This window comes from Dicentrarchus labrax, unplaced genomic scaffold, assembly GCF_905237075.1.
Source record: "Dicentrarchus labrax unplaced genomic scaffold, dlabrax2021, whole genome shotgun sequence".
NCBI classification, from domain to species: Eukaryota; Metazoa; Chordata; class Actinopteri; family Moronidae; genus Dicentrarchus; species Dicentrarchus labrax.
Window position 1 is genome coordinate 195,534 of NW_026137001.1, and position 72,089 is coordinate 267,622.

Consider the following 72,089-nt stretch of genomic DNA (forward strand, 5'->3'; position numbering starts at 1 on the left):
GCATAGAGTAGAGCCAGAGTCCACCAATCAGAGAGAGCCAGCAGGACGAAGGCAGCCAGACAGCACTGAGCTGACAGACAGGTGGCAGACAGACAGGTTACTGACAGTACTAAGCAGCAGACAGGTGGTAGACAGACAGCAATAAGCTGACAGACAGGTGGCAGACAGACAGGTTACTGACAGACAGCACTGAGCTGACAGACAGGTGATAGACAGACAGGTTACTGACAGTACTGTGCAGGCAGACAGACAGCTTACTGACAGACAGCACTGAGCTGACAGACAGGTGGTAGACAGACAGGTTACTGACAGTACTGTGCAGGCAGACAGACAGGTTACTGACAGACAGCACTGAGCTGACAGACAGGTGGCAGACAGACAGGTTACTGACAGACAGACAGACAGCACTGAGCTGACAGACAGGCGGCAGACATACAGGTTACAGACAGTACTGAGCAGGCAGACAGATGGTAGGTAGACAGACAGGTTACAGACCCCCCCGCTCCTGCAGACAGGTAACAGACAGACAGTTAACTGACACACAGAAGCAGACAGACAGGCGGTCAGACAGACAGGTGTCTGTTACCCAGGGCCAGGAAGGAGAAGACCCACTGCAGCGTCGCGGCGGTCTGCAGTCTCCTTCGCAGCGGGATGTTCAGCGGGGCGAACTCGATCTTCATGCCGGCGGTCGCGCTCCTTGGCCCGGCTCGGAGCGCTGCGACCTCCCGGTGTCTTCGCCTGGGTGTCGGAGCTTCTTTGCTGCTTCTGTTTCTGTCTGTCTCTCTCTCAGTTCCGTCTGTCTCCCTGTCCGTCTCTCTGGCTGTTAGTCTGTGTGTTGATGAGTTTTAAATGTTTTTGTGAGTTAAATATAAACTTTAATAAAATCTGTCCTTAGTCTTTCTCAACTTTCCTCAAAGTACACACGCTCCCACTCACGGCTCTACTGCGCATGCGTACTGGATCCGCCCTCCTGGGTGTACTCATCTCGACCAATCAGCGCCGATGATGAAACAGGTCGGGAGCGAGCCCGGAGTCAGGCGCGTTCACGAGCAGGTTTAAATCAATGTCCATTAAAACGCTCCAATTAATTCAGAACGCTGCAGCACGAGTACTGACAGGAACTAGAAAAAGAGATCACATCTCTCCTGTACTAGCTTCTCTGCATTGGCTCCCTATAAAATGTAGAATTGAATTTAAAATCCTCCTCCTCACCTATAAAGCTCTTCATGGTCAGGCCCCTTCATATCTTAAAGAGCTCATAGTACCCTATTACCCCTCTAGAACACTACGTTCTCTGAATGCTGGGCTACTTGTGGTTCCTATAGTCTCTAAAAAAGTAGAACAGGAGCCAGAGCCTTCAGTTACCAAGCTCCTCTCCTGTGGAACCAGCTTCCAGTTGTGGTTCTGGAGGCAGACACCCTCACCACATTCAAGAGTAGGCTTAAGACATTCCTCTTTGATAAAGCTTATAGTTAGGGCTGGATCAGGTGAGTCCTGAACCATCCCTTAGTTATGCTGCTATAGGCCTAGACTATCGGGGGATTTCCCATGGTGCACTGAGCTCCTCTCTTCCTCTCTCTTTCTGCACTCATTCATGTCCCATTAATGCATGTTACTAACTTCACTTCTTCCCCGGAGTTCTTGTGCTTTCTCGTCTCGCAGGTTCTCATGGATCCTGGTGGAGCCTCCTGCCATGGTCCTGCTAGATTGCCATTGCCAATACTGTTGTTGCTGTGGACCTGTCTGTCTGTCTGTCTGTCTCTCTCTCTCTCTGCCTCTCTCTCTCTCTCTCTCTCTCTCTCTCTCTCTCTCAGTTCAGTTTCGCTCAGTTTCTGTTGCTTCCGGTGCGCTGCCATGGTGACACCTGATATGTTGAGTGTTATCACAAGCAGAGTTTAACCCTTTAATAACCTAATTAGATTAACAATATCAACAATATAAAAACAATGTTACTGCCAGTCTGTTTGTTTCTATATATTATATGCTATATATCACACTGTATAATATATAAAATATATCATATTATATGATTTATATTGATATATATGTTATGTATGTTTACATGGATAAAGAGTATATTGCTTTCCTCTGTGCACACAGTCGCTCTTGATGCAGACAGTTTGTCTTTTAGAGAGTCTTTGTAATCTTTGAAATCCTCCTTAAAATGAGGGTTTATAATCAGGCTATTACATGAATTTACATAATATTTCATAATTCATCATAACTAGTATCCTTGTGATTTATTTTATTTAACATTTTGTTTTAATCGTTTATTTTATTTTATTTTAGAACACACTCCTATGTTTTATATATATATATATATATATTTGGCTTTTATTGCCTTTATTTGATAGGACAGTTGAAGACAGACAGGAAAGGGGGGCAGAGAGAGAGGATGATACGCAGCAAAGGGCTGCAGGTCGGATTCGAACCCTGGGCTGCTGCAGCAAGGACTCAGCCTCGGTACATGGGTTGCCAGCTCTACCCACTGAGCTAACCGGGCACCCCATGTTTTATATTTTTTAAGTTTTTTTTAATAGTATGTATGGTTGTGTTTATGGTTGTTTATTCATATATCAATCTTCATGTCTGCTGTTTGTGTGTATTAAAGAACTTTTTTTTAAGTGCCATACAAATGAAGTTATTATTATCATTATTATTAGTAGTAGTATTAGTAGTAGTAGTACTAGTAGTAGTAGGAATGCATAATCTGAGTCTATTTGCTGTCAGTCTCTTATGTAGAGAACAACGTCTGTGTCCTCTGGATCAATAGTCCCTAACGAGCTGTAAAGAAACATGTTGTGTCTGTGAGAGAAGTGCAGTACCGCCCTAAGTCCTCTAGGGGGAGCTACTGTACCCTGAATACACAGTGTAGACAAATGTGTTTATAAGGAGTAGGTGTCCTGAGACAACTTCTGTCATGAATTGAAACTATAACAATAAAACTGAATTGAACAACATTTCGCTGTTTTACACAACAATTAATAAAGTTATCAAACTTTATTATTGATTCAGGATGAAACTGAACCTCAAACTGTGAACTATTATGATTATTATTATAACTGTAAAGGAAAGAATATTTAAAATAAACCATGAACAACAACAAGAGTTGTCTTGTTTACAGTCATTTTATTCCAGCAGAGAAGAATTCATCACAAACATTCAATAATAAAACATTAATAACAATAAAACAATAAGTGATCAATAACAGAACAACATGCAGAGACCCAGAGTGCCAGAAGACGGACTGATGAAGGCTTGTCTGATGTGACTCTAAAGGAGGCAGGTGCATCATGGGAAATGCAGAATTCAGAGGGCTGCTGTCAGACTGTTACTGATTCGTTCATTAGGATTCATTATTGATGAAATATTAATTATCACTTATCACTATTCATTATTTTATAATTAAGTCATTTGAATTAAATGATCTAAACCAGGTCGAGTCCAAATATTTTCAAAATAAAATAGACTTATTTTGTAACAGCGGTGAAGGATCAGGTTTCCCTGCTGGTCTGACCTTGCAGATTCTGGTTCCTCTGGGATCGGGTGCTGGACTCAGAGTCAGCTCTGATCCAGCATCCGGAGTCAGACCGGAGTACCTGGTCTGAATGTCATTGATCAAGAGTCCTGAATCTCTGCCATTTATTGATCATCAACTGATCGATTACAACATCAGAAACCAACCTTCTGCCACTCCACAGGAAGTGATGTCATAGCATGTTGTTCTGTTACGCACAGATGAGCTCAAATCTGATTGGCTGACAGGGGAACGCATCACAATATGGACCAATAATCTAGAGTGTGTTGAAAATCTCATACTAACGTACTGCATGTACTGCCTACTGCATGTACTGAGTACTGCATGTGTGATCACAATCCATGCTGGGTAGCTTTGTGTCCGACCCACCCGGCCTCTGATTGGCTCGTGGGATAATCTAGTTTAACTGTGAGTAAACAGCCGAAAGAGAATTAGTGTGTTCTGGTCCGGGGTTGTGCTGAATTACACTGAATCCAGAACATTGTCTTAAACAGGCTCAATCATCTCCAGTAACCGCAGCGGAGACAGAACCCATCACAAAGCCGTGCCTAGTTGGATTCGGGGTTTGGGGTTTGGGGCAGGGTTGTGCTGAATTAGAGTAGTGTCACCTATTTTGGGCCAGATTAGGCACTGATTTTAATATTTAACTTGCTGTGCAATGAAGGTTCAAGCTGCTAACAAACAGATGCTGTGTGCTTGATAATAACAATAAAGTTTATTTATGCCTCTCTTTCACCCCAATTGGTCGAGGCAAATGACCACCCACCTAGAGCCGGGTCTGTCCGAGGTTTCTGCCTCTTAAAATGAAGTTTTTCCTTGCCGCTATCGCCAAGGTCTTGCTCATGGTGGTAATTATTGGGTCTCTGTAAATAATGTTATAAGGAGTTCTGCTCTATTTGAAAAGTTAGAAAAAATTGAATTGAATGTCCAAACATGGTTTAAAACTACAGACAGACTACAGATGGTCAGACATGAAGGACACACAGGGTGACCTCCTGTTTTAAGGCTGATGGAAACTCCTCCTCCTGGAGGTTCCTCTCGCACTCCTTAAGGGCAGAAGTGAAGTAAAGACTAATGTTTGTGGTCCGATGAACAGAAGAATAAAGAATGAAGGTAAATATTAATATCACAGATGGAGTGGGCAGTATTAGCAGCTACTGGAGGCCACTGACTGGTTTGCTAGTTTGGGTTCGGGTCTGAATTAAGTTCAGTAAACTGCACTCACGTGTGTTTATATAATAATATCAACATATTTACTATAAACAGTACGTTAGTGTGAGATTATGAACAGACTACCTTCAACTACACCTGGACTACACCTGAACTGAACCTGGACTACACCTGGTCTACACATGGACTGAACCTGGTCTACACCTGGTCTACACCTGAACTGAACCTGAACTGAACCTGGACTACACCTGAACTGAACCTGGACTACACCTGAACTACACCTGAACTGAACCTGGACTACACCTGGTCTACACCTGAACTGAACCTGAACTGAACCTGGACTACACCTAGACTACACCTGCTCTACACCTGAACTGAACCTGAACTGAACCTGGTCTACACCTAGACTACACCTGAACTGAACCCTGGGTGAACCTGGTCTACAACTGTACTGAACCTGGTCTACACCTGGACCAAACTTGAACTGAACCTGGTCTACACCTGGTCTACACCTGAACTGAACCTGAACTGAACCTGGACTACACCTAGACTACACCTGCTCTACACCTGAACTGAACCTGAACTGAACCTGGTCTACACCTAGACTACACCTGAACTGAACCTGGGGTGAACCTGGTCTACAACTGTACTGAACCTGGTCTACACCTAGACCAAACCTGTACTGAACCTTGTCTACACCTGGACTGAACCCTGGACTGAACCCTGGACTGAGCCTGTCCTTTGCCTAGGCTGAACCTGTGATATATCTTGAATGAACTTAAACTAGTCTGTTACTGGACTAGACTGATCCTGGACTCAAACTGGACAACATGTAGACTATACACACACCAGGACTGGTCAGCACCAGGACGGCACTAGACAGACAGAGTCCCGCTGCCACACTTGGTGGTTTTCTTTGGAGCTGAATCAGGTCTGATAGCTCCCTTGGGCTGCAGTTTTCCCAACAGCATCAATGTTGGATTAGATCCACTTCAGTTACAGGGGATCCAGACCTGAGGAGGAGACAACAAGGTGTGTCAGGTGGGAGGGGTTTGTTGTCAGATGGGCAGGGTTTGTTGTCAGGTGGAAGGAGTTACCTTTAAGTTTACGTTGGCGGTTTCGGCAGGACAACAGGGTGAGAAGCAAACTGAACATCAGAATCAGGAACAAAGAAAGACTTCTGCAGAAACAAAAACATCAGAATAATAGTTATTATTATTATGGCCCCGGGTTATGAAAATCTGGAACAGAGTAAACATCTGGACTCAAACTCGACTACACTTGGATGGACATGGGGCTGGTTTCAGCTCGACTCGTCTGGCTGACGGTGTTTCTGCCACTAAGCTCGCCTGTGGCGGGTTTTAATTGCACCGGTGTAAACCGGCAGGTTTCAGAATGTTTCCTGCAAGTTTCAACTCGTCTTGTTGTGAATCTTTGATCTGAACTGGGCTTAAGATTTCAGGTTTCATACTGTTTGATTTACAATTCTGTTTGAATCACAGCAGACTGATCTGCCAAAGTTTGTGTGTGACATTTCATCTCCATTTAGCTCTTTAACTTAAACTACCTTCAGTATTTGCATTTTGAGTACAACAACAGGTTCAAACTGCAGAGCATCAGGTTTCATGTTTGACTGACTGGAGCGGAAGATGAAGGTAAACTCCTGTGTAAGAGTTCAGTTGCAGTGATTGTTAATGAAAAAGACGTAGAGATAATTCCTTATTTTAAATCATGGGATCATAATGAATTAATTCCTCTTACATCACAGTGAGAATGATCCACACATCAGGAGTAGAAACTGTGAAGAAGAAGGAAAAAGAAGAAGAGTTATCAGACACAACAAAAAGAGAAGAGCAGTTCAGACTTCTCCTGAGACAACATGAGAGAACATTTCCCTCCTCTTTCAGGTGAGTTTACCTGGAGCTTCAGTGGGCATCGGTGTGGAAGTGAGGGCAGGAGGAGTGGTTTTGTTTCCACACAGTGAGTTTGCGAATGTGGAACATTGAACCAGGGTGTCCCGATCAGTCGCTGCAGGAAATCAATCAATAAATCAATCAAAACAAATCTGAACAGAAAAGCAGCTCAGACTTTGTGGTTCATTTTGATTTCAAACAGTTCTCCCTTCAGACAGCACCAGGATCAGGTCTGGACTCAGGAAGTGTTCTGTGTTATAGGTGTGTTTACCTGTACAGTTGGTGCACAGTTCACACTGGACTCCATAAAACTTCCTTGGAGAACTTGTACTTGTAGAACAGTTCTTCTTCACAAAGAAACCTGCACAGACAGGAAGTCAGGAATCAGGGACAGGAGGTCAGGGACACACAGCACATGGAGGATCATCTGGATTGTGATTGGTCAGTTACCTTGTTGACATATTTGACACATCGGCGGGGGTTGTGCAGTGATGAGGTCAACGGTCATTTTCAGCAGCAGACATGCAATACTCACCTGGAATCCAACAGAGACTCTGTCAATCAACAGTTTACTGTTCCTTCTTTAAATCTCTGAGTTCTGGTCCCTGTTAGTCTCAGTCTGACCTGCAAACAACCTCTGTCTGACTTTCTGTCTCCTAGCAACAGAATTCCACAGAATACCCACAGTGACCTAATACCTGCATACCTGAGGAAGCCCCGCCCCCTGCACACACCTGTCTCCAATACAACACAGCAGAACACATGCTGTGTTCAGACTTCTTTAACCTCTCATAAACTCATAAACCGATAAAGTGAGAGCTCAGGGATCACATTGGACCAGGTCTACACCACCAAACACAGATCTAGATCAGATTAACTGGGAGACTCGCTTTGTTTGTAACAACAGAAAAAGCTAAACTACCACAAACACACATGAAATTACCACAAAGCTACCACAAACAGACATAAAGTCACCACAAAGAGACATAAAAACACGACGAAGACACATAAAGTCACCACAGAGACACAAAAAGTCCCACCAGAGTCACATAAAACCACCACAAAGACACATAAAGTCATCACAAAGAGACATAAAACCACAACAAAGACACATAAAGTCACCACAGAGACACAAAAAGTCCCACCAGAGTCACATAAAACCACCACAAAGACACATAAAGTCACCACAAAGAGACATAAAACCACAACAAAGACACATAAAGTCACCACAGAGACACAAAAAGTCCCACCAGAGTCACATAAAACCACCACAAAGACACATAAAGTCACCGCAGAGACACAAAAAGTCCCATCAGAGTCACATAAAACCACCACAAAGACACATAAAGTCACCACAAAGAGACATAAAACCACAACAAAGACACATAAAGTCACCACAAAGTAACATAAAATCACCATAAAGATATGCAAAACCACAACAAAGAGAAGAATCTATTAACTATAACTTTTAAGTATTAAAAACATCCAAGTAATTGTTGCTACTTTAAAGTGTCTGCCCCCCGTTCACAGACCTGTATATTGAATTACAGCAGACAGTCCTGTAACCTGTCAGCACTCACCTGTAGTCTGTCCATGGTGTCTTCACAGTCACACTGATCAAACTATCAGATCTGGTTCATAATATGTTGCTCTGCCTCCACACACCCACTCTGCTCTCTCTGTTTGTCCTGCCCTCTGACAACATCAAACACACCTTTTTACAACCAGCTGCATTCGCTCTACAGGGCACGGTCACATATGCAGGTCACCCAGGTTAAACTTCACATGGAGCCATTAACCATAACAAAGCCACACAAAACCACCAAATAAGAGACAGAAATCCACCACAAAGAGACAGAAATCCACCATAAAGAGACACAAAACCACAACAAAGAGACAGAAATCCACAACAAAGAGAGAAATCTACCACAAAGAGGCACAAAACCACAACAAATAGATTAGAAGTCTTAAATCGGTTAACCATTAAAAACAAAGTTGTATGTGTCCCCCCATTCACAGACCTGTATATTGTGTTATAGCTGACAGCATATTACACTCACCTGTAGTCTGTCCATGCTGTCCTCACGGTCGCACTGATCAAACTGAAGCTGCTCCGCCTCCACACAGTGAATACAGCTGCTTAAAACCATATCAAAGATTGTCAGAGTATCCTGGTGTTTGTAGAGTGTCGCCATGGTTACAGTGTGAAGTGCTGGCAGCGACACTCGATGACGCACATGTGACAGAATGTAAACAATAAAGCAGGGGTCATGAACTACATTTGTGGGGCCAGAAGTTTTCTGTGCAGACACTGTGAGGGCCAGATGCTCATAAAATAGAATAAAATTAGTATTATATCCTAAGTAATGTGTTATTATTTGATATAGCCTCTGTCAGTGTTAACAGACTCATATTACCTGTACTACAGCAAGCCACTAGGGGGCGATAGCGATGTTTTAGGCTTGACATTTGTGAGGCTGTCAAGCTGTCGATCACTGTCACATGCAGTGTCGTAGTTTGTGGAGAACACTGGCAGGAGAAAGGCCTTCTGAATATGTTTCAAGGATGAAAAATGGCACTCTTGAAAAGCCTTAAGCGGAAAGTTGATTCAGAGAACCGCAGCTTCAATGAAAAATGGACTGATAAGTATGTATTCATAGTGCCAACTTTTAGAAATGCTGTACCTATGTGCCTCATTTGCAGCGAAACTGTCGCTGTCGCTAAAGAATATAATCTGAGCAAGGACAATTTTGACATTTGTGAAAAATGACTACAGATAAAATTAGCATATGAAACAATAAAAGATGTTTATCGTCATTTTTGATTGAAGGCAGGCTATGGCACAAGCTACCTTTCAATTCAATTCAATTTTCAATTCAGTTTTATTTGTATAGCGCCAATTCATAACAGAAGTTATCTCAGGACACTTTTCAAATAGAGCAGGTCTAGACCGAACTCTTTATAACATTAATTTCAGAGACTGCCTGTTAAAAGGCAGAAACCTAGGACAGATCCTCCGGCTCTAGGTGGGTGGTCGTCTGTCTCGACCAGTTTGGGTGAGAGAGAGAGAGAGAGAGAGAGAGAGAGAGAGAGAGCGAGAGACGGACAGACAGACAGGTGCACAGCAACAACAGAGGGCGTTTCTTTCATTTGATTTAAAAATAAATAAATCTAGAAACATTTTTCCTCTTCACTAGGCTATTCCTGAATTCAGAAATATTCTGGCGGGCCAGATGGAAATCTCTGGCGGGCCGGATGTGGCCCGCAGGCTGCCAGTAGATGCTCACTGCAATAAAGTATCCAGGTGCTGTTAGGGTTATGGTTACCTGTCCATCAGGTGTGACGCTGTGAAATTAGGGATTGTCTCTAAAGAGCTTCTACAAGAGGAAGTCAATAACTGATTATTAGGACAAATTAATTCTATAACTCATAAAACATGGCACATACGTCAGGTGGTGAAAACGTGCCATGTGGTTCTTGCACACGTGTGTGGAGAAATGGCTCTACAGCGCCCACTAAAGAGAAGCCCCAGCAGCACATTTCACTGATATATGAAAATATGTCGGCGGGTGCACCTCTACTATGGCGGCAGCATAAAAAGTGTGCTCCCTGACTAAAACTTTTGAATGCCCTGTTCACTTGTCAAAAAGTAACTGGCATACAGGTTAAATATAAATCAGAAAAGACGGGCGCCCGGTTAGCTCAGTGGGTAGCGCTGGCGACCCACGTACTGAGGCTGAGTCCTTGCTGCAGCAGCAGCCCAGGGTTCGAATCCGACCTACGGCCCTTTGCTGCGTGTCATCCCCTCTCTCTGTCCCCCTTTCCTGTCTCTCTTCAGCTGTATCTATCATAAAGGCAATAAAAGCCCCCAAAAAAAAAAAAAAATCAGAAAAGGCAAAGAGGAAAATTAGGAAGAAAGTTGAACGCCAGTGGAAGCGTCAACGAAGACACGTTAGCATCAGAGTGAAGAGCCCACTCAAAGCACGGCAAGCTTGGAGACAATACTTTGTGAACTGCATGATTTACGTCGTGAAAATTCAGACACAAGAAATTAAAGGAGGCCTTAGAGTGGCAAATAACAGGATGATTGATAATGCCGAGGGGCGGATATTGGAAGCTGAGGAGAATTTGCAGTGTGTTGAAGATGCTAGGGTTAGGGTTAGGAGGGAGGGAGCAGAGGATAAGATATTCCTTTATTTGTCGCACAATGGGGAAATTCCAATGTTACAGCGGCAAAGTGGATAGAGAGAAAACAGTATAAAAACCGTAAGAGTAGGAAATAATAAATAAAAACACTGTACAAGAGAAAAAACAGTAAGAAATCCACAACAACAGATAACACAAATAGTAGCAGCAGCAGTTGCACATGGGCAATAGATTGCACAGTGAATGTGGAATGGTATTGCACATTAATTATTAATATTAGGGACTGAGCCAGTATCAACTGGAAGGTCCCTATTGTTTTTGCTATGTTTATTATTATTCAGAACGTTGACTGTGTTTTTGACCCCCTGAACATATACTTGCAAATTTTATTTGGCAAATTTGTCAGGCCTGGTGAAAGCATTAAAATTCTATGGCTGCTTTGGGGTCAGCCACTAGGTGGAGCTACTTCGATAGCAAAGTTCGATAGACTAATAACTTCTGCATTGTTTGTCTCACATTCAAAAACCAAACGGTGAATGGAGCTGCATCTCCCTATATAGGCCACGCCCAGTCCCGCCTAGATTTTTTTCCCGCTAGAGCGCAAAATGTCCAAAAACTAAGTTTTCGTGTTCCATCCATGCGCTTTTGTCCGATTTGCATGAAACTTTTCACGTAGTATGTGGCGACCGTCCTGGCTAAAAAAGCAATTTAAAGTATTTTTATATTTCAAAAAATTAGCACGTAATAAAATTAGCACTTGCTGTTGATTTTTCGTCAAAAAAGGTAGTGGACCAACCTTGGGTCAATAGTTCCTTATGTCTTCATTAGGCATTGTGCACAATTTCAGGCCATCGCCACAAGGTGGCGTTCTTTAACATTGGCACGTGTGATTATAACGAAACTTGGTATGATGATTGCCCATGGCTCCCTGAGGCTCACTTAAAAAGGAGAAAAAAACCACGCCAGTGGGTGGCGCTCTGGTGGCAGGGTAAATCACTCTGCGGAGACCGTAATAGTTATGAACATGAAATTTACTGGACACGTGTAGACTGGTGCCTGTAGCTCACATACCAAAAATCGTGTTTGTAGCGCCCCCTATAGTATTTCAACAATGCAGCCCCGGCGCCACGTCACCAATATGTATGAAACTTGGTAGACTCGTGTAACGTGCTGAGATCTACAGAAAACCCATTTGGACCCATGCCCCAAACACCACAGGAAGTCAGCTATTTTGATTTTCATTTTCCTCTCGGTGGCCATTTTGTTTGTCATTTTCACTTTTTTGCCTTGTATTTGAGCAAAATCCTCTAGGGAATTTATCGGATCTGCTTCAAAATTGGTCAGTACAGTCAAAAAACGTTGCTGACTGAACGCTGTGCTATTTGTGACTGTATGTTGAAGGGCGTGTCCATGGCGTGCCGTCAAAGTTGGCCATTTTGAATCGAATTTCAAACTGTGATGCCATTTCCGGCATTTCAGGGCTTCTATTTTAACTAACTACTCCTACAGGTTTTATTGGCTCGACTTCAAATTTGGTCAGTGCAGTCAAAAAATGTTGCTGACTGAACGCTGTGCTATTTGCAACTGTACGTTGAAGGGCGTGTCCATGGCGTTCCGTCAAAGTTGGCCATTTTGAATTCTTTGGTCATTTTCTGTGAATTTTTGCCTTGTATTTGAATGAACTCATGGGGGACTTATGTTTTTCTCTCAGACATTTTTAGTGAATTTTAATCACAAATACAGAAATATACATTTCTTTTTTTCAAAGTGATGAAACACAAACACCTTCCATGCCCACTAGCCACATCTACAAACCATATTTCCTATGGCGTATTGTTCCTGGAGTAATGTAGGAAACCGCTGGAAGTATTAAATTGCAAGATAAATAGGGGACTTATCAAATCTACTTCAAAATTGGACAGTACAATCAAAACAAACTGTAGATGAAAGGTTGTGCTAATTGTGACTGTACGTCAAACCGCGTGCCAGTACGTCAAACCGCGTGCCAGTGACAACTTGTCAAATTCAGCCGATTCGCCATAAAACAGTACTCATAACTTCAGTGTGCAATGTCCAATCTCCAATAAACTTCATATATTCTGAAACAGTCTCGCCCTGAACACGTCCTCATAACTTCAGCGTACGTGGTTCAATCTCAATGAAACTTCACATGTCTGATAAGAGTCCCGCCCTGAACAGGACTACATGACAATATTCAGACATAGTGATAGCGGCACCTACTGGCAACAGGAAGTAAGCGCTGCGTGGGGAATTTGAGCTGATTTACGTGAAATTATCATGTTGTGGTCTGTACGTGTTACGACGGTACGTGAAGTGCGAGGTCTTTATTTATTTATTAGGTCTTTATTATTATTGCACAGTAATTATTGCACATTGTTATTCTATATAAATATTATATATAAACATTAATTATTATTATTGATGCCCAGATTGGGGGGGTTTACTGGGAGCAGTGCTGGTTGTTATACAGTCTGACAGCAGCAGGAAGGAAGGACCTACGATATCTCTCCTTCACACACTTCGGGTGAAGGAGTCTGTCGCTGAAGGAGCTGCTCAGTGTAGTGATGGTGTCCTGCATGGGGTGGGAGACATTGTCCATCAGTGATGATAGCTTTGCTATTATCCTCCTCTCTCCCACCACCTGCACTGAGTCGAGGGGGCAACCCAACGCCACATCGATGATTGATTTTATTGAAAGTCTCCTGAGAGAAAAGTTGGAGTTGCCTCCATCACTTCATCTCCAGATTGAGAGAGCCCACCGGGCGCTAGTTTCACGGCCCCCTCGGGATTCCCCTCCGGATTCCCCTCCGAGATCCATCTTGGTAAGATTCATGACTTTTAGAAGCAAAAAAGACATAATAAAGATAGCATGGCAGAAAAGAGGCTTCATGTACGAGGAGAAAATGGTGTTTCTGGACCATGACTACGCTCCGGAGGTATTGAGAAAGCGGAAGCAGTATGCAGAGGCAAAGAAAGTTTTGAAGGAGAAGAAAATACGCTTTCAAACACCGTTCCTGGCGAAACTATGGGTATTTGTCGAGGAAGAAATCTGCATTTACAACACAGCTGAAGAGGCGACTAAGGACATGGTGAGGAGAGGGTTTCAGGTGACGGTGGTGAAACCCATGGAGAGTGGACTAGAGAGGATCAGGAGCCTTACCTGGCAGGCCAGCCGAGCTAAAAAGGATTAGGTCAGATGGACTTCGGATTTAAGGACAAGGTTTGAATAGTTTCCGTGTACTTGGACTATATTCTGCACATGATTATGGTAAGAAATGGACATCTATTAATTTAAGTTGTGTTGGGTTACTTAGCTATGCTCATTTTAAAAGGGTGATTTCCTCTATATATTTTATCAAAAGTCAGGGAGGCTTTTGTTTTGCTGTAGCTCTTTAATTTATTTCCTTTTGTTTTTTCTGTTTGTTTTTTCTTTGAGCTGTTGGTCACATGGACAAAGCTGACCACAGCACAGAGGACCAACTTCCCCTAGGAGGAAGGGGACATCCCTCAGAGTAGACTTGTCATCAGGACTCAGATAGGGTCGAAACGCAGACCCCACGCAAGGACGTTTTCTGGTTAATCACTAGTTCATCAGTGATTAGTTTTGTTTGTGTATCTTTAATGTTTAGGGCAGTTTGCCAATTTTGTAGCATAAGGGGTAAGCATAGGACGGAGGAGACGGTAAATCAGCGAATATGGCAACCCAGAAAAGATTATTAAAGATAGCATCATATAATGTAAATGGGATACTCAACCCAATTTAAAGGTCCAAGATACTAGGTAAAATCAAGAAAGAAGCGGTGGGAGTGGCTCTGCTGCAGGAGACCCACCTGTCAGAGAGGGAGCATGAAAAGCTTAAAAGGAATGGATTTAATCAAGTATTTTCTTCATCCTATAGAACAGGTCATAGAAGTGGAGTGGCCATAGTAATATCAGGGAAAATTTTTGAAAAACTTTCAGAAACATCAGACAAACAGGGAAGATTGTTACGGCCCTGGCCGTATTATTAGTATTATGTATTAGTATTGTGTTCGTCTGTGGTGTGTGTTGGTGTTTTTGTCCCTGTTTCTCTGCAGGAGTGTGCAGCCTGTCGATTGTAAGATCTTTGACGGCAACCCGTAGGTCAGCTCTGACTGGTCCAGGCCGTGGGCTCGGCTTGTGGAGTGTCGTCAGCTGATTGGTTCTCCCAGGGAGCCGCAACATCCGCCGGGGATTCAAAACGCTGTGTGTGTTTTTTGCAATAGTGTGAATTGTTAAGATCTTAGTAGATAGTGTTCTCGTATGATTGTGTAGTGAGTATCGTAGGGGTGAGCTGCCATTTAGTTTGTACTGTTTTTCTCCTGTTTTTCATTAGATTAGGGAGTTAGGTTTAGTAACTGTCTTTTGTTTTATAGTAAGTAGGGATTAGTCAGAATTTTTGTTTAAGGAAGTTAGCTCTGTTTTGTTTATTGTCTTGGCCTTGGTTCACCCTGAAGTTTGTTGGTTAGTTTTTGTTGCACTTTGTTTCACCTTGTTTGTAAATAAATCACATCACTTGATTGTTAACACTGTGTTAGTTGTTCGTTTGGGAGTCGGGGTAGGATTAATTTTTCATCACATTTATGTGGCGCTCCTTCCCCCTAGACAGGGGCGTAACATTAATTGGGGCGTAACATTAATTGGGAGCTCGTCTGTTCTTCATTAATTTATTTTTTGTCTTGTGCTCGTTAGTAAGAAAAAACTTTTTTTTTTCTATCTTATGTTTGGTTGGTGATTTTTCTTGTGTGTGGAGGGAAAATGGATTTTCAAATAGATGAGTTTGCACAAAATCCCACTTTAGAAAAATTAGATAGATGCACAAAAGCACAATTAGTAGTATAATAGTATAGTATAATAGTTGCAAAAATTTCCTTTGAACACACGCAAGGCAGAGATTAAACACAGTTTATCAGAACAGCTGGTGGAGAGTGGCATAGTTACGCAGACAAAGCCAGAGAGGGTTCATGCACCGGAGGTTTTAGATGAGGAAGTGGGAGCGGAGGCTGCCACAGCCACACAAGCCCTCGACGGTCAGGTGAGTGCGGGGGCAGAGGCTCCGGTTGTCACCCAGGCCTATAGCATGGATCCGGTAGTTCTGAAGCTGGCCCTCCGCATGAAAGAGGTGGACCTCGAAACCAAGTCCAAAGAGGTAGAGATTATGCACCTCCGCATAAGGGCTCTGGAGCTGGATCGTCCATCTCCGACTACTTCCACTCCTGTAAGTATGCGTCTTCCCACCGCTGCCTCTGAGCAATTTGATGTAAGCAGGCATATTGCCTCAGTACCAAAATTACGGAAAGTGAAGTAGATTCATATTTCAATGCTTTTGAGCGCATCGCTGTGACGGTAAGATGGCCCAAAGATGTGTGGAGTTTGCTGTTGCAATGCAAACTGGTGGGCAAGGCCCAGGAGGTGTGTGCTAGCTTATCTATTAATGAAAGTCTGGATTATTGCAACTCTTTATTATCAGGTTGCCCCAATAAGTCCATTAAAACGCTCCAATTAATTCAGAACGCTGCAGCACGAGTACTGACAGGAACTAGAAAAAGAGATCACATCTCTCCTGTACTAGCTACTCTGCATTGGCTCCCTATAAAATGTAGAATAGAATTTAAAATCCTCCTCCTCACCTATAAAGCTCTTCATGGTCAGGCCCCTTCATATCTTAAAGAGCTCATAGTACCTTATTACCCCACTAGAACACTACGTTCTCTGAATGCTGGGCTACTTGTGGTTCCTATAGTCTCTAAAAGTAGAACAGGAGCCAGAGCCTTCAGTTACCAAGCTCCTCTCCTGTGGAACCAGCTTCCAGTTGTGGTTCGGGAGGCAGACACCCTCACCACATTCAAGAGTAGGCTTAAGACATTCCTCTTTGATAAAGCTTATAGTTAGGGCTGGATCAGGTGAGTCCTGAACCATCCCTTAGTTATGCTGCTATAGGCCTAGACTATCGGGGGGATTTCCCATGATGCACTGAGCTCCTCTCTTCCTCTCTCTTTCTGCACTCATTCATGTCCCATTAATGCATGTTACTAACTTCACTTCTTCCCCGGAGTTCTTGTGCTTTCTCGTCTCGCAGGTTCTCATGGATCCTGGTGGAGCCTCCTGCCATGGTCCTGCTTGACGGCCATTGCCAATAGTGTTGTTGCTGTGCACCTGTATGTCTGTCTGTCTCTCGCTCTCTCTCTCTCTCTGCCTCTCTCTCTCTCTCTCTCTCTCTCTCTCTCTCACCCCAACTGGTCGAGACAGACGACCACCCACCTAGAGCCGGAGGATCTGTCCTAGGTTTCTGCCTTTTAACAGGCAGTTTTTCCTTGCCCTTGTCGCCAAGTGCTTGCTCATGGTGGTACTGTTGGGTCTCTGTAATTCATGTTAAAGAGTTCGGTCTAGACCTGCTCTATTTGAAAAGTGTCCTGAGATAACTTCTGTTATGAATTGGCGCTATACAAATAAAATTGAATTGAATTGAATTGAATTGAATTATGAAATTGTAAAAGCAACTGTGTTGCGTGCTTATGAGTTGGTTCCTGAGGCATATCGCCAAAAATTTCAGACATGTGAAAAATCTCCCAACCAAACATATGTGGAGTTTGCCAGGGAGAAAACTGTTCTCCTTGATAAATGGTGCACTGCTAGTAAAGTGAAAAATTTTCTCAACTCCGCAAACTATTCTTATTAGAAGAGTTTAAAAAATGTCTTCCAGAGAAAATTGTCGTTTACTTAAAATCGAATTCTGTGTCCAAAGCTGCTGTGCTAGCAGATGAGTTTTGTTTTTCCGGCAGGGCACCGTGAGCACACTTTGATTGCAAATACTGGAAATAACCATAAAATCTTACAGAAAAATCCACATAGACCTAATCTTACGTCTTCTGAACCTGAATGTTTTTACTGCCACGAAACAGGACACCTGATCGCCAGCTGCCCTGCGCTCCAGCGTAAAGAGAATAATCAGAGGGTAAACAGACCAAAAAGTGTTGGATTTGTTCAGTCTGTTCCCACTCCGTCTCTTGTCAGTACTGAACCAGAAAACGATGAGGTAGGTAGGCAGGTAGGATTACAGACCTTTCATTTTACAAGGTTCAGTCTCTCTGACAGGAAAGGAGGAAGATCAGGTTCCGATCACAACTTTGCGTGATACGGGAGCTAATCAGTCCCTCATCTTGCAAAAAGTGCTGCCTTTTTCCTCTGCTTCATTTTGTGGTTCTGATGCACTTGTGTTGGGGGTGAAAATAAGTACGGTAACACAGTTTTCTTGCATTCACCGCTCACCTCAGGCCCTATGGGTTTTGGAGTGTGCGCTCATTTGCCAGTGCGGGGTGTTGCCATGATTCTCGGAAATTATCTGGCAGGGAAAAAAGTGTTTCCGACCCCCGAAGTAATTGAAAATCCTGTTGCCGACTCGTGTGTTTCTGTTCCTGCTGCTGTCAACTTGTCCTCTGTTTTTCCGGCCTGCGCTGTTACGCACGCACAAAAGCGTAAACTTGCTGATGTGGTGGATTTGTCTGATTTATTCATGTGTTCTGAAGATGGTACTGAACAACCAGAACCACGTGCCGAAAAATGTGAAAAGAGTGTGCTTGATAACTTGTTACCTACTTATGCTAACCTGTGTTTTGATGTTGACAGGGGAGAGTTCATCCGTGCACAACAGACTTACACAACTCTGGCTATGTGTCTATCTGCTGCCGACTCAAGTGCCGAGACGCTCAGTGTGTACAGCATTAATGACGGTGTATTAATGCGTAATTGGCACCCTCCCTCAACTGGTGATCTAGGTTGGGATTCATTTCAACAAGTGGTAGTCCCACAAAAATTTCACCCTCAGATATTGAATCTAGCCCATGACAACATTGCTGGCCATTTAGGAATAAAAAAGACTTACCATCGCATCCTGCGGTACTTCTTTTGGCCAGGTTTGAAAGCCGATGAGACAAAATACTGCCGTTCATGCCACACTTGTCAGGTTAGTGGTAAACCGAATCAGGTTATTCCCCCTGCTCCGCTGCAACCAATTCCGGTTATAGGAGAACCATTCAAACACATAATTCTGGATTGTGTTGGGCCGCTTCTCAAAACAAAATCAGGACATCAGTACATTTTGACCTTGATGTGCGCCGCCACATGCTACCCAGAAGCAATTCCACTACGCACACTCAAGGCCAAAGCTATAGTTAGAGCTTTCATAAACTTTTTCTCCACTTTCGGCTTGCCAAAATCCATTCAGACCGACCAAGGATCCAACTTCATATCCAAACTGTTCGCTCAGGTCATAGCTTCACTGTCCATTAAACACCAAAAGTCCAGTGTATACCATCCTCAGTCACAAGGCGCACTCAAACGTTTCCACCAGACATTAAAATCCATGATGCGTAAATTCTGTCTCGAAACAGGAAAAGAGTGGGATGAGGGTTTACCACTGCTTCTCCTAGCTGCACGAGAAAGTGTGCAGGAATCCACAGGTTTCAGTCCTGCAGAGCTGGTGTTTGGTCACACCGTTCGCGGTCCTCTGCGGTTGCTGAGAGAGAGATACCTGTCTGCCACTACTAGTCCCGTACTGTATATTATATTATACTGTATATTACACTGTATATTATATTATACTGTATTATATTACACTGTATATTATATTATACTGTCTTATATTACACTGTATATTATATTATACTGTATATTATATTGTACTGTATTATATTACACTGTATATTATATTATACTGTCTTATATTACACTGTATATTATATTGTACTGTATTATATTATACTATATTATATTGTACTGTATTATAATATACTGTATTATATTATACTGTATATTATATTATACTGTATTATATTATACTGTATTATAATATACTGTATTATATTATACTGTATTATATTATACTGTATATTATATTGTACTGTATTATAATATACTATATTATATTATACTGTATATTATATTATACTGTATTATATTATACTGTATATTATATTGTACTGTATTATAATATACTGTATTATATTACACTGTAACTGTATTATATTATACTGTATTATATTATACTGTATTATATTACACTGTATATTATATTATACTGTATTATATTATATTATACTGTGATATATTATACTGTATATTATATGTACAAGTAACACTGAATCTTCCATGTTTTACAGGTGACCTGATGAAGCTCAGGTGTTCCTGGACCCATCAGAGGACAGAGACAGCTGCAGCATCAGGACAGTCTGGGTATCCAAAGGAAGACTGATGAAGATGAACACTGACTGCAGAGCTCCATTACCAGCTCACACTTCAATATACTAGAAACCATAAACCTTGATGGAGGACATGATCTGCACAGTTTACATAAAAGTTATAGCTTTGTTACTTACAACATGTGTAACTGGAATATGAATGAAATATAAATAAAGTGTTTTATTTTTAAGAAGAGTTTTGGTCATTTTTAAATTCAGTAATAAGTGTGGTTTTATATAAATAACATGTTATTTCACAGAGGTTTTATGAAGATTTTGAAAGAGTTGAAACTCTGGTCATCTATCAATATGAACATGTGGAATTTAAACCTGTAATAATGACTGTAAGCAACACAATACATTACTGTCTCACAGTCAAATTTATTATGTTGGAAGATAAATTACATCACAATATATAATATAAATGATAGAATATTCAGTATACAGTATTTTTAATGGGGTTTAAACATAATTGCAGCTTTTACAAATATCTGAAGGTTAACTTTGGTAATAATACTTAGTTAAAATATCAGACTATGAAATATGGATACAGTACCGTTAACAGTTGGTTACTGAGCAGTTTTTAAACCACATAAACAATTGACTTTATTAGATGAGTGATTCCTTCAGTTATGTTGGCATGTTGTACAGGATAAAGTATTCCAGGTTTCTGTTTCCATGGTCTCAGTAAACTAATGTGTATAAAGAATATAACAGATGGGAGGTTACAGTAATCATTATACTATTACTCTGATTACTTTGGTACAGTTACTGGCTGTTTCTTCACTAGAAACAACTGCTTGACTAATGTTGTTAATATTATGTAATATATAATATGTTTAACTTCACTGGGCTGTGTAGACTGTAGGTCACTGCTCACTGCTGTACCTGGAAAGACAAGCATAAAACACAGTGTTGGTTCTCATAGTTAAGGTAGAAACACTAACATTATGTGATAGATAGAGGTTAAAAAAAAAAAAAAAAAAATAAATATATATATATATATATATATATATATAGCAGTATTTACCTGAGGAACTCGTCACAGAAAGCTGTAATCCTGATTGTTGTTGTTGATTTCAGGTCAGACTCCCGCTCTAACATGTCCGCTGGTGCAGTTTTTGGTTTAGAAGCAGTTATTGAATTAATATTGACGGTAGAAATGCCTGACACCGCTGCGCTTCATTCAACCAAATTGTAGTAACGCAAGTAACACGCCACTTTACATTCTCAGTAACGGTAACAGCGTTGCAACGATGGGAAAAGTAATTAATTACATTACTCTGTTACTGAAAAAATAACGCCGGTAGTAACGCCGTTATACTTAAATGCCGTTACTCCCAACACTGCAGACCATAGTCCAGTATATTCGACTTTAGCTATGTCAAGAAAAACAAAAGCAGCACCGTGGAGGCTGAATATAAATGTTCTAAAAGGACAAATGAAGGAGGAATTGGTTAAGGAAGCTCAGTCTTATGTTTGGAAGACTGATAATGGGGAGGTGTCTCCATCTGTGCTGTGGGATATGGGTAAAGCTGTAATTAGAGGGAAATTAATTGCTAAATCAGCGTGTTTGAAAAGGCAAAAACAGGAAAAACTCAATAATTAATTTTGGTTATTCCAAAAGAAGGAAAGGACAAATTAGAATGCTCTATTTATAGATCAGTGAGTGTTCCTAACCAAGACTACATACTATTCACTGGCATCCTAGCCAGACGTTTAGAGACAATTCTGCCAGATATAACTCACCAGGACCAGACTGGATTTATAAAACAAAGACAGACACAGGACAATATTAGGCGCACATTACATGTAATGCAAAACATAATCAAAAAAGATTAGAAGCAATAATAGTGGGACTGGATGCAGAAAAGGCATTTGACTCTGTCAGGTGGGATTTCCTGTATATGGTGCTGGAATGATTTGGTTTCCATTAAACTTTTGTCAAAACTATTCAATCTCTCCATAATAAACCCACAGCTAGGATCAAGATCGATGGAAATCTCTCAACTCCCTTCATACTAGAACGTGGATGTCGTCAAGGTTGCTCAATTAGCCCTCTCCTCAGACTCCTCAAACAAAACGAAGATATTTAAGGGGTAGACATAGAGGGGGATGAACAGAAAACAGCATTATTCGCCGATGATTTATTAATATATCTGACGCAACCCACTGAGTCTCTTCCAGCACTCATGTCAACACTTGAGGACTTTGGTTTATTATCAGGCTATAAATTGAATGTGAAAAAGACACAGGTTCTCACATTCAACTGTGCTCCGGATCGAGCTGTAAGAGAAGGATTCAAATTTAATTGGGATTCAAAATCCATTAAATATTTTGGAGTAAATCTACCTCAAGACTTATCTCAACTGTAATCTATAAATTATGATTCATTAATTTAAAAAATAAAATCTGATATCGTAAAATGGAACCTAATCCCATTCACAAGCTTAGCTTCAAGGGTAGAAGTGATCAAAATTAATGTTCTTCCAAGGTTATTGTAGCCTATTTATTCCAAACTCTGCCAGTAGAAATAAAAGATAATAATAAGATATAGAACTCTACAGCTTCCCAGAGTCAAAGGGGGACTAGCTCTGCCCTGTCTTAAGAGCTATTATCAGGCAGCACAACTAAAAACTATGTGGAACTTGTGTAATCCTGCCTACAGGGCGAGATGGAAAGACATTGAAGGTCACACATCAACCATCATGCCAATACAAGTTATAATGAATGATAAAAAACTGAGAAAACATATTAACGAGGAACTAAATCCATGGCTGGGTTCATCCCTTAACATTTGGTTTGAGATTATAGCACAGAATAACCTTATAGAGCAGAGTAGGTTACTGCAGTGGATTGCACATGATTCAGATTTTATACCCAATACAATGGATGGGAGCTTCAGAAAATGGGACAGGGGACCAACAATATTCTGGGAGCTCTTTAAGAAGAAGAAAATTAAAAGTTTTCAAGATCTAAAGAATCAACTTGGTTTTAAAAAACAGGATTTCTACAGATATTTACAGATGAGGCATTATATGGAGCAAACTATAAAAAAGTCCAGTTTAAATGAGGTAGAGTCGGGAATTATTAAATTATTTATTTTAGCATATGAATCAGATCTGGGCCAGAAATGAATCTCAAAATTATATAAAGAAGTGGAAAATGTAAAAGGTCATAATACAGCATATATAAAAGAAAGATGGGAGAGGGAGGTGGGAAGGATGTTGTCAAAGGAGGAATGGGAAGAGATCAACGAACAACAATGGAAGACAACATGCTCCCTCTCATGGAGAGAACATGGTTGGCAGCACATAATGAGATATTTTATTACACCAGCACAACAGAAATCTCAGGATACGAGATGTTGGAGACTATGCGGAAAAAGTAAAGCCAATCATTTTCATAACTTTTGGGAATGCCCCTCTATTATACCTTATTGGCTCAAATTAAAGAAATACATGGGGAAAAAAATTTAAAATGGAACTTCCATTTACATTTTTTGATTTGTACTTGGGAAAACGGAACCAGAGAATAACAAATTCAGGGGACAAATATTTATTCAGAATAATGTTAGTGGCAAGTAAAAAAGCAGCAGCTGAAAACAGAGGTATCTAAAATTGAGGATTGAAGTAATGCATAACATTTAGAACTAGAATCAGATAAAAGTAAGAATATCTGGAATAACTGGGTTGATTTTGTAACACCATTGAGAACAGACTTTATTTGGTGAAAAACAATGTCTCATATGGATCCCCTTGGTTCTTGCTACATATTTTGAGGGTTCATTGTTCAAGATTGTGTTCGGGGTTATCCTTCACCAGGAGAGAAAAAAAACTGACTCATTTCGAGTCTACTGAGTTTTGTGTTTATTTATGAATTTTTGTCTATTTATGTGTTTGATCCCTGTTGTGAAGTATTTGTATGCTCTATATACATGGAAAATATATGGGTGAGATGTTAAATGCTAATGGAAAAATGCCATATCCCAACAGGAAGTCGGCCATTTTGAATAGCAGAGTCATAGCGCCACCTGCTGGCAACAGGAAGTAAGACTTGTGGCAATCATCGTCCGATTTATGTGCAAGTTTTATGATCTACACATGATACTCTGGCACATAACGCAACAGCAGCACATAAGTGCGGACTGCGAGGGCCATCATCGTAGCTCGCAGCTTTATACTGACCCTGATCGCAGGTACAACCACACACAGGAACAGCTATCTGGATGAAACTGCACATATAAAGTATAAAGTACATGATGTCTGTTTGAGACCGTTTGAGTCATAGTGTGTATATCCCAGGCGTGGGCTGTGGTGCAGGGTATTACCTGTCTCTACCTGTCTCTACCTGTCTACCTGTCTATAAGCTTTCTCTGTTCAGAGCTGATGTAACATACAAACCATTAACCACCTGCTTTTCTCAGATTACAACGACTCTGAAATAAAAAGTTGAAAGTGTTTGTTTGCTCTGACTAATGTGTAAATAGAACAGACTGCACACCAACAACAGACTGTACATTTAGAGATATACAGCTCAAATTTTATTTAATCTAAAAGTAAATTGTAAGAAAAGTGTAAATGATTTGTGTTGACAGTGGCTCAGTGTTTAGCACTGAGTCCTGGGTTTGATTCCTGGTTGGGGCTTTCTGTGTCTTACTGTGGGTTTCCTAACCCTGTTTATGCTTAATTCTGCAGTCAGTGCCCATCAGCAAAGGCACTGGTCTGGAGCTGGTGCCCAGGTGCTGTACTGTGGCTGCCTACTGTTCCTGGTTCCACTCCTGGTTCTGATCCTGGTTCCGCTCCTGGCACTGCTCCTGGCACTGCTCCTCGTTCTGCTCCTGGTTCCGCTCCTGGTTCAGCTCCTGGCATTGCTCCTGGCATTGCTCCTGGTTCTGCTCCTGGCACTGCTCCTGGCACTGCTCCTGGCTGGATCTGCTCCTGGTTCCGCTCCTGGCACTGCTCCTGGCACTGCTCCTGGCTGGATCTGCTCCTGGATCTGCCCCTGGCACTGCTCCTGGTTCCTCTCCTGGCACTGCTTCTGGCACTGCTCCTGGTTTCGCTCCTGGCACTGCACCTGGCACTGCTTCTGGCACTGCTCCTGGTTTGGCTCCTGGTTCTGTTCTGCTCCTTTAGTTTCAGTGTACAGTGTACAGTGTGTGATTATAGAGGACAATGAGACTGATTCTTTTCATTTTCTGATGTAATTAACTCTCTCTGATCCTGACTCACTGATACTGACATGTTGTTTGTAGAAAGTGTTTCTCAACATCTAAAAATAACTCACCGGTAAAGCGTACAGGTAAGAACAGGTGAGAATTAACTGCGTGTGCAGTCAGTTGGGTGTGGCTCCTCTCTGAATGGCTGCAGAACGAAACCTTCAACCTCCAGAAACCCTCTTCACAATTATAACACTCCCTCAGCTCCTACAATCATACATTATGTCTGCTGACGTTTCTGATTATGTTAATTTCCTGAAGGGTTATTAATGTGTGTACTGTGATAATGTCAGTGAGCCTTTTAGAGCTTACAGCAGAGCTTCTCTATCCTCTATACAGGTGTCCTACTGATAACCAAAATCGTCTTTGCTTAACATTAAAGTTGGTTATTATTCTAAACACAACAATAAGGTATATGGGTACACACACACACACACACACACACACACACTATATGTACAAAAACAATCACTGTATTCCTACTAACAGGAATATTATCATTCATTTCCCAGAGAGAAAAATAAACCATGTGAACAGAAATTATGTGATTGTTAGAAAATGCATTGGTTAGTAATTTGAGATTCATATTTGAATTAACCAGCAGCCAATAAACATTATTATTAATTGTTGTTGTTAAAGTAAGCTGAATCAGTCTGGTCTGTAACTCTGGGTATATCTGACCCACATACAGCCCCAGAGGTGAGGACAGTATTCTGGGCCTCGTCAGTGCTTTGGATGCTGACAAGAAGCTCCTGGAAAACGGGCTCGCGTTCAACAACTTCCACCTGAAAGAGCTGCTCCACCCAGACAGGAACATCGAGGTTCGGGAGATCCTTGAAGTGGAATTTCTTGTCAACCCACAGTGTCCCATAGGGTCAACACATTTAACATGCCTCTCTCCTCTCACTATATACTTAGAAATGTTAAATCTACTGTGGGTATAAAGCCCATCGACTCATAGCTACAGTACAGCTCAACACACATACCCACAGATAAATAAAACACTAACTCTTACAGTGAAACACATCATGCTAAATATAATCATTTACTATAGACTAACAGTTAATATCAGTTAATATCAGTATCAGTTAATATCAGTTATTATCTGTTGTGGCTATAAGGTTCTACTGGAGCCCCAGACCACCACGAAACGAAAAAGTATTTCCATTAGTCATCCATTTATTAACCAATTAAGTGTTTCTTTAGGATGATGATTGCCATGATGATTGTCATGGTTCTAAACAAAGAAAGAACAAATTACAATATTTCCAAACAAATGTCAGGCTCATCATTCAATCATCTTCTTTACCTTATATATTTTTAATTAATTGACATTAGTTTGTAAAAATCCGTTTTCACTTTGATATTTAAGAGGTTTTTTTTTGCAAATTCTTGTCAAAAAAGCCAAATTATATTGACCATGATTTCATGTATAAAACAAACAAAAGGGTGGAACATCCAAGGGGTATGAATACTTTTTATAGGCATTGTATCTACTATGTACTCAACTACTGTGCTCTGCTTTGATACAACCTCCCAACCTTTCTCTTTTTAAACAGAATGTGCTTTTTGCCGTGCCATACCTTTTTTGTGTCAACACAGACACAAAAAACACAAACTCATTTTCACTCACATTGTGCCAGACATATAAAACCTATAATCAGAATCAGAATCAGAAATACTTTAATAATCCCAGGGGGAAATTATTTTTGTTACAAACTCCAGAAACAACATATATATATATATATATATATATATATATATATATATAAATATATAAAAGATAAAATGTACAGTAATAATAGGCAAAAAGTGCAAAAAATGATGTTGTTTGAGTCAGGTTACAGAGAGGGGGTGTCTGACTCTCTTAGGGAGGCGTTGTAAAGTTTAATGACCACAGGCAGGAATGATTTCCTGTGGTGCATACAGCCTCTGTGTTTCTAGTCCAGTAAAAATATTTTTATATTATAACAATTTTCGTCTGTGTTTTTTTATTGGACTGTATAATAGAAGTTTAACTTTACCATAAACATCACTCAAAATGTGTTTAAGATTCCAAAATGCATTGTCATGTTTGTAGACAGAGTGCATGTACACTTCTGACCAAAGAAATCCTCACAAATATCAAATATCATACTGAAATATTAACAAAATATTGATCTGACGGAGGTGACATAGACCTGATGGAGTTGACCCATATCTGTAGTTGTTTTAGCTATACTTACCCTAACCCTAAACTCATGAAACCAATCAAATACCTGTATTTTAAAACATTAACACAAACAATGACTATGTTGTTTATAAACATTTTATTCACATTGGCTTAACAAGTCTGTTTCGTCCATCACCTCAGGTGAGAGGTGAAATATATCTCTCGTGCTGCTTACACCACTTGGAGTTGATGGCTCAGTCAGCTGTACCACGATGTTTTGAAATGGAATGAAGCACACATCCTTAGCTCCTTGTTTCGGATGAAACTGTGTACTTGGCCCATGAGGATGGAAGAATTCCACCTTAACATCTTGGTGTTCTGAATCTACACCGATGACTTTTGCCAACCACCCGGTCTTGAAATATTCACATGTATGTCAGTGTGTTCTGGGTTGTGGACATGCTACGGTAAGCATACTGACTCATTTCCGGTTTACTTCCTGCTCTGTGTACACTGTTTGGTGCTGTAGCTCTGTCCAGTGAATGCTAAATCTAAATTTGTTTTACTTGTTACAGCGGTTATTTTCCCCTTAACGTTTAAACGTAGACTCGTTCTATCTAAAACACTCGAAACTACTCCTTTTAGCGACTTTTCGCTATTTTCAAAGTTTTTCATATATGCTAGCTTCAGTAACATAAGCAGTTAGCTATGGCTTCTCCCTCTCCTCTGTCCTGCTCAGTGTGCCAGATGTTCAGTTATTCCTCTGCCTCCTTTAATGATAATGGTACATGTATTAAGTGGCCGCTATTGTTAGCCAGCCCCCAGTAGCCGGTGTGGGCCGACCGAAGGTAGCTTCTGCTAGCCATCCCCCGGTAGTTTCCCGGTAGTTCCCCTGATAGATCCCGAGCAGCCGGGCAGACAGGGAGAGTGGGTGACTGAGCGAAGGAAGAATAAAATGCCGAAGCCCACAGTTCACCACCAACCCATTCACGTTTCTAATACATTTTCCCCACTCAGCGATACACCCGCTGAGGAACCAACTCTGGTTATTGGCAGCTCCATAGTCAGAAACGTGAAGTTAGCGAAGCCAGCGGCCATAGTTAAATGTATCCCTGGGGCCAGAGCGGGCGACATTGAATCAAATTTAAAACTGCTGGCTAAAGATAAACGTAAATACAGTAAGATTGTTATCCACGTCGGCGGTAATGACACCCGTTTACCAATTGGAGGTCACTAAGATTAATGTGGAGTCGGTGTGTAATTATGCTAAGACAATGTCGGACTCCGTAGTTTTCTCTGGACCCCTCCCCAATGTGACCAGTGATGACATGTATAGCCGCATGTCGTCATTCCACCGCTGGCTGTCGAGGTGGTGTCCAGCAAACGATGTGGACTTCATTGATAACTGGAAGCCTTTTTGGGGAAAACCTGGTCTGATTAGGAGAGACGGCATCCATCCCACTTTGGATGGAGCGGCTCTCTTATCTAGGAATATGGCGAAGTTTATTTCTAAAACCTGACAGTCCAGAGTTAGGACCAGGAAGCAGAGCTGCTGTCTTACACATTTCTCTGCTCTTCCATTAGTACAGTCACCCACCCAAAACCCCATAGAGACTGTGACTGTCCCCCGACCACCTAAATTATTTAAAGAAATAAAAACAAGAGGAGTTCAACATAAAAATCTAATAAAAATTAAAACTAACTCCTCAGTAGCACAAAATAAGAGAATGAAATGTGGGCTGTTAAATATCAGGTCTCTGTCCTCTAAAGCTGTTTTAGTGAATGAATTAATATCAGACTATGATATTGATTTACTTTGTCTTACTGAGACCTGGTTGTCCCACGAGGAGTATGTTAGCCTAAATGAATCCACCCCCCCCAGTCATATTAATACTTACATTCCTCGAGGCACAGGCCGAGGAGGTGGAGTGGCAGCCATATATGATTCGAGCGTTTTAATGGACCCTAAACCTAAACTAAATTATAATTCATTTGAAAGCCTTGTTCTTAGTCTTTCTCACCCAAACTGGAAAACACTGCAGCCAGTTCTATTTGTTATAGTGTACCGCGCTCCTGGACCGTACTCTGATTTTATATCTGAATTCTCAGAGTTTTTATCAAGTTTAGTCCTTAAATCAGATAAAGTAATTATTGTAGGTGATTTTAATATTCATGTGGATGTTAACAGTGACAGCCTTAGTGCAAAGTAATGCATTTATCTCAATAATAGACTCAATTGGCTTCTGTCAGAGTGTAAATAGACCAACTCATTGTTTTAATCACACTCTTGACTTGTTCTATCATATGGCATTGATATTGAACATTTAATAGTCTTCCCACATAATCCTTTGCTATCTGACCATTATTTAATAACTTTTGAATTCATATTATTAGATTATAAGCCATTAAGCTTAACTTCCCTACAGTCTATCTGACAGTGCTGTAGCTAAATTTAAGGAGGAGATTCCTTCAGTGTTTAATTTAATGCCATGTCTGAATTTAACAGTCCTATAATAACTTTAGTCCCTCTGAAATTGATAATCTTGTCAATAGTGCTGCAGGCTCACTTCGATCAACATTAGACTCTATCGCTCCTATAAAAAGGAAATTATTAAAAAATAGGAGACTAGCACCTTGGTATAACCACCAAACCCGCCAGTTAAAACAAATAGCTAGGAAATCTGAAAGGAAATGGCGCTCTTCCAAATTATCAGAATATCGCTCAATTTGGCAAGATAATCTTAAAACTTATAGAAAGGCCCTCCGTAATGCCAGAGGAGCCTATTACTCAGCACTAATAGAAGAAAATAAGAATAACCCTAGGTTCATCTTCAGCACTGTAGCCAGGCTGACAGAGAGTCACAGCTCTATTGAGCCACATATCCCCATAAACTTAAGTAGCAATGACTTCATGAGCTTCTTCTATAATAAAATTATTACTATTAGAGAAAAAATTAATCACCAACTGCCATCAACAGTTATCAGTGGCTCTCCAAGTTCAGGGACTTTTGCTAATGTAAACTTAGATATATATTTAGACTGTTTTTCTGCTATCGATCTTCATCAGTTAACTTCAATAATTTCTTCATCGAAGCCATCAACCTGTCTATTAGACCCGATCCCAACTAGGCTGCTTAAAGAAGTTGTTGCCTTAATTGGCACTTCTTTACTGGATATGATTAATCTTTATTTATTATCAGGATATGTACCACAGTCCTTTAAAGTAGCTGTAATTAAACCCCTTCTTAAAAAGTCCACTCTTGACCCAGGGGTTTTAACTAACTATAGAACAATCTCTAACCTCCCCTTCCTCTCTAAGATTCTGGAGAAGGTAGTCGCCAAAGAGTTGTGTGACTTTCTACATAACAATAGTTTATTTGAGGATTTTCAGTCAGGATTTAGAGTTCATCACAGCACAGACACAGCTCTGGTTAATGTTAATAATGACCTTCTGATTGCTTCTGACAGTGGACTTGTCTCTGTACTTGTATTATTAGATCTTAGTGCTGCATTTGACACCACTGACCATGATATTTTTTTACAGAGACTTGAGCATCAAATTGGCATTAAAGGAACCGCACTAAGCTGGTTTAAGTCATATTTATCAGATCGTTCTCAGTTTGTACATGTTAACGATGACTCTTCAATAAATACTACAGTTAGTCATGGAGTTCCACAAGGTTCTGTACTTGGACCAATATTATTTACTTTATATATGCCCCCTTTAGGCAACATTATTAGGAATCACTCTATTAACTTTCACTGTTATGCAGATGATACGCAGTTATATCTATCGATCAAGCCCGATGAAATTAATGAATTATCTAAATTACAAACATGTCTTAAGGACATAAAATCCTGGATGAGCTGCAATTTTCTGATGTTAAACTCAGGAAAAAACGAAATTCTTGTTCTTGGCCCCAAAAACCTTAGAGACTCACTGTCTAAAGATATAGTTACTCTAGATGGCATTAACTTGGCCTCTAGAACCACTGTCAGGAATCTTGGAGTTATCTTTGATCAGGATTTGTCTTTTAACTCCCACATAAAGCAGACCTCTAGGACTGCCTTCTTTCATTTACGTAATATAACAAAAATTAGACACATCCTATCACAGACAGATGCAGAAAAACTAATCCATGCATTTGTTACTTCAAGGCTGGATTACTGCAACTCTTTATTATCAGGTTGCCCCAATAAGTCCATTAAAACGCTCCAATTAATTCAGAACGCTGCAGCACGAGTACTGGCAGGAACTAGAAAAAGAGATCACATCTCTCCTGTACTAGCTTCTCTGCATTGGCTCCCTGTAAAATGTAGAATAGAATTTAAAATCCTCCTCCTCACCTATAAAGCTCTTCATGGTCAGGCCCCTTCATATCTTAAAGAGCTCATAGTACCCTATTACCCCACTAGAACACTACGTTCTCTGAATGCTGGACTACTTGTGGTTCCTATAGTCTCTAAAAGTAGAACAGGAGCCAGAGCCTTCAGTTACCAAGCTCCTCTCCTGTGGAACCAGCTTCCAGTTGTGGTTTGGGAGGCAGACACCCTCTCCACATTCAAGAGCAGGCTTAAGACATTCCTCTTTGATAAAGCTTATAGTTAGGGCTGGATCAGGTGAGTCCTGAACCATCCCTTAGTTATGCTGCTATAGGCCTAGATTATCAGGGGATTTCCCATGGTGCACTGTGCTCCTCTCTTCCTCTCTCTTTCTGCACTCATTCATGTCCCATTAATGCATGTTACTAACTTCACTTCTTCCCCGGAGTTCTTGTGCTTTCTCGTCTCGCAGGTTCTTATCGATCCTGGTGGAGCCTCCTGCCATGGTCCTGCTAGATTGCCATTGCCAATACTGTTGTTACTGTACACCTGTCTGTCTCTCTCTGTCTCTGTCTGTATGTCTCTCTCTCTCTCTCACACCCCAACTGGTCGAGACAGACCACCACCCACCTAGAGCCGGAGGATCTGTCCTAGGTTTCTGCCTTTTAACAGGCAGTTTTTCCTTTCCCTTGTCGCCAAGTGCTTGCTCATGGTGGTACTGTTGGGTCTCTGTAAATAATGTTATATAGAGTTCGGTCTAGATCTGCTCTATTTGAAAAGTGTCCTGAGATAACTTCTGTTATGAGTTGGCGCTATACAAATAAAATTGAATTGAATTGAATCACCAACTGCCATCAACAGTTATCAGTGGCTCTCCAAGTTCAGGGACTTCTGCCAATGTAAACTTAGATATATATTTAGACTGTTTTTCTGCTATCGATCTTCACCAGTTGACTTCAATAACTTCTACATCGAAGCTATCAACCTGTCTGTTGGACCCGATCCCAACTAGGCTGCTTAAAGAAGTCGTACCCTTAATTGGCACTTCTTTACTAGATATAATTAATCTCTCTTTATTATCAGGATATGTACCACAGTCCTTTAAACTAGCTGTAATTAAACCCCTTCTTAAAAAGCCCACTCTTGACCCAGGGGTTTTAGCCAACTATAGACCGATTTCTAACCTCCCCTTCCTCTCTAAGATTCTGGAGAAAGTAGTCGCCAAAGAGTTGTGTGACTTTTTACATAACAATAGTTTATTTGAGGATTTTCAGTCAGGATTTAGAGTTTATCACAGCACAGAGACAGCTCTGGTTAAAGTTAATAATGACCTTCTGACTGCTTCTGACAATGGACTTGTCTCTGTACTTGTATTATTAGATCTTAGTGCTGCATTTGACACCATTGACCATGATATTCCTTTACAGAGACTTGAGCATCAAATTGGCATTAAAGGAACCGCACTAAGCTGGTTTAAGTCATATTTATCAGATCCTATCGGGGGATTTCCCATGGTGCACTGAGCTCCTCTCTTCCTCTCTCTTTCTGCACTCATTCATGTTCCATTAATGCATGTTACTAACTAATTGAATTGAATACAGCCGTATGAGTTCTGCTAGGGTTCCAGTGTGTTTCACAAGTTTAGTGTTATGGTAAGATTCACCTGCCACTTGGTCCTTCACTTGTTCCCACTGTTGCCACTGTAATGTAAAATTTTAATACACTATAATACACTATATGTAACCTCATGCTTATGAACTACTGTGTGTGCAAAATGTATATCTGTTCCAGGGTTGCTCTCAGCACCTGTTAATTTTCCCACACAATAAAGACTAACAGTCAACCTGTGGTTACAATGTCTCTGTTATTGAGGGAGGAGAGGCTGAACCCGGTGGAGACTGGCTCCAGGCATCTCCTATGAATACAAGGTCATGATGCTCGTTAGCATGACTAGCTGTTATCTACTTTGTACCTCCTGTTTTGCTTCTTCAATAAATAAGGGTGCAGCCCTAAGAAGGGAGACCTTTTCATGCTGTCAAGCTGAGAGGCTTGCTCTGCGCAGAGCTACACACGGGTGAAAAGACTGACTGACTGACTTTTTAATTCTTGCATCTCACATGAATGGGCTGAATTGAATTTCCACCTCACCACTCAATATGAATCAGATTTTGCTGCACTGAAACAGATGTGCTTTTGTGAAGGCATCGAGTACAAACACAGAAGACATGCTTCACTGGGAGCAGAGCAACAAACAAGCTCAAAACTATCCTCATACCTGCTACTCTCAGTAACGCCATGTTCTCTCAAGACCTCAAGCATCAGCTTTGCATTTTCATGGAATTGGCACTGACAGGTCTTTCGATCAGATTGCTTGGGTGCTGTGACATCAAAGGGCCGAAGAGAGCAGAAAGATGTGAGAATAACTCACAGTAACGTCTGTGTGTTGCTTGGTAACCTTTGATCATTGTGTCTGAGAGGACCATTCTTTGATGTTTATTCTTCTTCTTGTAATTGTATCTTGCTTGTCAGTGGTCATACGTGCAGAATTACAAAAGCAGTTTTGGACTGTCTGGGGGGTGAGTTGTGAGTTGTCTGGAACGCAGCATCAACTGCTGCTGGCCTCCCGTGGTTTACTATTGTTATGTCTGTCACAACCTTCGGAGTACATCCATGGTCACAACCACAATATCCCGCATCAACAGGTTTTTTTTTTTATGTTTATCACACGCCGGAGATACGGCACGGTGCCGGAATACTTTAAGCCCTGAGAGAGGGAGACTAGACATAGACACACTATGTACACTTACCAGTATGTTCCATGAGCCCTGTGTTTCTTCATTTAAACCCTGATAGCTGAAAAATATAAATTCTCAAAAGCAATAAAAAAGCTGAAAATGCTGATGCCACATTTCTAGTACTTATATATTACTCAATAAACCTATAATCTATTTATGTACTTGACTAAACACAAAAACAAGAGGCCTTCCCATTGAATGTCAACTCTGTCATTCACCTGTCACCTCTCTCAGACAAAAAATCTGACGAAGTTGACATAATAGCCATTTTATTCACAAAACAAATGGAGTTTATGTAGCAGCCATTGTGTTTGTAGCTTGATGCTAGATGCTGACATAATCCACTTCAGGACAGTAAAATAATCTAAAAATTCTAAACAATTTCTTCAGAAACTGGATGACAGTGTTGACATATCATGGTTTTGACACAGGAAATATTAACATTAAGATTTAAAATACTATAATAAACTATAAAACTTACCAGAGCCTGTCTGCCAGTGATGACTCAGCATAGGTGGAATGGGACAAGGACCCCTTTAAGGCCCATACACACCAACCCGATTATCAGCCGTCGGACGTCGTCGGACAGTCAGGCGAGGTCGGTGACTCGAATCAGTTCGGTGTGTCCCGTGCCGTCGTCAGCCGGCGTCAGCGTTCATTTTGGCCGATTCGACATGTAGAATGACAAATCTGGTTGGAGTGCTCGCCAATCGAGAAAAACGGAAGTGACGATGGTAAACATACTACGCCAACACCAGTATCTTGTTATTATTAGCCATCATATTTTCCGTTCAGCGAGTAATGACAATAACGATCCTTCTTGACTACTATCAACACTCTCTGATGAAAACAATGACTGATGACAGAGTGCTCTGTGTTTACTAGGTCTTGAGTGATCCGTCATTTCCGGTTTTAATTTTTTTTGGGGGGCGACAACACAGATTAGCGCCGCCTGCTGTTATGGGGACGTATTATGCCTCTCGCACGCGCAGAACATACGCTCCAGTCGGCGTCGGTTTGGTGTGTTCGGAGGCATTTTTTGGACCGACTCGGGGAGACGGGGGCCGACTGATCAGTCCAACTGCTTTACTGCCGACGGTCGGCCGTCGGGTGGTGTATACGGGCCTTTAGAGTGACTGCTGCCCTCAGTATTGCCTGAATTTATTACATTTTACTAAATGTCTGACGGTGTTGACAAAAAGTGGGGACACAACTTTGAAACCTTGTGAAATGTGAAAAGTGTCATTGAAAAACAACTTTGCTCTGATATAATATATTATTAAGGTTTTCTTTTGGTGAAGCAAGTTCTTTTTAATTAACATTTTTGTCCATTTTATTTAATATGAATGATTGAACCCTTCTCTGTGAACATGCTGTTTCTGATGTAGTGGGAAGACAGCAAGTGTCATAAATCTTATAAAATAATGTATAAATTAAATTGAATTGGATAATTGTGTTCAGTACATTCTATTGTTAATCCCTCGTAACATCTACAATAGAAATACAAGAATCAGTGCAGATCAGAGCTATCATCAGTGTGTCCTGATATTGATAATTGAATATTTAGTTAATCAACTTTTATCAATTGTTTATATCGAATGGTAAATTATATACTGCACAAATAAAACATAATTTCATTTTTTATTTAGAAAGTTTGTGCAAATTTTCAATTTAACATTTTACAAAATATAAAATATTAATGTCTTAGTGAACCACAGAACCGGAGCGGGCCCAAATGAGCCACAGAACCCGAGTGGGGCGGGCCGACGGAGGCCAACTGATATCCAATGGCTCCGACCAGGACTCTGACTCTGGGGATGAAGACCTGGCGGGTTCAGGCAGTGACAGGAGAGGAAGAGGAGGAAGAGGAGCCAGTTGGGAGCCAGTTAATTAGTCAGTAACTGTTACTTGTTGAACGAGGTACGCTGAAACAACTTCAGGTTAATTATTAAATATAAATTGTTGTTTGTCGACAGTCAGTTCTTGCACTGCGTTACCATGGTAACACTGACACTGACACTGGTTTTACTGGAGACCGGTTCCAGTGATGACCCCTTATTCAGTCCTAGTCAGGGTCCCCTTGGACAGGACAGGTCCATTAGAAGTGGACATGTCCAGAATGAGGATTAGCTGGCGGTCCTCCCGGGGCCAGGTCCTGGATCAGGTTCCTGCTGACTACGTAGTGCTGGGTCAGGGTCTCGTCAGTCCACTCAGTCCTGGACAGCAGCTGGTCCATGTGAGGCCCCAGGGTCCTGTGAGGGTACGGACTGATGGAGGGGTCCCGCTCCAGCACAGACTGTCCAGGGCCTCGATGAGGTCCATCGGGTGCATAAAGTGGACCTGTCAGTACAGAACTGTCCCGATCCAGGGGGGTCTGCAGTCCCTGGGTCTCCATCTGGTACAGCTGCTTCTTATGGACCTGGATGTGGTCCTGGTGGTCTAGTCTAGAATGGCACAGCTGCTTTTTGTGGATCAGGTGGTCCTGGTGGTCCAGTTGAGCCTGGTACTGCTGCTTCTTCTGGTTCTGAATTTGGTCCTGGTGGTCTATCTGAACTTGGTACTGCTGCTTCTTCTGGTTCTGAATATGATCCTTGCCCTGCTGGTCCATCTGGGTCTGGTACTGCTGCTTTTTCTGGTTCTGGATTTGGTCTTGCTGTTCCTGGTCCTGCTGGTCCATCTGGGCATGGAACTGCTGCTTCTTCTGGCTCTGGATTTGGTTGTGGACCTGGTTCTTGATGTCCTTCCAGTGCCGGCCTCTGAGGACTGGCTCCAGGTCCAGACAGCGCTGACAGACCTCCTTCCCAGGGACTGACTGGACCAGGACATGGACTCCCAACTGTCTCCAGACTGCCTCCTTCTCTGCAGACGACCAGGGCCGGCGCCGCACCTTCCGAGGCCCTGCTGGGACTGAAAGGCAGACGGGAAGGGGGTCAGACCAGACCTCCTGACCGGACAGCGGACAGCTGAATCAAGGAGAACCCACCTGTGACTGGAGTCTGCAGTCTGGACTCTAGGGTGGTCACTGGTCGGGTACTGGTCTCTGGTGGACCTACAGACAGGCAGAGAGACGGGTCAGGGTTCAGGGTCTGGACTTTAATCCTCGGAGCCAAAGAGAATATACTGATGACTTGAATTGTGATAAAACCACAGTTTCTGTGGTTGATGACCGATTAAATAATGAATAAATGATAATCAATAATTAATAATAAAATATTTGGTTGAAGCTGTCAGTTAGTGGTTTTGAATCAAAAACCATCAGCAGATAACAGCTGTCAAAGCTGAACACACAGATTATTTCTTCAAACAAAAGTATTCAGCCTGATTAATTATCTATTAATTTTTCCTGTCCACCGCAAATCAGTAACACTAATGATCTCTACTTGGTTCAATTCAATTAGATTTTATTTGTATTGCACCAATTCATAACAGACGTTATCTCAGGGACTCTTTTCAAATAGAGCAGGTCTAAACCGAACTCCTTATGATCACCGCAGATAGGATCAATAACACCAATGATCTGTTAGTGATCACCACAGTTGGTCTTACTCATATTCTATCTGTGCAGGATCAGAACTCACCCTCTGGTCTTGGTCCAGACAGCTCCTGATCCTGGTCTTTACAATCAGGTCTGGGAGTTGGACTACATAGTATGGTTTTTTCAGTCGTTGGCTTGCACAGAGACAGCTCTAGTTAAAATAAAAAAAAATTTTATTTTAATGGTTTTTTTTTTTTTTATATTTTTTTTTTAAAAAAAATAATTTTTTAAAAAAAAAAAAAAAAAAAAAAAAAAAAAAAAAAAAATTTAAAAAAAAAAAAAAAAAAAAAAAAAAAAAAAAAATATTATATATTAAAAAAAAAAAAAAAAAAAATATAAAAAAAAAAAAAAAAAAAAAAAAAAAAAAAAAAAAAATATAATATATTAATTAACATAAAATCCACATTTGCCCAACAACTTGTCTCCTATCTCTGGAGGTCTTTCCTGATTTGTTATTAAGGTGTATTTTTGGAAAAGTCCATCAATGCAGACCCGGTCCTTCCATTTTGGCCCCCCCCTCCCCCCCCCCCCCCCCCCCCCCCCCCCCCCCCCCCCCCCTCTCTCTCTCCCCCCCCCCCCCCCCCCCCCCCCCCCCCCCCCCCCCCCCCCCCCCCCCCTTCCTTTTTTACTCTCCCTTTTTATTAAATAAAAAAAAAAAAAAAAAAAAAAAAAAAAAAAAAAAAAAAAAAAAAAAAAAAAAAAAAAAAAAAAAAAAAAAAAAAAAAAAAAAAAAAAAAAAAAAAAAAAAAAAAAAAAAAAAAAAAAAAAAAAAAAAAAAAATTAAAAAAAAAAAAAAAATTTTTAAAAAAAAAAAACCCCCTTAACACACCCTTTAAAAATTTTATTACTATTGATCCAGATCTCCTGTACACCATCATACTGCAGACCTGAACCACTATAGACCTAAACCACTGTAGACCTAAACCACTGTGGACCTAAACCACTGTGGACCTGAACCACTGTGGACCTGAACCACTATAGACCTAAACCACTGTGGACCTGAACCACTATAGACCTAAACCACTGTAGACCTGAACCACTGTAAACCTAAACCACTGTAGACCTGAACCATTGTAGACCTAAACCACTGTAAACCTGAACGACTGTAGACCTGAACCACTGTAGACCTGAACCACTGCAGACCTAAACCACTGTAGACCTGAACCACTGTAGACCTGAACCATTGTAGACCTGAACCACTGTAGACCTGAACCACTGTAGACCTGAACCACTATAGACCTAAACCACTGTGGACCTGAACCACTATAGACCTAAACCACTGTGGATCTGAACCACTGTAAACCTAAACCGCTGTAGACCTGAACCATTGTAGACCTGAACCCCACACAGACCACATTGTTACCTGTGTTGGGGTCAGTAGATATTGTTACCTGTGTCGGGGTCAGTAGATATTGTTACCTGTGTCGGGGTCAGTAGATATTGTTACCTGTGTCAGGGGTCAGTAGATATTGTTACCTGTGTCGGGGGTCAGTAGATATTGTTACCTGTGTCGGGGTCAGTAGATATTGTTACCTGTGTCAGGGGTCAGCAGGTTTTGTTACCTGTGTCGGGGGCTGCAGGTATTGTTACCTGTGTCGGGGTCAGCAGGTATTGTTACCTGTGTCGGGGGTCAGTAGATATTGTTACCTGTGTCGGGGGTCAGTAGATATTGTTACCTGTGTCGCGGGGTCAGTAGATATTGTTACCTGTGTCTGGGGTCAGTAGATATTGTTACCTGTGTCGCGGTGTCAGTAGATACTGTTACCTGTGTCGGGGTCAGCAGGTATTGTTACCTGTGTCAGGGTCCAGCAGACCCAGGCTGTCCCACTCTCTCCCCAGCAGGTGGTAGAAGTCGGTGGTCTTGGCCGCAGCCTCCCAGTCTCCGTCCTGCAGACTCTCTCCGATGGCGATTTCACAAACCGTCTTCAGCGTGGTCTTCACTGCCAGCGGGGGCCGGCTCCAGCGGTACCCAGACGCCTTCCTGGCGGCAGCAAGAGCCAGGCTGAGGCGCCCTGGGGCCAGGAGATCCTGGAGGGTCTGGACACCAGAGTCCAGAGACTTGGCGGCCAGGAGGAACCTGCCGAGCTCCCTTAGCTTCTGACTGACGTAGTCGTACCTCCTCTGGCCACCATCTTGGTTCCCCATCAGCTTGTTTCCATATTTACAGATCAACCAATCAGATTTGACCTGGACACAGCAAGGAGGGGTGGGGTCAAAACAGACCGGTAGGAGGCAGTGTGTGACAGCCATGATCAATACTGTGGTCAATAAACAAATATTGTTATTGTTAGAGTCAACATGCTTTTATCGATTCGGTAAACAAGATAAACAAAACATTGTAGCAAATAGCATCAAATAGCAAATAGACTGTAATTGTAACGGTTGTGTTGTAACAAATCCAATGGGGGGGGGGGGGGGTCAACGGACCTGGTGGGAGACGTGGTCCTGGTTCATGCGGTGCAGGACTTCGCTACAGCTCTCAGACGCACCGCTGGAGATCGGAAGGAGGCGGGACGCTGCAGCCTGGACCCTGCTGCGCTTCCTGGGCCGGTCGGTGCTAGGGTCAGAGGTCACATTCTGGTCCACAGCGGGGTCAGAGGTCACATTCTGGTCCACAGCGGGGTCAGAGGTCACATTCTGGTCCACACCAGGGTCAGAGGTCACATTCTGGTCCACAGCGGGCCGTTTGGTGCCGATCTGCTCTGCTGTGGCGGTCTCTCCTAATGGCGGTCTGTCCTCTGTGGAGGATCTATTGTCTGCTGGATCGCAGTCCAGCTTACCTGTGGACTCCACGACGGGGTCAGAGGTTGTCTCTGCTGAGGGGGCGGAGTCTTTGGAGGGGTCAGAGGTCATCTTCCTACGACAGGACGCCTGATGTTTCCAGAGGTCAGCACGCAGGAAGAAACCGAGGCATAGCGGGCACGGCAGGTAGTTCCTCGCATCCACTTCCTCTGAAGGCTGACGCCAAGGGACGATCTCGCCACTGCCCTGTCTGATCACCTGACCCACAGACAGGACGTCAGAGACAGACAGGAGGTCAGAGATAGACAGAAAGGAAGTCAGAGACAGACAGACAGTAGGTCAGAGACAGACAGAAAGGAAGTCAGAGACAGACAGACAGGAGGTCAGAGACAGACAGAAAGGAAGTCAGAGACAGACAGGAGGTCAGAGACAGACAGGAGGTCAGAGACAGACAGTAGGTCACAGACAGACAGACAGGAGGTCAGAGACAGACAGGAGGTCAGAGACAGACAGACAGACAGGAGGTCAGAGACAAACAGGAGGTCAGAGACAGACAGACAGGAGGTCAGAGACAGACAGACAGGAGGCAAGAGAAAGACAGACAGGAAGTCAGAGACAGACAGGAGGTCAGAGACAGACAGACAGACAGACAGACAGGAGGTCAGAGACAAACAGGAGGTCAGAGACAGACAGACAGGAGGCAAGAGAAAGACAGACAGGAAGTCAGAGACAGACAGGAGGTCAGAGACAGACAGACTACATAGACTGATATATTGATCACTAGTGATGGCAGTGCGACACTGAAGCTTCGATACGTGCTTCGAATCCTGAACTACAATTCCATAGAACCACTGCTTCAAAGCTTGCTTTGATGCGGAAAATAATCACGTGACAAATGACGTCACAAAGTTTTTTTGTTGACGTCCAATCAGGTGATTCACTGCCCAGATTCCAACAGGTGACAGGTTGAGACAGTTTTGAATTTGAGCGCCATTAACACTTTATAACCGCTCTAAACAATGCACAATTTGTGGGTTGTTATCGTAGTTGGAGAGTTATTACTTTTGAGTTATTGCATTTGTATTGATTCATTGCGTTTGTATTGATTCATTACCCAGCATCAAGTGTCCCCTGTGAGCAAGTATTCTCCAAATGTGGAGAAATAGTGAGCAAAAAAAGGAACCGGCTCAATCCAAAAACTGTTGAAAAAAATAATGTACCTTAATAAAAATCTTTGACTGTTCCCCATCCCCTCCTGTCATAGTTACACAAGCACACCCCAACCTATACAATATTTTCCCAGCATTCTCTCCTCAATAACATAATACACACATTCATCAATCTTTATTTGTAAATAGAACATGATATAGATAAGAATTTTCAAAGCAAATACACTTTACATCCAAGGGTGATCAAAGCAAACAAGCTTCAGAACAAAAGGTGTTTTCTACAAAGTTTCTCTAACACTGCTCGCTAGATGTGTGCGTGTGCGTGCATGCAAGTATGTAATTAAAAGCCTCCTGTCCATCAACCAGTCGGCCTAATTTGACTGCAGCCTTGCACTTTGCCAGGAGAGGTCACTGTAACTGAAGCTTCGAGTAATGAAACATTGTGAAACAATTGGCTCAAGTGGTTCAGTGCTTCACAAAAGCTTCGTTTGCCCATCACTATTGATCACTAACAGTTTATAGACTGATATATTGATCACTAACAGTATATAGACTGATATATTGATCACTAACAGTATATAGACTGATATATTGATCACTAACAGTTTATAGACTGATATATTGATCACTAACAGTATATAGACTGATATATTGATCACTAACAGTTTATAGACTGATATATTGATCAATATAGACTGATATATTGATCGCTAACAGTTTATAGACTGATATATTGATCACTGACAGTATATAGACTGATATATTGATCACTAACAGTATATAGACTGATATATTGATCACTAACAGTATATAGACTGATATATTGATCACTAACAGTATATAGACTGATATATTGATCACTAACAGTATATAGACTGATATATTGATCACTAACAGTATATAGACTGATATATTGATCACTAACAGTTTATAGACTGATATATTGATCACTAACAGTATATAGACTGATATATTGATCACTAACAGTATATAGACTGATATATTGATCACTAACAGTATATAGACTGATATATTGATCATTAACAGTATATAGACTGATATATTGATCACTAACAGTATATAGACTTATATATTGATCACTAACAGTATATAGACTGATAAATTGATCACTAACAGTATATAGACTGATATATTGATCACTAACAGTATATAGACTGATATATTGATCACTAACAGTATATAGACTGATATATTGATCACTAACAGTATATAGACTGATATATTGATCACTGATATATTGATCACTAACAGTATATAGACTGATATATTGATCACTAACAGTATATAGACTGATATATTGATCACTAACAGTTTATAGACTGATATATTGATCACTAACAGTTTATAGACTGATATATTGATCACTAACAGTTTATAGACTGATATATTGATCACTAACAGTATATAGACTGATATATTGATCAATATAGACTGATATATTGATCACTAACAGTATATAGACTGATAAATTGATCACTAACAGTATATAGACTGATATATTGATCACTAACAGTTTATAGACTGATATATTGATCACTAACAGTATATAGACTGATATATTGATCACTAACAGTATATAGACTGATATATTGATCACTAACAGTATATAGACTGATATATTGATCACTGATATATTGATCACTAACAGTATATAGACTGATATATTGATCCTAACAGTATATAGACTGATATATTGATCTAACAGTTTATAGACTGATATATTGATCACTAACAGTTTATAGACTGATATATTGATCACTAACAGTATATAGACTGATATATTGATCAATATAGACTGATATATTGATCACTAACAGTATATAGACTGATATATTGATCACTAACAGTATATAGACTGATATATTGATCACTAACAGTTTATAGACTGATATATTGATCACTAAAGTTATAGACTGAATTGCTTAGACTGATATATTGATATTGGTTTGCATAGTGAATACTACGCACTTCATTTAGTCCACATCAGTACATACTGCTGGTAGGAGGGTTAGACAGTGAGACAGACAGACACAGTGAGACAGACAAAGTGAGACAGACACAGTGAGACAGACAAAGTGAGACAGACACAGTGAGACAGACAGACAGGAGTAGAGACAGACAGGTGTACAGACCTCAATGTTGTGCATGTAGTTGCCCCTGCAGCGCAGGTGTTCCAGCAGCAGGTGGCGCTGTCTGGAGCCTGTGGGCAGCGTGCTGGCGGTCGCCACTTCCTGTTGGTCGGCGTGTTTCCTCAGCAGGTGGCGAGCAATCTTCACCTGCGGCCGGCGGCAGAACACGCAGTAATGCTTCTTATCCCAACGCCGCTTCCCGTCGCTCCACGTCCTCTTCACCGTCACGCCCTCCTTCTTCTCCTCCTGACCCCGCCTCTTCTCTTTCTGACCACGCCTCTTCTCACCGGGGCCCCGCCTCTTCTCCGCAGCCCGCCTCTTCCCTCTCTGACCCCGTCTGCCAGGGACGGCGGCTCCCTGGCGACGGGGCCGGCGGCCATCAGTCTTCGTTAGCTCCTCGTCCGGAGAGGAGGTGTGGTCTGAGGCCTGGACCCCGGTACTGTTCGCCATGGCAACCAGAGCACGCCCACAGCGGTTGCCGTGGTAACAGAGGACCTGATGATGAACACACACACACGAACACACAGGTGTGCACATTTGAACTGACAGCAGCTGTAACTTCAGGTAAAACTGTTTTTATACAGAATGAATCCATCAAACTGCTTCAGAGACACCAGATGTGATTTCCCCTTGGGGATGATCCATCTATTGATCGATCCATCTATTGATCTATCCATCTATTGATCCATCCATCTATTGATCTATCCATCTATTGATCCATCCATCTATTGATCTATCCATCTATTGATCGATCCATCTATTGATCTATCCATCTATTGATCCATCCATCTATTGATCTATCCATCTATTGATCCATCCATCTATTAATCCAGAATGCTGCGCGAGTACTGACAGGAACTAGAAAAGAGATACACTCTCCTGTACTAGTTCTCTGCATTGGCTCCCTGTAAAATGTAGAATAGAATTTAAATCCTCCTCCTCACCTATAAAGCTCTTTGGTCAGGCCCCTTCTATCTTAAGGCTCATAGTTCCTATTACCCCACTAGAACACTACCTTTCGAATGCTGGGCTACTTGTGGTTCCTATAGTCTCTAAAGTAGAACAGGAGCCAGAGCCTCGTTCCAGCTCCTCTCCTGTGGAACCAGCTTCCGTTGTGGTTCGGGAGGCAGACACCCTCCACATTCAGGTAGGCTTAAGACTTCCTCTTGATAAAGCTTATAGTTAGGGCTGGATCGTTGAGTCCTGAACCATCCTTAGTTATGTGCTATAGGCCTAGACTAATGGGGGTTTCCTGGTGCACGAGCTCCTCCTCTCCCTTTTGCACTATTCATGTTCCATTAATGCATGTTACTAATTTCTTCTTCCCTGGGTTCTTGTCCTTTTCGTCTGCGGTTCTTGTCGATCCTGGTGGGCCTCCTGCCATGGTCCTGCTAGATTGCCATTGCCAATACTGTTGTTGCTGTGCACCTGTCTGTCGTCCCGCCCCCCTGCCCTCTGTCTCACCCCAACTGGTCGAGACAGACGACCACCACCTAGGCCGAGGATCTGTCTGGTTTCGGCCTTTTAACAGGCAGTTTTTCCTTGCCCTTGTGCCAAGTGCTTGCTCTGGTGGTACTGTTGGGTCTCTGTAAATAATGTTTTAAAGTTCCGTCTATTGATCCTGATCTATTATTGAAAAGTGTCCGGATAATCCTTCTATTATGAATTGGCGCTATACACATAAAATTGAATTCCATCCAGCTATTGAATCTATCCATCTATTGATCCATCCATCTATCCATCTATCACCAGACTCCATTCAAATAACTCCCAGATTAAAGGGGACATTTTATGCAAAACCAACTTTTGAATCATTTGATTATGTACATTTGGGACTCTGGAGGCCTATCAGCAGCAAAATGTGAAAAATAATCACTCAGTCATGTTTTTGTGGGCTGCCTCAGTCAGAATATAGAAGAGAAATCAGTCTGTTCAGATTTTTCCCCGTTAATGACGTCAGTTATGTTGCCACCACCGCAGTTTACTTCCTGTTGACTATCGGAGCTCCGCCATTGTTACTATAAAAGAACAAGCTAGGGGAGAACAAGCAAGTCCATCCAGCAGCCTGCAGCCTGCAGCCTGATGTCTGGGGAAAGGCTTCAGCAGACAAACTGTTCAGTCATTGGCTGCACAGCCCAACACTCATTTACATATGTATGTTGGCTTTATGTTGGTCTGTATTTAGTAGAACCGGGAAGATAAAGATAGATAGCTTTAATTGTCTTTAACCTGGTAACTTATTATCTGCTGGTAGCTCAGTATCTGTTCACCGTGTGGATCAATACAGCTGTGATCAGAAGACACCGTACTGTGTGTAATTCAGTGGAGGTCATTAGTTTGGTAGCATTGTAGCTTTGATAAGCACACAGCAGCTCTGTGATGTCACTGTGTTACTATGGTTACTGAGTCTGTCGGACTTTATGATGTAATATGAGGGGCAGTGTGATCGATAACCGATAATCGTTAGAAACTACCAAAATACAGAGAGTGAGTTATAGTGATTATTGTCTGTTTGTGTAACTTGCTAACGTGCTAACCAGCTGGGGCTAACTGAGTTGTTGTGTGTGTGTGTGTGTGTGTGTGTGTGTGTGTGTGTGTGTGTGTGTGTGTGTGTTATAGTGTGTAAATGAACTTGATCAACGTGCACCAGAGTTAACAATAGAGCTGCAGTGAGAGAGAAACAGTCAAAATGCTATACTATATTATATTATACTGTATTATATTATACTGTATTATATTATACTGTATTATATTACACTGTATATTATATTATACTGTATATTATATTATACTGTATATTATATTATACTGTATTATATTATACTGTATATTATATGTACAAGTAACACTGAATCTTCCATGTTTTACAGGTGACCTGATGAAGCTCAGGTGTTCCTGGACCCATCAGAGGACAGAGACAGCTGCAGCATCAGGACAGTCTGGGTATCCAAAGGAAGACTGATGAAGATGAACACTGACTGCAGAGCTCCATTACCAGCTCACACTTCAATATACTAGAAACCATAAACCTTGATGGAGGACATGATCTGCACAGTTTACATAAAAGTTCTAGCTTTGTTACTTACAACATGTGTAACTGGAATATGAATGAAATATAAATAAAGTGTTTTATTTTTAAGAAGAGTTTTGGTCATTTTTAAATTCAGTAATAAGTGTGGTTTTATATCAATAACATGTTATTTCACAAAGGTTTTATAAAGATTTTGAAAGAGTTGAAACTCTGGTCATCTATCAATATGAAAATGTGGAATTTAAACCTGTAATAATGACTGTAAGCAACACAATACATTACTGTCTCACAGTCAAATTTATTATGTTGGAAGATAAATTACATCACAATATATAATATAAATGATAGAATATTCAGTATACAGTATTTTTAATGGGGTTTAAACATAATTGCAGCTTTTACAAATATCTGAAGGTGAACTTTGGTAATAATACTTAGTTAAAATATCAGACTATGAAATATGGATACAGTACCGTTAACAGTTGGTTACTGAGCAGTTTTTAAACCCCATAAACAATTGACTTTGTTAGATGAGTGATTCCTTCAGTTATGTTGGCATGTTGTACAGGATAAAGTATTCCAGGTTTCTGTTTCCATGGTCTCAGTAAACTAATGGTTATAAAGAATATAACAGATGGGAGGTTACAGTAATCATTATACTATTACTCTGATTACTTTGGTACAGTTACTGGCTGTTTCTTCACTAAAAACAACTGCTTGACTAATGTTGTTAATATTATGTAATATATAATATGTTTAACTTCACTGGGCTGTGTAGACTGTAGGTCACTGCTCACTGCTGTACCTGGAAAGACATAAAACACAGTGTTGGTTCTCATAGTTAAGGTATAAACACTAACATTAGATAGATAGAGGTTAATATATATATATATATGTATATATATTAGTTATATGTATGTATATGTAATTAATATATCAGTATTTACCTGAGGAACTCGTCACAGAAAGCTGTAATCCTGATTGTTGTTGTTGATTTCAGGTCAGACTCCCGCTCTAACATGTCCGCTGGTGCAGTTTTTGGTTTAGAAGCAGTTATTGAATTAATATTGACGGTAGAAATGCAGATAAACGCGTCATAATGCCGACCAATCAGAGCAGACTGGGCTTTTCGGGAGGGGGGTCTTAAAGAGACAGGAGCTGAAACCGATCGATTCAGACAGAGGCTGAAAAGAGGAGCTCAGCTATCGGCAGTATGAGAACAATAATGTGTTTGTTGAACATTAAAACATCTAAACCTATTGTAAATAAACCTATAATAAACAAATACATATATCAACCTGACAGGGAATAATATGACTGCTTTAAAGATTCTGTAGGAACACAAAGTAAACAGTTCCTTAATATCAACATCAGCATCCATAAACAGATTATCAATGAGTGAACATATTGGTAACCTGATCAATGAGTGAACATATCGGTAACCTGATCAATGAGTAAACATATTAGTAACCTGATCAATGAGTGAACATATTGGTAACCTGATCAATGAGTGAACATATTAGTAACCTGATCAATGAGTGAACATATTGGTAACCTGATCAATGAGTAAACATATTGGTAACCTGATCAATGAGTGAACATATTGGTAACCTGATCAATGAGTGAACATATTGATAAGAGCAGGTCGGCGGAAGAGGGCGTGTCCGATAATGGAAGCGTATTTACGTTCAGCCTGAATGCTAACAGCTAGCATTGAGAAGCTAACGGCAGCAGCCTGTTAGCGCTGTTAGCATTTTAGCGGCTAACGTTGAGCTAACTAGCTCACATGCTGTTGATGAGAGAGGAAGCTAAAGCTAACAGCTGCTAACAAACAGACACAGAACATAAAGTCTGAAACAAACGATGCTCACCTGCTAACAGCTGCTAACAGCTGCACACTCTTCCTCTTCCTCCTCTTCCTCCTCTTCTTCAGCCTCTTCTTCAGCCTCTTAATGGCGGTGGGCAGCTTGTTCTACCGCCACCTGCTGGACTGGAGCGGAAACATCCTGTAATTAATATAATAAATATAATTAATATAATAAATATAATTAATATAATTAATACATTCATATTATTTTATTTCTTAAAGCAGTTTTAGTTTCATTCAGACTTTAAAATGAACCAGAAACACAAAATAACTCAATCTCATTATTTATTCTCATGTGTAAAATACTGATATTAACTAATATTAACTAATACTGATATTAACTAATACTGATATTAACTGATATTAACTAATACTGATATTAACTGATATTAACTAATATTAACTAATATTAACTAATAACTGATATTAACTAATATTAACTAATATTAACTAATACTGATATTAACTGATATTAACTAATATTAACTAATATTAACTAATACTGATATTAACTGATATTAATTAATATGAACTAATACTGATATTAACTGATATTAACTAATACTAACTAATATTAACTGATATTAACTGATATTAACTAATATTAACTAATATTAACTAATACTGATATTAACTAATACTGATATTAACTAATATTGATATTAACTAATACTGATATTAACTGATACTGATATTAAATGATATTAACTATACTGATATTAACTATACTGATATTAACTAATACTGATATTAACTGATATTAACTGATACTGATATTAACTGATATTAACTAATACTGATATTAACTGATACTGATATTAACTGATATTAACTAATACTGATATTAACTGATATTGATATTAACTAATACTGATATTAACTTGATATTGATATTAACTAATACTGATATTAACTGATATTGATATTAACTAATACTGATATTAACTGATACTGATATTAACTAATACTGATATTAACTGATATTGATATTAACTAATACTGATATTAACTGATACTGATATTAACTAATACTGATATTAACTTATATTGATATTAACTGATATTAACTGATACTGATATTGACAGATATTAACTTATATTGATATTAACTGATACTGATATTAACTGATATTAACTGATACTGATATTGACAGATATTAACTTATATTGATATCAACTGATACTGATATTAACTGATACTGAAATTGTTAATTTACAAATGGTTCTGTTACTGTGTTAGTGTTATACAGGTAGCTGAGATTATTAGATCTTAGTGCTGCATTTGACACCATTGACCATGATATTCTTTTACAGAGACTTGAGCATCAAATTGGCATTAAAGGAAACGCACTAAGCTGGTTGAGGTCATATTTATCAGATCGTCACAGTTTGTACATGTTAACAATGAATCTTCAATAAATACTACAGTTAGTCATGGAGTTCCACAAGGTTCTGTACTTGGACCAATTCTATATACTTTATAAATGCTTCCTTTAGGCAACATTATTAGGAATCACTCCATTAATGGATGAGTGTAGAAGCTCTGTGTTGGACTCACTGAGTGAGAAACTCCCTGATAGAAACACTTTGTAATATTGACCAGAGGAAACAGCAAGGAACCATATTGAACAGAGTGATCAGGGACTGTAATACATGGTTCTGACCACTGGGGGTCTCTAATGCAGCTCCATTATTAATGCAGTTATATAACAGCCTGCTGCTGCTGCTCTTATGTAACTCACATGGAAACATTCAGCATCTCTGAGCTGAGTGAGCTCACACTGCTGCAACATTTATAAAGTCCACCTCCTCCAGGTCCTGTACTACATCAGCCCCACTGGATCCATCACTAATAATCACTACTGAATCATAACCTGCATCAGCTGATACATCAGGAGCCTTTAATGACTCGTGCAGGAGCAACTAGACAGCAACAACCACAGATGGCAACAGACAGCAACAAACAGACAGAAACAACCACAGACAGCAAGTCTGTTTGTAGTCCGGACGTATTTCAGTTTGTAGTCCTATAGTCTGGAAGTTTTTCAGTTTGTAGTCCTACAGTCTGGAAGTATTTCAGTTTGTAGTCCTGTAGTACGGACGTATTTCAGTTTGTAGTCCTGTAGTCTGGAAGTATTTCAGTTTGTAGTCCTACAGTCTGGAAGTATTTCAGTTTGTAGTCCTGTAGTCTGGAAGTATTTCAGTTTGTAGTCCTACAGTCTGGAAGTATTTCAGTTTGTAGTCCTGTAGTCTGGAAGTATTTCGGGTTGTAGTCCTGTAGTCTGGAAGTATTTCGGGTTGTAGTCCTATAGTCTGGAAGTATTTCAGTTTGTAGTCCTGTAGTACGGACGTATTTCAGTTTGTAGTCCTGTAGTCTGGAAGTATTTCAGTTTGTAGTCCTACAGTCTGGAAGTATTTCAGTTTGTAGTCCTGTAGTCTGGAAGTATTTCAGTTTGTAGTCCTGTAGTCTGGAAGTATTTCAGTTTGTAGTCCTGTAGTCTGGAAGTATTTCGGGTTGTAGTCCTATAGTCTGGAAGTATTTGGTTTTTTTTTTTTCTTTTGGCCTTTTCATGGCTTTATTGGATAGGACAACTGAAGATCAACAGGAAAGGTGGGTAGAGAGAGAGGGGATGACACACAGCAAAGGACCGCAGGTCGGATTCGAACCCGGGCCGCTGCAGTATTTCAGTTTGTAGTCCTACAGTCTGGAAGTATTCAATTCAATTCAATTCAATTCAATTTTATTTGTATAGCGCCAATTCATAACAGAAGTTATCTCTTTTCAAAAAAGGGTTTCAAAACTTTTCAATTAGAGCAGGTCTAGACCGAACTCCTTACAACATTATTTACAGAAACCCAACAGTACCACCATGAGCAAGACCTTGGAGACAAGGGCAAGGAAACACTGCCTGTTAAAAGGCAAAAACCTAGGACAGATCCTCCGGCTCTAGGTGGGTGGTCGTCTGTCTCGGCCAGTTGGGTTGAGTGAGAGAGAGAGAGAGAGAGAGAGAGACAGAGAGAGAGAGAGAGACAGAAAGACAGACAGACAGACAGACAGGTGTACAGCAACAACAGTAGCAACAACTACACTAATAGTAGTGACTGATAATGATGAACATGACAATAACAACGATACTTATAAGAGAATAACACTAATATCAGTGATATTGGCAATGGCAGTCAAGCAGGACCATGGCAGGAGGCTCCACCAGGATCGATAAGAACCTGCGAGACGAGAAAGCACAAGAACTCCGGGGAAGAAGTGAAGTTGGTAACATGCATTAATGGGACATGAATGAGTGCAGAAAGAGAGAGGAAGAGAGGAGCTCAGTGCACCATGGGAAATCCCCCGATAGTCTAGGCCTATAGCAGCATAACTAAGGGATGGTTCAGGGCTCACCTGATCCCGCCCTAACTATAAGCTTTATCAAAGAGGAATGTCTTAAGCCTACTCTTGAATGTGGTGAGGGTGTCTGCCTCCAGAACCACAACTGGAAGCTGGTTCCACAGGAGAGGAGCTTGGTAACTGAAGGCTCTGGCTCCTGTTCTACTTTTAGAGACTATAGGAACCACAAGTAGCCCAGCATTCAGAGAACGTAGTGTTCTAGAGGGGTAATAGGGTACTATGAGCTCTTTAAGATATGAAGGGGCCTGACCATGAAGAGCTTTATAGGTGAGGAGGAGGATTTTAAATTCAATTCTACATTTTACAGGGAGCCAATGCAGAGAAGCTAGTACAGGAGAGATGTGATCTCTTTTTCTAGTTCCTGTCAGTACTCGTGCTGCAGCGTTCTGAATTAATTGGAGCGTTTTAATGGACTTATTGGGGCAACCTGATAATAAAGAGATGCAGTAATCCAGCCTTGAAGTAACAAATGCATGGATAAGTTTTTCTGCATCTGTCTGTGATAGGATGTGTCTAATTTTTCTAATATTACGTAAATGAAAGAAGGGAGTCCTAGAGGTTTGCTTTATGTGGGAGTTAAATGACAAATCCTGATCAAAGATAACTCCAAGATTTCTGACAGTGGTGCTAGAGGCCAAGGTAATGTCATCTAGAGTAACTATATCTTTACACAGTGAGTCTCTGAGGTTTTTGGGGCCAAGTACAATAATTTCATTTTTTTTATGAGTTTAACAGCAGAAAATTGCAGGTCACCCAGGACTTTATGTCCTTAAGACATGTTTGTAATTTAGATAATTGATTAATATCATCGGGCTTGATCGATAGATATAACTGCGTATCATCTGCATAACAGTGAAAGTTAATAGAGTGATTCCTAATAATGTTGCCTAAAGGGAGCATATATAAAGTAAATAGTATTGGTCCAAGTACAGAACCTTGTGGAACTCCATGACTAACTGTAGTATTTATTGAAGATTCATCATTACAAACTGCGAACGATCTGATAAATATGACTTAAACCAGTTTAGTGCGGTTCCTTTAATGCCAATTTGATGCTCAATTCTCTGTAAAAGAATATTATGGTCAATGGTGTCAAATGCAGCACTAAGATCTAATAATACAAGTACAGAGACAAGTCCATTGTCTGAAGCAATTAAAAGGTCATTATTAGCTTTAACCAGAGCTGTTTCTGTGCTGTGATGAATTCTAAATCCTACCTGAAAATCCTCAAATAAACTATTGTTATGTAGAAAGTCACACAACTGTTTGGTGACTACTTTCTCCACAATCTTAGAGAGGAAGGGGAGGTTAGAGATTGGTCTATAATTGGCTATGTGTTTGTACCACAGTGCTATTATTGTTTTAATAATTTCCTTTTTATAGGAGCGTTAGAATCTAATGTTCTTCGTAGTGAGCCAGCAGCACTATCAACAAGATTATCAATTTCGGAGGGTCTAAAGTTATTATAGGATTCTGTTAAATTCAGACATGGCATTGAATTAAACACTGATGGAATCTCCTACTTAAATTTAGCTACAGCACTGTCAGATAAACATCTGCTGTAGGAAGTTTTGCCTAATGGCTTATAATCTAATAATATGAATTCAAAAGTTATTAAATAATGGTCAGATAGGAAAGGATTATGTGGGAAGACTATTAAATGTTCAATATCAATGCCATATGATAGAACAAGGTCAAGAGTGTGATTAAAACAATGAGTTGGTTTATTTACACTCTGACAGAAGCCAATTGAGTCTATTAATGAGATAAAGGCGTTACTAAGGCTGTCATTGTTAACATCCCCATGAATATTAAAATCACCTACAATAATTACTTTATCTGATTTAAGGACTAAACTTGGTAAAAACTCTGAGAATTCAGATATAAAATCAGAGTACGGTCCAGGAGCGCGGTACACTATAACAAACAGAACTGGCTGCAGCTTTTTCCAGGATGGGTGATGTAGGAGTTACACTACTTGATAATAAAGGTAATTAATCACTGAAGATTAATAATACACTCATAAATGGGGCACCACCTTCGTTGTTTATTTACTGAAATAATCCGAGGACATTATTCCACAAATCTGATCAAATCAATTAAAAATCAATATTCAATAGTCAATATTTAATCTCATGTTCTGAAGTAGTGATTTCTTTTACATAATTCATCGATTTCCCCGCATCAAATCAAACCTGCTCATCTAACCCTTAACAACTTGTACGAACAATTCCAGTCTGGTTTCCGCCTCCTCCATAGCACTGAATCTGCACTAATCAAAATCACAAACGACCTCCTCCTGGCAGCCGACTCTGGTTTACTCACTTTTCTTATCCTCCTCGATCTGAGTGTGGCCTTCGACACCATCTCTCACACCATCCTCCTCAACAGATTAATTTCCATTGGCATTTCACACACACCCCTCGACTGGTTTAAATCCTACCTCTCAGGCCGCACTCAGTTCATCCAACTCCAATCCTTCAGTTCCCACCCGTCCCCCGTCACCACTGGTGTGCCCCAGGGCTCTGTCCTGGGGCCCCTTCTCTTCATCATCTACCTCCTTCCCCTTGGCAATATCTTCCGCAAATACAACATCCATTTTCATTGCTACGCGGATGACACCCAGCTCTACCTCTCCAGCAAACCCAATTCCACTCTCCCACCTTCCTCCCTTACAGACTGCTTCACCGAGCTCAAATCCTGGTTCTCCTCCAACTTCCTCAAACTAAACAGTGAAAAAACTGAATTTCTTCTTATTGGCACTAAATCAACCCTCTCAAAAGCTGACAGTTTTTCCCTCACCATCGACCACTCCTCTGTCTCCCCCTCCCTCCAGGTTAAGAGTCTGGGTGTCATCCTTGACAGCACAATCCCATATCAATAACATCACCTGGTCTGCATATTTCCACCTTCGCAATATTAATCACCTCTGCCCCTCCCTTTCTCCCCACTCCACTGCCATTCTTGTACACAGCCTTGTCACCTCCCGCATCGACTACTGCAACTCCCTTCTTTTCGGTCTACCTCACAAATACCTCCATAAACTTCAACTGGTTCAGAACTCTGCAGCTCGAATCATCACCAGAACCCCCTCCATCCACAACATCACCCATGTTCTGCAGCAACTCCACTGGCTCCCGGTCAAACTCCGCATAAACTTCAAAATCCTTCTGTTTACGGTCAAGGCCATCCACAACCTTTCCCCTCCTTATCTGTCCGAACTCCTCCACATCGCCACCCCTTCTCGTTCCCTCAGGTCTGCCTCCTCTGTCCACCTCTCTGTCCCTCCCGCCCGCCTCGTCACCATGGGGAGCAGGGCTTTCAGCCGCTCTGCCCCCCAACTCTGGAACTCACTCCCACCGGACCTCAGGAACCTGGACTCTCTCACACTCTTCAAATCAAAACTAAAAACTCACCTATTCAGAACTGCATACCCCACCTAACTATCTATATTGTCTTTTCTTATCTGTTTCTTTTTTCTTACGGGTTTTTTTTTTTTTTTTGTAACTCAGTCCAATCTGACACCAGAAAAACACCAGAAAAAACATTACATTTGCGACCTTCTCATGCTGGATGGCAATCTGTTAATTAGGATGAGATTACATTTTTCAATAGTATTAAATTAGAACTAAATCTATATCGCTGCAAATGCTGTTTCTGCTATCTAGATGGAATGTCCTACCTAGCACATGGGCAACTCATAAATCCTGTTAAGGGTGGAGGAGTGACGGAGACCAGATGTGGATTTCAGAGGAGTTTCTCTCTGGAGGTGGACCTGTCAGACTAAAAGAGATGTAAACACATTTCAGGGATATCTAATCCTGATTTACAATCAAAAAGGCTCTTAATTATCACCCCATCTTTTGTAGAACAACAAGCGTTTCCCAAAACCTTTTATCTGTGGAAAGAGAGCTGCAGTCATAAATAAAAAGAGGTGAATGACCACTGGTAATCCCATGAGTGAATCGGCAAAGACAGGTTTCTTCCTGTAGAATGACTGCTTGGCACGGCCAAGTCTCATCTCCTTTCCTGGGTCAAAAAGGTCAGAGAAAGAGGCCTTTCTGAACTCTCCTGGTGGAACATAATCAAAATAATATGATGATTGTTGAATTAAGAGACGGATAAAGCGTCTCTTGTAGAGGAAGACAAGGACAAGGTCCTACAGTGAGAAAGACTAAGAATTCACTTTTTCAATTTCAATTCAATTCAGTTTTATTTGTATAGCGCCAATTCATAACAGAAGTTATCTCAGGACACTTTTCAAATAGAGCAGGTCTAGACCGAACCCTTTATAACATTAATTACAGAGACCCAACAGTACCACCATGAGCAAGACCTTGGAGACAAGGGCAAGGAAAAACTGCCTGTTAAAAGGCAGAAACCTAGGACAGATCCTCCGACTCTAGGTGGGTGGTCGTCTGTCTCGACCAGTTGGGGTAAGAGAGAGAGAGAGAGAGAGAGAGAGAGAGAGGCAGAGAGAGTGAGAGACAGACAGACAGACAGGTGCACAGCAACAACAGTATTGGCAATGGCAGTCAAGCGGGACCATGGCAGGAGGCTCCACCAGGATCGATAAGAACCTGTGAGACGAGAAAGCACAAGAACTCCGGGGAAGAAGTGAAGTTAGTAACATGCATTAATGGAACATGAATGAGTGCAGAAAGAGAGAGGAAGAGAGGAGCTCAGTGCACCATGGGAAATCCCCCGATAGTCTAGGCCTATAGCAGCATAACTAAGGGATGGTTCAGGACTCACCTGATCCAGCCCTAACTATAAGCTTTATCAAAGAGGAATGTCTTAAGCCTACTCTTGAATGTGGTGAGGGTGTCTGCCTCCCGAACCACAACTGGAAGCTGGTTCCACAGGAGAGGAGCTTGGTAACTGAAGGCTCTGGCTCCTGTTCTACTTTTAGAGACTATAGGAACCACAAGTAGCCCTGCATTCAGAGAACGTAATGTTCTAGTGGGGTAATAGGGTACTATGAGCTCTTTAAGATATGAAGGGGCCTGACCATGAAGAGCTTTATAGGTGAGGAGGAGGATTTTAAATTCAATTCAACATTTTATAGGGAGCCAATGCAGAGTAGCTAGTACAGGAGAGATGTGATCTCTTTTTCTAGTTCCTGTCAGTACTCGTGCTGCAGCGTTCTGAATTAATTGGAGCGTTTTAATGGACTTATTGGGGCAACCTGATAATAAAGAGTTGCAGTAATCCAGCCTTGGAGTAACAAATGCATGGATTAGTTTTTCTGCATCTGTCTGTGATAGGATGTGTCTAATTTTTCTAATATTACGTAAATGAAAGAAGGCGGTCCTAGAGGTCTGCTTTATGTGGGAGTTAAATGACAAATCCTGATCAAAGATAACTCCAAGATTCCTGACAGTGGTGCTAGAGGCCAAGTTAATGCCATCTAGAGTGACTATACCTTTAGACAATGAGTCTCTAAGGACATGTTTGTAATTTAGATAATTGATTAATTTCATTGGGTTTGATTGATAGATATAACAGCGTATCATCTGCATAATAGTGAAAGCTAATGGAGTGATTCCTAATAATGTTGCCTAAAGGGAGCATATATAAAGTATATAGTATTGGTCCAAGTACAGAACCTTGTGGAACTCCATGACTAACTTTAGTATTTATGGAGGATTCATCGTTAACATGTACAAACTGAGAACGATCTGATAAGTATGACTTAAACCAGCTTAGTGCGGTTCCTTTAATGCCAATTTGATGCTCAAGTCTCTGTAAAAGAATATCATGGTCAATGGTGTCAAATGCAGCACTAAGATCTAATAATACAAGTACAGAGACAAGTCCATTGTCAGAAGCAGTCAGAAGGTCATTATTAACTTTAACCAGAGCTGTCTCTGTGCTATGATGAACTCTAAATCCTGACTGAAAATCCTCAAATAAACTATTGTTATGTAGAAAGTCACACAACTCTTTGGTGACTACTTTCTCCAGAATCTTAGAGAGGAAGGGGAGGTTAGAAATCGGTCTATAGTTGGCTAAAACCCCTGGGTCAAGAGTGGACTTTTTAAGAAGGGGTTTAATTACAGCTACTTTAAAGGACTGTGGTACATATCCTGATAATAAAGAAAGATTAATCATATCCAGTAAAGAAGTGCCAATTAAGGGAACAACTTCTTTAAGCAGCCTAGTTGGGATTGGGTCTAAAACAAGGTTTTCAAATGAATTATAATTTAGTTTTGGTTTAGGGCCCATTAAAACGCTCGAATCATATATGGCTGCCACTCCACCTCCTCGGCCAGTGCCTCGAGGAATGTGAGTATTAATATGACTGGGGGGGTGGATTCATTTAGGCTAACATACGCCTCGTGGGACAACCAGGTCTCAGTAAGACAAAGTAAATCAATATCATAATCTGATATTAATTCATTCACTAAAACAGCTTTAGAGGACAGAGACCTGATATTTAACAGTCCACATTTCATTCTCTTATTTTGTGCTACTGAGGAGTTAGTTTTAATTTTTATTAGATTTTTATGTTGAACTCCTCTTGTTTTCATTTCTTTAAATAATTTAGGTGGTCGGGGGACAGACACAGTCTCTATGGGGTTTTGGGTGGGTGACTGTTCTAAAGAAAGAGCAGAGAAGTGTGTAAGACAGCAGCTCTGCTTCCTGGTCCCAACTCTGGACTGTCAGGTTTTAGAAATAAATTTCGCCATATTTCTAGATAAGAGAGCCGCTCCATCCAAAGTGGGATGGATGCCGTCTCTCCTAATCAGACCAGGTTTTCCCCAAAAAGGCTTCCAGTTATCAATGAAGCCCACATCGTTTGCTGGACACCACCTCGACAGCCAGCGGTGGAATGACGACATGCGGCTATACATGTCATCACTGGTCACATTGGGCAGGGGTCCAGAGTCCGACATAGTTTTAGCATAATTACACACCGACTCCACATTAATCTTAGTGACCTCCGATTGGCGTAAACGGGTGTCATTACTGCCGACGTGAATAACAATCTTATTATATTTACGATTACCTTTAGTCAGCAGTTTTAAATTTGATTCAATGTCGCCCGCTCTGGCCCCAGGGATACATTTAACTATGGCCGCTGGCTTCACTAACTTCTCGTTTCTGACTATGGAGCTGCCAAAAACCAGAGTTGGTTCCTCAGTGGGTGTGTCGCTGAGTGGGGAAAATGTATTAGAAACATGAATGGGTTGGTGGTGAACTGTGGGCTTCAGTGTTTTAGTCTTCCTCCGTTCAGTCACCCACTCTCCCTGTCTTCCCGGCTGCTCGGGATCTACGGGGGAACTACCGTGGGACGGCTAACAGAAGCTACCTTCGGTCGGACCGCACCGGCTACTGGGGGCTGACTAACTATGGCAGCTAAAGATATCTCTGTGGTGCGGTACCGTTCCTCTAACTCACTAAGCCTCGCCTCCAGCACAGTAAATAAACTACACTTAATACATGTACCATTATCACTAAAGGAGGCAGAGGAATAATGGTGCTATCCATTTGTCTCGTAAATCCCCCGCCTGAGTTGCTCTGACGCGAGAACGTAACGTAGTTGCCTGGTTTGTACCACTTATAGCGTTCCATTTGTCTTTGGGCATTACAAGTCGGAAAGAAGTGCAGCAGCTGTGTTGTTATTGCTTGTGGCTCATCTAAACAAGCTCAATGTGAAATAATAATGTTTTTCTACACAAACACTAACATTTCAAGTAATTCCGTTATTACAAGTCTTACATTTCAATATTTCGCCTATTTCAATGTCAACAAGTGCTGTGGCGTTTTTCTCGAGCCACCAGGGGCTTCCAGGGGCCTCCAGGAGCCACCAGGGGCCACCAGGGGCCTCCAGGGGCCACCAGGGGCCACCAGGAGCCTCCAGGGGCCTCCAGTGGCAATGGCAGGCTAGTGTTATTGTTAGCTACATTAGCCTATTTAGCAAACCAGCTAAAAAAACAAGACTTTACATTGTATTGCACGCACAGCAACACCGTGCAATGCATAAATGTAAAAAGAATTTAAACTTAGATATATATTTAGACTGTTTTTCTGCTATCGATCTTCATCAGTTAACTTCAATCATTTCTTCATCGAAGCCATCAACCTGTCTATTAGACCCGATCCCAACTAGGCTGCTTAAAGAAGTTGTTCCCTTAATTGGCACTTCTTTACTGGATATGATTAATCTTTCTTTATTATCAGGATATGTACCACAGTCCTTTAAAGTAGCTGTAATTAAACCCCTTCTTAAAAAGTCCACTCTTGACCCAGGGGTTTTAGCCAACTATAGACCGATTTCTAACCTCCCCTTCCTCTCTAAGATTCTGGAGAAAGTAGTCGCTTTTAGTCTTTCTGCACTCGTTCATGTTCCATTAATGCATGTTACTAACTTCACTTCTTCCCCGGAGTTCTTGTGCTTTCTCGTCTCGCAGGTTCTTATCGATCCTGGTGGAGCCTCCTGCCATGGTCCTGCTAGATTGCCATTACCAATACTGTTGTTGCTGTGCACCTGTCTGTCTGTCTGTCTGTCTCTCTCTCTCTCTCTCACCCCAACTGGTCGAGACAGACGACCACCCACCTAGAGCCGGAGGATCTGTCCTAGGTTTCTTTCTTTTAACAGGCAGTTTTTCCTTGCCCTTGTCTCCAAGGTCTTGCTCATGGTGGTACTGTTGGGTCTCTGTAAATAATGTTATAAAGAGTTCGGTCTAGACCTGCTCTATTTGAAAAGTGTCCTGAGATAACTTCTGTTATGAATTGGTGCTAAACAAATAAAATTGAACTGAATTGAATTGAATTGAATTGAATTGAATTGCATAAATTGGTGACCGGACTAAAGCAGTAATGTAAACAGTGTGTAGGAGCATTTGAAATCGACATTAAAACGACCAACGTAGTACAAAGAAAATACCTCTCAATACGGGCGCAGCCATCTTTGTTTTGCGAGTGGTACGTTCACCCTCATTTAGCTCGGTGCACTCTGAGGAGCCCCGAGTGGGACGGCTGATATGACGACCAAAAGGGGGGGTGTCTCGGTGAAATGTTGCGAGATAGCTGCGAGATTTACACTTTCAAACTCGGGCGGGGGGTTTGCGAGACAAATGGATCGCAGCATTACTGAACATCTGACACACTGAGCAGGACAGAGGGAGAAGCCATAGCTAACTGCTAATGCTAATGAAGCTAGCATGTGTGAAAACTTTTGAAAATAGTGAAAAGTCGCTAAAAGAGGGAGAAACTCCGAGTGCTTAGGTAGAACTAGTCTACGTTTAAATGTTAAGCGGGTAAATAACCGCTGTAACGAGTAAAACTAATGTATATTTAGCGTTCACTGACAGAGCTACAGCACCAAACAGTGTACACAGAGCAGGAAGTAAACCGGGAATGAGTCAGCAGAGTTCTCATTAACTGCTTATTAACTTGTAACCACAGACAGCAGTTTTTGTTTCTTTGTTTTTATTTGTTGTTAAACACAAGGACATTTTCAGGCAGGAGAAATCAACCAATGACAAATATCATATGACATCATACAGCGGGACCTTCTGATTGGCCGGTCACTCTTTAAAGGAAGACGAAGGTGAGGTGTGTGCCTGGTTGTCATGGTAACAGTTGCCATGCTCAGCCCCACAATGACAATAATAAACAAGTAAACAAATCAACAGTAAACAAAATAAACACGGAACGATTAACGACTTCCTACCACGTTAACTAACTCCACTAACTTATTATTATGACTTATTCATCTAATTAACTAACGAGCATCTGATTGGCTGTAGGTTCAGTCAGCTGGTTTAAGAGCTGATATCTGAACTAGTCCTGGTTCCTGAACTGGTTTAAGAGCTGATATCTGAACTAGTCCTGGTTCCTGAATTGGTTTCAGAGCTGATATCTGAACTAGTCCTGGTTCCTGAACTGGTTTAAGAGCTGATATCTGAACTAGTCCTGGTTCCTGAACTGGTTTAAGAGCTGATATCTGAACTAGTCCTGGTTCCTGAACTGGTTTCAGAGCTGATATCTGAACTAGTCCTGGTTCCTGAACTGGTTTCAGAGCTGATATCTGAACTAGTCCTGGTTCCTGAACTGGTTTAAGAGCTGATATCTGAACTAGTCCTGGTTCTTTGTGAACTGGTTTAAGAGCTGATATCTGAACTAGTCCTGGTTCCTGAACTGGTTTAAGAGCTGATATCTGAACTAGTCCTGGTTCCTGAACTGGTTTCAGAGCTGATATCTGAACTAGTCCTGGTTCCTGAACTGGTTTCAGAGCTGATATCTGAACTAGTCCTGGTTCCTGAACTGGTTTAAGAGTTGATATCTGAACTAGTCCTGGTTCCTGAATTGGTTTAAGAGCTGATATCTGAACTAGTCCTGGTTCCTGAACTGGTTTCAGAGCTGATATCTGAACTAGTCCTGGTTCCTGAACTGGTTTCAGAGCTGATATCTGAACTAGTCCTGGTTCCTGAACTGGTTTCAGAGCTGATATCTGAACTAGTCCTGGTTCCTGAACTGGTTTAAGAGCTGATATCTGAACTAGTCCTGGTTCCTTGTGAACTGGTTTAAGAGCTGATATCTGAACTAGTCCTGGTTCCTGAACTGGTTTAAGAGCTGATATCTGAACTAGTCCTGGTTCCTGAACTGGTTTAAGAGCTGATATCTGAACTAGTCCTGGTTCTTTGTGAACTGGTTTAAGAGCTGATATCTGAACTAGTCCTGGTTCCTGAACTGGTTTAAGAGCTGATATCGGAACTAGTCCTGGTTCCTGAACTGGTTTAAGAGCTGATATCTGAACTAGTCCTGGTTCTTTGTGAACTGGTTTAAGAGCTGATATCTGAACTAGTCCTGGTTCTTCTGAACTGGTTTAAGAGCTGATATCTGAACTAGTCCTGGTTCCTGAACTGGTTTCAGAGCTGATATCTGAACTAGTCCTGGTTCCTGAACTGGTTTCAGAGCTGATATCTGAACTAGTCCTGGTTCCTGAACTGGTTTCAGAGCTGATATCTGAACTAGTCCTGGTTCCTGAACTGGTTTCAGAGCTGATATCTGAACTAGTCCTGGTTCCTTGTGAACTGGTTTAAGAGCTGATATCTGAACTAGTCCTGGTTCCTGAACTGGTTTAAGAGCTGATATCTGAACTAGTCCTGGTTCCTTGTGAACTGGTTTAAGAGCTGATATCTGAACTAGTCCTGGTTCCTGAACTGGTTTCTTGTAAGTTGTACTTTAGTTGCTGAGCTGATTAACAACATCAGGTTTTCCAGGTTTCTCCAGGTTCTCCAGGATGTGCAGGGACCTATAAACCAGTTTCTGAAAAGCCAATCAGAGCTCATCGTACCTGTAATCTAAACTCAGCTGACTTTGAGTCATCATCAATAACCAAATCAATAAATAAATAAATAAATAAACAAGTAATAAATAAATGAAAAGAACACATAAACCGTCCATCAGTAAACACAGTGCTATGCGATCAATAACTTGGTCTTAGCTTCATCCATCGATGTGATCGCCTGTCGTTCTTCACTCCTTCCTCAGTGGCAGTGACATCAGAGCGTGTGTGCGTGCTGATTGGTCGGTTTCAGGGTCAGAGTTAAAGCTGCACTGAGGCTCAGAGGAAATACCAAACACAATAAACAGACTGTAACTAAAGCTGGCAATTCAGAGGGTCAGTGAACGCATCATGACATGATTCTACGTTAAAGGACAGATTGAGGACGGAAACACCAGATTACTGCAGCTTCAACGTGTGTGTGTGTGAGTGTGTGTGTGAGTGTGTGCATGTGAGTGCGTGTGAGTGTGTGTGTGAGTGCGTGTGTGAGTGTGTGCGTGTGAGTGCGTGTGAGTGTGTGTGTAAGTAAGTGTGTGTGTGTGAGTGCGTATGAGTGCGTGTGTGTGTGTGTGTGAGTGCGTGTGTATGAGTGCGTGTGAGTGCGTGTGTGTGTGTGTGAGTGAGTGTGTGTGTTACTGTGTGTGTGTGTGTGAGTGAGTGTGAGTCGGTGTGTGTGAGTGTGTGTGTGTGTGTGTGTGTGTGTGAGTGTGTGAGTGTGTGTGTGTCTATTTGTCGTTGATTCGTAGTTTGAAGGACACCCGTCCAGCGAACTTGTCTCTCTCGCTGCCTTCAGCCAGAGTGTTGGAGTTGATTTTACACTCCACGTTGATGTCCGTGTTCAGAGAGGCGTTCAGGAACTTCACGGCCACCAGCGGCTGAGTGTAGTTCACCTGAGATTAAACACATCACAGTCAGTAAAAGTACCATCATCTATGCTCCGCCATGGATCTACTGCGCTCAGTGTGTACAGTGTGTGTACAGTGTGTGTACAGTGTGTATTACAGTGTGTGTACAGTGTGTGTACAGTATGTGTACAGTGTGTGTACAGTGTGTACAGTGTGTGTACAGTATGTGTACAGTGTGTACAGTGTGTATTACAGTGTGTTACCTGAGCTTTCTTGCCGTAGTATGGATAGTACATTAGGTTGAAGGTTCCATTGGGAGGAAAATATGCCAGAGGTCCAATTTTATCACTGTCCTCCCTCTGCACAGACACACACACACACACACACACACAGATCAATACATCAGATCAGTCATAATGACCTGGTGCACTTACTAACCTACTGCAACAACTTACTGCTCTCTACTGCATTTATTTACTGCTCTCTACTGCTTTTATTTACTGCTCTCTACTGCTTTTATTTACTGCTCTCTACTGCTTTTATTTACTGCTCTCTACTGCTTTTATTTACTGCTCTCTACTGCTTTTATTTACTGCTCTCTATTGCGTTTCTTTACCACTCTCTACTGCGTTGCTTTACAGCTCTATACTGCGTTTATTTACTGCTCTCTACGCCGTTTATTTACTACACTCTACTGCGTTTATTTACTGCTCTCTACTGCGTTTCTTTACTGCCCTCTACTGCGTTTATTTACTGCTCTCTACTGAGTTTATTTATTACACTCTACTGCGATTATTTACTACACTCTACTGCGTTTATTTACTGCTCTCTACAGCGTTTATTTACTGCTCTCTACTGCTTTTATTTACTGCTCTATACTGCGTTTATTTACTGCTCTCTACTGCTTTTATTTACTGCTCTATTGCATTTATTTACTGCTCTCTACTAGGTTTCTTTACTGCTCTATACTGCGTTTATTTACTGCTCTCTAAAGCGTTTATTTACTGCTCTATAGCGTTTCTTTACTGCTCTCTAGTGCATTTCTTTACCGCTCTCTACAGCGTTTATTTACTGCTCTCTACTGCATTTCTTTACCGCTCTCTACTGCGTTTCTTTACCGCTCTCTACTGCATTTCTTTACCGCTCTCTACAGCGTTTCTTTACCGCTGTCTACAGCGTTTATTTACTGCTCTCTACTGCGTTTATTTACTGCTGTATACTGCGTTTATTTACTGTTCTTTATGGCATTTATTTACTGCTCTCTACTGAGTTTAATTGCTACACTCTACTGCATTTATTTACTACACTCTACTGCGTTTCTTTACTGCCCTCTACTGCGTTTATTTACTGCTCTCTACTGAGTTTATTTATTACACTCTACTGCGATTATTTACTACACTCTACTGCGTTTATTTACTGTTCTCTACTGCGTTTATTTACTGCTCTCTACTGCGTTTATTTACTGCTCTCTACAGCGCTTATTGACTGCTCTTTTGCGTTTCTTTACCGCTCTCTACTGCATTTCTTTACCGCTCTCTACTGCGTTTATTTACTGCTCTATAGCGTTTCTTTACTGCTCTCTACTGCATTTCTTTACCGCTCTCTACTGCGTTTCTTTACCGCTATCTACTGCGTTGCTTTACCGCTCTCTACTGCGTTTCTTTACTGTTCTCTACTGCTTTTATTTACTGCTCTCTACTGCTTTTATTTACTGATCTATTGCATTTATTTACTGCTCTCTACTAGGTTTCTTTACTGCTCTATACTGCGTTTATTTACTGCTCTCTACAGCGTTTATTTACTGCTCTATAGCGTTTCTTTACTGCTCTCTACTGCATTTCTTTACCGCTCTCTACTGCGTTTCTTTACCGCTCTCTACTGCGTTGCTTTACCGCTCTCTACTGCGTTTCTTTACTGTTTTCTACTGCTTTTATTTACTGCTCTATACTGCGTTTATTTACTGCTCTCTACTGCTTTTATTTACTGCTCTATTGCAATTATTTACTGCTCTCTACTAGGTTTCTTTACTGCTTTATACTGTGTTTATTTACTGCTCTCTACAGCGTTTATTTACTGCTCTATAGCGTTTCTTTACTGCTCTCTACTGCATTTCTTTACCGCTCTCTACTGCGTTTCTTTACCGCTCTCTACTGCGTTGCTTTACCGCTCTCTACTGCGTTTCTTTACTGTTCTCTACTGCTTTTATTTACTGCTCTATACTGCGTTTATTTACTGCTCTCTACTGCTTTTATTTACTGCTCTATTGCAATTATTTACTGCTCTCTACTAGGTTTCTTTACTGCTTTATACTGCGTTTATTTACTGCTCTCTACAGCGTTTATTTACTGCTCTATAGCGTTTCTTTACTGCTCTCTACTGCATTTCTTTACCGCTCTCTACTGCGTTTCTTTACTGTTCTCTACTGCGTTTATTTACTGCTGTATACTGCGTTTATTTACTGCTCTCTACGGCGTTTCTTGACTGCCCTCTACTGCGTTTATTTACTGCTCTCTACTGAGTTTATTTACTACACTCTACTGCATTTATTTACTGCTCTCTACTGCCTTTCTTTACTGCCCTCTACTGCGTTTATTTACTGCTCTCTACTGAGTTTATTTATTACACTCTACTGCGATTATTTACTACTCTACTGCGTTTACTTACTGCTCTCTACTGCGTTTCTTTACTGCCCTCTACTGCGTTTATTTACTGCTCTCTACTGAGTTTATTTATTACACTCTACTGCGATTATTTACTACACTCTACTGCGTTTATTTACTGTTCTCTACTGCGTTTATTTACTGCTCTCTACTGCGTTTATTTACTACATTCTACTGCTTTTATTTACTGCCCTCTACTGCGTTTATTTACTGCTCTCTACTACATTTATTTACTGCTCTTCACTGCGTTTATTTACTGCTCTCTACTGCGTTTATTTACTACATTCTACTGCTTTTATTTACTGCTCTCCACTGCGTTTATTTACTGCCCTCTACTGCGTTTATTTACTGCTCTCTACTACATTTATTTACTGCTCTTCACTGCGTTTATTTACTGCTCTCTACTGCGTTTATTTACTGCACAATACTGAGTTTATTTACCACACTCTACTGCGTTTATTTACTGCCCTCTACTGAGTTTATTTACTACACTCTGCTGTATTTATTTACTGCTCTCTACGGCGTTTATTTACTGCTCTCTACTGCGTTCATTTACTACACTCTATACTGCTTTATTTACTGCTCTCTACAGCGTTTCTTTACTGCTCTCTACTGTATTTATTTACTACACTCTACTGAGTTTATTTACTATACTCTACTGCGTTTATGTACTGGGTTTATTAACTGTGCTCTACTGCGTTTATTTACTGCACTCTACTGCGTATATTTATTGCACTCTACTGAATTTATTTACTACACCCTACTGCGTTTATTTACTGCTCTATACTGCGTTCATTCAATGCTCTCTACTGTGTTTATTTACTGCTCTCTACTGTGTTTATATACTGCGTTTATTTACTGCTCTCTACTGTGTTTATTTACTGCGTTTATTTACTGCATTTATTAACTGCACTCTACTGCGTTTATTTACTGCGTTCATTAACTGCGCTCTGCTGCGTTTATTTACTGCTCTCTACGGCGTTTATTTACTGCTCTCTACTGCGTTCATTTACTACACTCTATACTGCTTTATTTACTGCTCTCTACAGCGTTTCTTTATTTCTCTCTACTGTGTTTATGTACTACACTCTACTGCGTTTATTTACTACACTCTACTGCATTTATTTACGGCTCTCTACTGCTTTTATTTACTGCTCTATTGCATTTCTTAACTGCTATATACTGCGTTTATTTACTGCTCTCTACAGCGTTTATTTACTGCTCTATTGCGTTTCTTTACCGCTCTCTAGTGCGTTTCTTTACAGCTCTCTACTGTGTTTCTTTACTGCTCTATACTGCGTTTAGTTACTGCTCTCTACAGCGTTTATTTACTGCTCTGTACTGCTTTTATTTACTGCTCTATACTGCGTTTATTTACTGCTCTCTACTGCTTTTATTTACTGCTCTCTACAGCGTTTATTTACTGCTCTCTACTGCTTTTATTTACTGCTCTATACTGCGTTTATTTACTGCTCTCTACTGCTTTTATTTACTGCTCTATTGCATTTATTTACTGCTCTGTACTAGGTTTCTTTACTGCTCTATACTGCGTTTATTTACTGCTCTCTACAGCGTTTATTTACTGCTCTATAGCGTTTCTTTACTGCTCTCTACTGCATTTCTTTACCGCTCTCTACTGCGTTTCTTTACCGCTCTCTACTGCGTTTATTTACCGCTGTCTACAGCGTTTATTTACTGTTCTCTACTGCATTTATTTACTGCTGTATACTGCGTTTATTTACTGCTCTCTACGGCGTTTCTTTACTGCCCTCTACTGCCTTTATTTACTGCTCTCTATGGCGTTTATTTACTGCTCTCTACTGAGTTTATTTACTACACTCTACTGCATTTATTTACTACACTCTACTGCGTTTCTTTACTGCCCTCTACTGCGTTTATTTACTGCTCTCTACTGAGTTTATTACACTCTACTGCGATTATTTACTACACTCTACTGCGTTTATTTACTGTACTCTACTGCGTTTATTTACTGCTCTCTACTGCGTTTATTTACTACATTCTACTGCTTTTATTTACTGCCCTCTACTGCGTTTATTTACTGCTCTCTACTACATTTATTTACTGCTCTTCACTGCGTTTATTTACTGCTCTCTACTGCGTTTATTTACTGCACAATACTGAGTTTATTTACTACACTCTACTGCGTTTATTTACCGTTCTCTACTGCGTTTATTTACTGCTGTATACTGCGTTTATTTACTGCTCTCTACGGTGTTTATTAACTGTTCTCTACTGCGTTTATTTACTGCTCTCTACTGCGTTTCTTTACTGCTCTCTACTGCGTATATTTACTGCTCTCTACTGCGTTTATTTACTACATTCTACTGCTTTTATTTACTGCTCTCCACTGCGTTTATTTACTGCTCTCTACTGCGTTTATTTACTGCTCTATACTGCTTTTATTTACTGCTCTCTACGGCGTATATTTACTGCTCTCTACTGAGTTTATTTACTACATTCTACTGCTTTTATTTACTGCTCTCCACTGCGTTTATTTACTGCTCTATACTGCGTTTATTTACTGCTCTCTACTGCTTTTATTTACTGCTCTCTACTGCGTTTATTTACTGCTCTCTACTGCTTTTATTTACTGCTCTATACTGCGTTTATTTACTGCTCTCTACTGCTTTTATTTACTGCTCTATTGCATTTATTTACTGCTCTGTACTAGGTTTCTTTACTGCTCTATACTGCGTTTATTTACTGCTCTCTACAGCGTTTATTTACTGCTCTATAGCGTTTCTTTACCGCTCTCTACTGCATTTCTTTACCGCTCTCTACTGCGTTTCTTTACCTCTCTCTACTGCGTTTATTTACAGCTGTCTACAGCGTTTATTTTCTGTTCTCTACTGCCTTTATTTACTGCTCTCTATGGCGTTTATTTACTGCTCTCTACTGAGTTTATTTACTACACTCTACTGCATTTATTTACTACACTCTACTGCGTTTCTTTACTGCCCTCTACTGCGTTTATTTACTGCTCTCTACTGAGTTTATTACACTCTACTGCGATTATTTACTACACTCTACTGCGTTTATTTACTGTTCTCTACTGCGTTTATTTACTGCTCTCTACTGCGTTTATTTACTACATTCTACTGCTTTTATTTACTGCCCTCTACTGCGTTTATTTACTGCTCTCTACTACATTTATTTACTGCTCTTCACTGCGTTTATTTACTGCTCTCTACTGCGTTTATTTACTGCACAATACTGAGTTTATTTACTACACTCTACTGCGTTTATTTACCGCTCTCGACGGCGTTTATTTACTGCACAATACTGAGTTTATTTACTACACTCTACTGCGTTTATTTACCGTTCTCTACTGCGTTTATTTACTGCTCTATACTGCTTTTATTTACTGCTCTCTACGGCGTATATTTACTGCTCTCTACTGCGTTTATTTACTACATTCTACTGCTTTTATTTACTGCTCTCCACTGCGTTTATTTACTGCTCTCTACTGCGTTTATTTACTGCTCTATACTGCGTTTATTTACTGCTCTATACTGCGTTTATTTACTGCTCTTTACTGCGTTCATTTACTGCTCTCTACTGAGTTTATTTACTACACTCTACTGCATTTATTTACTACACTCTACTGCGTTTCTTTACTGCCCTCTACTGCATTTATTTACTGCTCTCTACTGAGTTCATTTATTACACTCTACTGAGTTTATTTACTACACTCTACTGCGTTTCTTTACTGCTCTCTACTGCGTTTCTTTACAGCTCTCTACTACATTTATTTACTGCTCTCTACTGCGTTTATTTACTGCACAATACTGAGTTTATTTACTACACCCTACTGCGTTTATTTACTGCTTTTATTAACTGCGCTCTACTGCGTTTATTTCCTGCTCTCTACTGTGTTTATTTACTGCCCTCTACTGCGTTTATTTACGGCGTTTCTTTATTTCTCTCTACTGCGTTTATTTACTACACTCTACTGCATTTATTTACTGCTCTCCACTGCGTTTATTTACTGCTCTCTATTGCATTTATTTACTGCTCTCTACTGCGTTTATTTACTGCTCTATACTGCATTTATTTATTGCTCTCTACTGCGTTTATTTACTGCGTTTCTTTGCTGTGTTTCTTAACTGCGCTCTTCTGCATTTATTTACTGCGTTTCTTTACTGCCCTCTTCTGCGTTTATTTACTGCGCTCTATTGCATTTATTTACTGCTCTCTACTGCATTTATTTACTGCACACTACTGCGTTTCTTTACTGCTCTATACTGCATTTCTTTACTGCTCTGTACTGCGTTTATTTACTACACTCTACTGCTTTTATTTACTGCGCTCTACTGCGTTTATTTACTGCACTCTACTGCGTTTATTTACTGCACTCTACTGCGTTTATTTACTGCAGTCTACTGCGTTTATTTACTGCACTCTACTGTGTTTCTTTACTGCCCTCTACTGCCTTTATTTACTGCGCTCTACTGCGCTTATTAACTACTCTCTACTGCGTTTCTTTCCTGCCCTCTACTGCGTTTATTTACTGCTCTCTATTGCATTTCTTAATGCTCTCACTGCGTTTATTTAGTGCCCCCTCCTGCGTTTCTTTACTGCTCACTACTTTGTTTATTTACTGCACTACTGTGGATCAGACTTGGTATCAGCAGATAATCAATATATCAGGATTTGTCTAACTCGATCGGGACCAATTAAACTTATGAGGAATTAAAGGTTTTACGTTCTACAATCTTATTTTCTACTGTTCTTACCCACTCGTCTTTATCCACTTTGTACCTCTGAAGAAGGAGGGACGAGGACATGGAGACAACACATGAGATGGAGACAGATGGTGTAACAGACAGTGAGA

At 40.9% G+C, this 72,089-nt stretch overlaps 4 protein-coding genes and 4 long non-coding RNA genes across 34 annotated transcripts in view; 1 reads left to right on the forward strand and 7 right to left on the reverse strand.

Moving 5' to 3' along the window:
• Positions 1–1,310, reverse strand: part of mogat3a (monoacylglycerol O-acyltransferase 3a) — an 8,326-nt gene extending 7,016 nt beyond the window's left edge. For 21 of the 23 annotated variants that reach the window (XR_007884198.1, XR_007884197.1, XR_007884196.1 and 18 more), the window contains exons 1-2: positions 587–1,310; positions 1–70 (exon numbers count right to left, since the gene is read on the reverse strand). The exon at positions 1–70 is cut by the window's left edge and continues 109 nt beyond it. Coding sequence is in view for 16 of the 23 variants with exons in the window: in XM_051395864.1 (XP_051251824.1) it covers positions 1–70; positions 587–680 (164 nt within the window). In the remaining 7 variants the exon portion in view is untranslated. The remainder of the gene's footprint in view (positions 71–586) is intronic. The other 2 variants (XR_007884202.1, XM_051395871.1) reach the window with 1 other exon arrangement.
• Positions 1,311–20,403: 19,093 nt separating this feature from the next.
• Positions 20,404–21,202, reverse strand: LOC127361333 (uncharacterized). Its single transcript, XR_007884253.1, has 2 exons — positions 21,073–21,202; positions 20,404–20,930 (listed from the first exon to the last, which is right to left on the reverse strand). It is a non-coding gene; the product is annotated as an uncharacterized LOC127361333 (long non-coding RNA).
• Positions 21,203–23,738: 2,536 nt separating this feature from the next.
• Positions 23,739–26,077, reverse strand: LOC127361321 (involucrin-like). Its single transcript, XM_051395850.1, has 2 exons — positions 25,950–26,077; positions 23,739–25,171 (listed from the first exon to the last, which is right to left on the reverse strand). The coding sequence occupies exons 1-2, from the start codon at positions 26,075–26,077 to the stop codon at positions 24,802–24,804; spliced, it is 498 nt and encodes a 165-aa protein (XP_051251810.1). The 3' UTR covers positions 23,739–24,801.
• A 1,475-nt stretch (positions 26,078–27,552) lies between these two features.
• LOC127361337 (uncharacterized) lies at positions 27,553–34,985 on the reverse strand. Its single transcript, XR_007884270.1, has 2 exons — positions 33,067–34,985; positions 27,553–30,860 (listed from the first exon to the last, which is right to left on the reverse strand). It is a non-coding gene; the product is annotated as an uncharacterized LOC127361337 (long non-coding RNA).
• A 1,167-nt stretch (positions 34,986–36,152) lies between these two features.
• Positions 36,153–49,136, reverse strand: LOC127361326 (uncharacterized). Of its 4 annotated transcripts, none has more exons than XM_051395856.1 (7): positions 49,029–49,136; positions 44,130–44,621; positions 40,725–41,065; positions 40,493–40,664; positions 39,859–40,252; positions 37,514–37,579; positions 36,153–37,437 (listed from the first exon to the last, which is right to left on the reverse strand). In XM_051395856.1, exons 2-7 carry the CDS (start codon positions 44,574–44,576, stop codon positions 36,629–36,631), a joined length of 2,229 nt encoding a protein of 742 aa, XP_051251816.1. In that variant the 5' UTR covers positions 44,577–44,621; positions 49,029–49,136; the 3' UTR covers positions 36,153–36,628. The 4 variants fall into 4 exon arrangements, with proteins under 4 accessions (XP_051251816.1, XP_051251814.1, XP_051251815.1 ...); XM_051395854.1 differs by having other exon boundaries at positions 40,493–40,694; XM_051395855.1 differs by having other exon boundaries at positions 40,493–40,634; positions 40,665–41,065.
• LOC127361334 (uncharacterized) lies at positions 41,024–41,438 on the forward strand. Its single transcript, XR_007884254.1, has 3 exons — positions 41,024–41,101; positions 41,146–41,265; positions 41,306–41,438. It is a non-coding gene; the product is annotated as an uncharacterized LOC127361334 (long non-coding RNA).
• A 12,715-nt stretch (positions 49,137–61,851) lies between the features above and the next one.
• Positions 61,852–72,089, reverse strand: part of atp1b2a (ATPase Na+/K+ transporting subunit beta 2a) — a 16,239-nt gene continuing 6,001 nt past the window's right edge. Inside the window, exons 7-9 of one of the 2 annotated variants that reach the window (XM_051395875.1) lie at positions 71,992–72,018; positions 64,838–64,933; positions 61,852–64,619 (exon numbers count right to left, since the gene is read on the reverse strand). In XM_051395875.1, coding sequence (XP_051251835.1) covers positions 64,455–64,619; positions 64,838–64,933; positions 71,992–72,018 — 288 coding nt within the window. In that variant the 3' untranslated portion in view covers positions 61,852–64,454. The remainder of the gene's footprint in view (positions 64,620–64,837; positions 64,934–71,991; positions 72,019–72,089) is intronic. The other variant, XM_051395876.1, reaches the window with a different exon arrangement.
• On the reverse strand, positions 67,894–71,984 carry LOC127361336 (uncharacterized). Its single transcript, XR_007884269.1, has 2 exons — positions 70,598–71,984; positions 67,894–70,049 (listed from the first exon to the last, which is right to left on the reverse strand). It is a non-coding gene; the product is annotated as an uncharacterized LOC127361336 (long non-coding RNA).

Bases quoted from the DNA above. Each gene is read 5' to 3' on its own strand.
- LOC127361321 (XM_051395850.1), bottom strand. From the start codon at position 26,077: ATGTTCCTGTCTGGGTGGAGCAGCTCTTTCAGGTGGAAGTTGTTGAAC. The intron at 25,172-25,949 runs GTATGTGGGTCA...CTGAAACTAAAG, and splicing joins CTGTCCTCACCTCTGGGGCT to GAGCAGAACAGAACCAGGAG.
- LOC127361326 (XM_051395853.1), bottom strand. From the start codon at position 44,576: ATGGCGAACAGTACCGGGGTCCAGGCCTCAGACCACACCTCCTCTCCG. The intron at 40,253-40,492 runs GTCCGTTGACCC...TGCTGTGTCCAG, and splicing joins AGGACCACGTCTCCCACCAG to GTCAAATCTGATTGGTTGAT. The intron at 37,438-37,513 runs GTGGGTTCTCCT...TCTGCCTTTCAG, and splicing joins ACTGCAGACTCCAGTCACAG to TCCCAGCAGGGCCTCGGAAG.